Consider the following 72,089-nt stretch of genomic DNA (forward strand, 5'->3'; position numbering starts at 1 on the left):
CCCTGCCTCATGGCTGCTCGCGTCGCACGTTGCCCGTTGCTGTTGCCTTCATGCCGGACCCTGTTCGACACCGATTGATCCGTCTGTGGCGAACCGGTCTCGTTTCGATCGCCGTCGTCCATCGGAATTAAAACATTGTAGATAATGTGGAGTGTGTGTTGTTTCCTTCCATCATTATTAGACGATATGTGATGTAATAATGGGCTGAGAACGGATGCAATGCAACACGACCGGGCAAAAAAAAAAGGCCCAATAAATAGGTTAGGTACGTACGAACCTTTCTTTTAGAACCATTCCATCGAATAACTTTATAGTCGGCATGCAGATAGATCGCGCGGTTTGATGGATCGATGCATGGCCTGATAGGAACCTGTGGATTATAGCATGTAGCCTAGCTAGCCACCCAGCTTGGACACTAGGGTAGCCGGGGTGCTGGACCAAAAGGACATGCATGTTCGTCGTCCGTGTATACGCAGTGGCGTGGTGCGTGCCTGTCTTCTCGATTTCTCTTGTAAACATGTATCACATATATACGCCGGCAGCGCAAATTGGCACAGCAACAACTCCATCGGGTGTGAGAATCGGGCGAATATATAGTTCGTGCATGCATGCATGGTTCATGCATGCAAGTAGTAATGTACTCCATATGCCTCGGAATACAAAGTGGGCAGCTAGCTAGCTTTATTTTGTTCGGTCAAGGTCAAGAATTCATGCATGTACTTTACTAATAACAGAGAAAAAGAAACGTAGCTAGCGTAACGAGGGAGGGACAGCGTACGTGCGCGAGGGGATAGATAGAGAATCGGAGGGTACGTACGTGTGCGCTGCCCAGGGAAACGTACGCGAACTAGGCTAGGCTGCATGCAGTAGGTACGCTCCTGCTGCGCTGCGCTGTGCAGCCGACGTGCCCCGCGGAGCGCAAAGGCAGGAATACATTACGATTTCCCGCGGCGCCTCCGTACTCCTTACAAAGCGGCAGTGTCACTCACTTCATTCACTGCTAGCTGCTATCTTGTCACCTTTCTATCCTCAAAGAAAATAGCTCGTTGTCCCCGTAGTGCTACGTTCTACGACGTACCCACAAAGGCGCGCGGCGCGCCTGATGATCCTAAAAAGAGGCACGCGCGCCCGGGCTAGGTGACTCATGATATCACTTCAGGATTCTCGATCTCCTCTCGGTCTCATGAGCTGATAGATGCACCGTGCAACGCGGAGAGGCCGTGGCCCGTGTGCACTGCAGAGTGCTACTGCTACAAGCAATCCATGTCGCCGGAACGGTCTCGCCCAGGGGGCGAGAGGGAAATAATGCACGCGCGGAGCCAGCAGCTCTGTCGCGAAAGGCTACCTGAGTACCTGGCGCGTTTCGCCTACCGAATACCGATCGAAAGCTAGCTATCGCTAGCGCCAAAAGAGACGGGGCTAGGCAGCAGTGGCGGAGCGTGAAGCCTAATATATGAGGGCATTTGTCAAATCCGAGATAATATATAGAGAAGTTCTATAGAAATAAGTTTTGGTTCTAAACTACATGGTCTATGAAATAGAGCCGAATGAGCGTGGGCGTGGGGCCGCCGCCGCCCGCCGGCCGGGGCCGATGATGAGTCGACGAGTCAACTGGGAAGGCCGCCGCGAGGCATCGACAGCTCCGGCCTCTGGCTTCCGGCTCGTCGTCTTGGGCACTTGGATGTGGATTATTTTCTTCCCCTTTGCTTTGCATGTTGAGCAATGTCAGGTCCCAGGTGCCACCAGTCATATGGCTCATACGTGCATAATGGGCTGGCTTGCATGTAGCCAGTGGCCCATCACCTATGCCTTGTGGGCTGAATTAGCTAGCCTAGTCATCTAGACTTGCACAACAATACAGATACGCTGCACAACAGCATAGATGTTCTTTTCTTTTTTGTGTGGCAAGGGGGGCCGGAGCCCTCCGTGGTCATAACGTGGCTCCGTCGTTGCTAGGCAAGCGGTGTAGGTAGGCGTCTTTGCTCGAGGCGAGCGCACATGACCGCGGCCGGCGCCGGCCGCGGGGATGCCAAAAATGGCGTTGCCGTAGGCTTTCGGGGCAAGTGGGTAAGCCTAGGCGTTCGGGTTACCCGATTTTTTCGGATCGGGTAATTCGGGTAATTCAAAATTCGGGTAATGAAAATTGCTACCCGATATTACCCCCGAAAAAACACTACCCGCAAATTCGGGTACCCGATAATTCGGGTTCGGGTTCGGGTATTACCCGATATACCCAAATTTACAGAAAACAACAAACTACACTAAATTTCAGTAGCGATCTATACATAATTTCAGCAGTAATTTGTATAGAATTTCAATAGCAATTTATAGTGAATAATATATTACAGTCACTCATTCAAATAGAGAGAATTATATTCTAATAAAGTGATAAGTTAAATGGTTCAGCTAACAACACATGATAAATACAAAAACAAAAACAAATCTTTGGGTAGTTCGGATAGTTTGGGTACCGGGGGATATTACCCGAATTACCCAAACTAATTTCGGGTAATCAAAATCGCTATCCGAATTTGGTATCGGGTACCTCAGGTTCGGATAATTCGGATCCGGATTCAAATAATTCGGGTACAGATAATGGGTATCGGGTATTTTGGCCAGGCTTACAAGTGGGCGAGCAGGCGGCCCCAAAGGGACGCGGATCCGGCCGAGATCGTGCCGGCCCGCGTCGTCCTGCTGTCGACCTGTGCGTGTCAACAAGGGGTTGGCCGCACGCCGACGCCGTCCGATCAGGGTCGAGATGAGTGCCGGCTTTGGCCGGTGCGGTTGCTACTGTACAGAAAAACGAAAGTCGATTAGGGAGAGCGACAGAGAGAAGACAAAGACAGGATCAGTGCGACCAAGATTAAAAATCTTCTTGGTTAAAAGGCAGGGAGGGGTGAGCGAGCAGGCAGGAAAGGACCCAATCCGATCCTACGATTGATGGTATTATCAACCCATCTTTATCACTAGATCGGGCCTTTGCTGATCAAAATCCACCGACCACCAGTAGGGAAACCATTTTTGATCTACTTTGAAATTTGACTTTAGTCCTGATATTTTTTGCGTCTAGGACTAGAGAAATCTTTAGTTTCGGTTAGTAGCTCCAACCGGGACTAAAGGTCCCTGCCCAACGGCTACTGTGGCAGGCTTTTGTTGCAGGGGACCTTTAGTTCCGGTTGGAGCTACCAACCGGGACTAAAGGTTAACTTTTACTCCCGCTTGGTCCCTCCAACCGAGAGTAAAAGTCTACTCCTGACTGGAGGCTTCGTCCGGGACTAGAAATGAATCTTTAGTCCCGGTTGCTGTCTCCAACCGGGATTAAAGGTCCCCTCCTATATACTCCTTCTTTCTCCCCGAGCCCAAGCCACTTCGAGCTCAGTGTTCTTGCTTCATCACCGGCCTCTCTTCTTCCTCATCGCCGGTAATCACAAGATTTCTTCGATTCCTCCATTGATTCTTCGGTTCTAAAGGTTACCAATTTTATACTCTCATGTTTCATCACTAGCATATCTCATTTTGTGGACTAGATATATGTGATTTTTTATGGTGGATTTTTTTATTTGTAAGCCATTTAAGCTCAAAATCACTTTAAAGTTTGCATATTTGGATGAAGGAAGGATAAATTAGTTATTCAAAACTAGTATTCAGCTTTCATTTCTAACATGCATAGCACACTTCATGGTTTAGAGATAATTAGAATTTTAGAGTTTTTTTAATTTTATTTGTTTATAAAATGAGAAATTTATATTATATTAAAAATGAGTATAGAGAGTAGATGGTAACTATTTTCGGATCCTCGGCCTCTCATCGGGTTCCAAAGCGACTGAGGTCGGACCTCCCTCTCATTGCATGCGGCAAGTATGAGGAGAAGATTGTGATGGAGTACCGGGTGAGGAAGGAGTGTCCCAACAAGAGTCGTATCTTCTACATGTGTCTGAATCGCAATGTGAGTTATTTTGTCGTATTTGATGATTATGATTAATTTATACTTATTTTCATGATGATTATGATTAAAGTTCTAATTTTTTGTTTTAATTTCAGTGCGATGGCATTAGATGTTCAGGCTGGTACTGGAAGGAAGCGTATGTTGAACACGTGCAAAACTCTCTTGCACAGGCGGCTACGGCGGCTGATGAGGCAGTGATCCTGCGGAAGAAGCCTATAGATGTTGAACAAACGTATGATCTATCTGTTTTAGTTGGGATTGGTCGCGAAATCCTTATGCTGCTGAAGTGCATTTTAGCTTTAGTTTTTTAGTGGTAGTTGGGATTGTCTATATTGTAGCGATACTTTCATAAATTAATACCTTGTGTGGTGGCATGCATATCGTATAATTAACTAATTATGTTCTAGATTTTAATATGGTATGTATGTCATGTAATGCAGATGAGCCGGTATTAGATGTACAATGTTGATTGCCGCTCCCAAAAGTTTATTGAGGGCGTGCATTCTTTCTTACGTGTGGCCGAGGCAAACAAACACGATGATTTCATGTGCTGTCCATGTGCCATATATAAGAATTTGAAGGAATATGCTAGCTCAAGGAGTCTTCATTCACACTTGTTGAAGTCGAGTTTCATGCCAAACTATATTTGTTGGACGAAGTATGGAGAACCCGGGGTTGTAATAGAAGAAAGTGAAAAAAAACAATGGGACGATGATGACATTATTGTTGAATATGGTGCCTTCAATTATACTGCAATGGGAGAAGCTGAAGAAGAGGTAGGGGCAGAAGATGAGCCCGCTGATGATCTTGGTCAGGCCATTCGTGATGCACAAAGAGAATACAAAAGTGAAAAAGAAAAGATCAAGTTCGAGCGCATGCTAGAGGATCACAACAAATTGCTATACGCAACTTATGATGCGGGGCAGAAAAAGTTGGGTACCACACTGGAATTGCTGCAATGGAAAGCAAATAATGATGTATCTGACAAGGGATTTAGGGAGTTACTGAAAATCCAAAAGAAGATGCTTTCGAAGGATAACGAATTGCCTGCCACTACGTACGAAGCAAAACAGGTAGTCTGCCCTTTGGGAGTAGAAATCCAGAAGTTACATGCATGTCCTAATGACTACATCCTCTATCATGGCGAGGAGTATGAGAAGTTAGATACATGCCCGGTATGTCATGCATCGCTGTATAAGATCAGGCGAGATGACCCTAGTGATGTTGAGGGCAAACGTCCCATGAAGAAAATCCTTGCCAAGATTATGTGGTATGCTCCTATAATACCACGCTTGAAACGTCTATTTAGAAACAAAGACCATACAAAGTTGTTGCGATGGCACAAAGAAGACCGTAAGGTAGACAATATGTTGAGACACCCTACTGATGGGTCCTAGTGGAGAGCAATCGATAGAGAATTCCCAGAGTTTGCAAATGACGCAAGAAACTTAAGGTTTGCTTTAAGTATGGATGGTATGAATCTTTTTAGGGAGCAGAGCAGTAGTCATAGCACTTGGCCTGTTACTCTATGTATCTACAACCTTCCTCCCTAGTTATGCATGAAGCGTAAGTTTATTATGATGCCAGTGCTCATCCAAGGCCCAAGGCAACCTGGCAACGACATTGATGTGTATCTAAGGCCACTAGTTGAAGAACTTCTACTTTTGTGGAATAGACCAGGTGTACGTGTGTGGGGTGAGCATAAATAAGAGCACTTTGACTTGCGAGCATTGTTGTTCGTAGCAATCAATGATTGGCCTGCTCTAAGTAATCTTTTAATACAATCAAACAAGGGATATAATGCATGCACGCACTGTTTTGATGACATTAAAGGTACATTCTTGAAAAAATGTTGAAAGGTCGTGTACCTTGGCCCTCGTCAATTTCTTCCTGCGAATCACCCTCTAAGAAAGAAAGGCAAGCATTTTAAAGGTAAGGTAGACCACCAGACCAAGCCGTGCAACTGAACTGGTTAGGATGTACTCAATATGGTTAAGGATGTGAAAGTAGTATTTGCAAAGGCACATGGCAGCAAACCTGTTCTGAACGACGCCAACGATAACTCACCCATGTGGAAGAAGAAATCTATGTTTTGGGAGCTACCCTATTGGCAAGTCCTAGAGGTCCGTAGCGCGATTGACATGATTCACCTAACGAAGAATCTTTGTGTGAACCTGCTAGGCTTCATGGGTGTGTATGGAAAGCCTAAGGACACACTTGAAGCACGATAGGACCTGCGGTGTTTAAAAGAATGAGACAACCTGCATCCAGATAAGATAGATGATGGACGCCATTATTTAAGTCATGCCAGCTACACTCTTAGCAAAGAAGAGAAGGAAAGCATGTTTGAATGCCTAGCAAGCATCAAGATACCATATAAATTCTCCTCGAATATAAAGGGTATAATAAATATGCCAGAGAAGAAATTCATAAACTTAAAGTCCCATGACTGCCACGTGCTCATGACGCAATTGCTTCCAGATGCATTAAGAGAAATTCTACCTCCAAATGTACGTCTAGCCACCGTGAAACTATGTACATTCCTCAATGCAATTTCTCAGAAGACAATCGATCCAATGGATCTAGCTAAACTATAGAATGATATGGTTCAATATCTTGTCAGCTTTGAGTTAGTGTTCCCTCCTTCCTTCTTTAATATCATGACACACCTCCTAGTTCACCTGGTCAAGGAGATTAGCATTCTCGGTCCTGTGTTCCTACACAACATGTTCCCTTTTGAGAGGTTTATGGGAGTCCTAAAGAAATATGTTTACAACCGTGCTCGGTCAGAAGGAAGCATCGCCAAGGGCTATGAAATAGAGGAGGTCATTGAGTTTTGTGTTGACTTTATTCCTAACCTTGACCCGATTGGTGTTCCTGAATGGCGACACGAGGGGAGACTAAGTGGAAAGGAGACACTAGGGAAGAAACAATATATTGGTATGCAGGACAATTATTCTAATAAAGCACACTATATAGTTCTACAAAACTCCTCCTTGGTGGATTCGTATATCGAGACACATAAAGAGTTGCTCCGATATGAGTTTCCAAGGAAGTCTAAAGCTTGGATTACGCGTCAACACATGGAAACTTTCAGCGACTGGTTGCGAAAAGAATGTCAGGGTGATGAGAGTATTGATGAGCAACTGTATTTGTTGGCTAGGCAGCCATCGTGGCATATCCTCACATACAAAGGGTACGAGATAAATGAGAATACATTTTACACAGTAGCCTAAGATAAAAGGAGCACCAACCAAAACAGTGGTGTCCGCATAGATGCCACCGACCCTAATGGAAATAAGCAAACATATTATGGCCGCATAGAGGAGATATGGGGACTAAATTATGCACCTACTTTTAAGGTATCTTTGTTCAAGTGCCAATGGGTAAAGACGACTGGAGGCGGGGTAGCAGTCGACAACCAGTATGGAATGACAACCGTGGACCTCAACAATATTGGGTACAAAGATGAACCGTTCGTCCTTGCCAAGGATATGAATAAGGTGTTCTATGTCAAGGACATGTCTACAAAACCAAAGAGAGGGAAAAACAACAACGACCCAATCAATGAGCCAAAGCACCACATAGTTCTTTCAAGGAAAAGAAACATCGTTGGAATTGAAGACAAGTCAGACATATCAAAAGATTATGAAAAGGATGACCGAATTCCACCCTTCACAGTGAACAAAGATCCAAGCATCCATCTAAATGATGAGGACACTCCATGGTTACGGCACGATCATAACCAAGGGATATACGTTAAGAAGAAGTTCACTATTGTGCCCGCTTGATATATATAGTGATGTTTAATAGTGTGTATTAGAGGCATTATGTAATAATTGTGAATTCAGAGATGTTTATTAGGTGTTTCCTTTTTTCTATGTTCAGATTAAATTTGTGTTTGATGGTGGGATTTTCATGTCGCTTTTGGACAATGAGTGATGAAAAAATAAAAAGATTTACATTAAAATGATGTGAAAACAAATTTTGAATCGAAAACAAAAGTTTTAATGATTTAAATTAAACACTACATTTTTGCATTAACAAAATAGTAATTATTAATGACATTATGTTTCAATATTTATAAGAAAAAACAAAAAACTTTAGGTCACATAATTTTCCAGTGTGCAATAAAGCAAAAGTAAATCCATATTCTTTTAAAATAATTTTATGCCTTGTATTTAATTTACTATACAATTAACAAGACTTTAACATTTTATAGAAAGAAATATATAAAAAAAACAAATGGAGCTTGAAACGAGCGGGAAGTGAATCTATAGCCCAACTTTAGTCCCGGATAGATCTACCACCCGGGACTAAAGGTAGGCTGTATTTTTTGTGGCCCGCCAAAAATACACCTTTAGTCCCGGCTCGTAATACCAGCCGGGACTAAAGGTGGTAATACGTTTAGTCCCGGCTGGTATTATCAGCTGGGACTAAAGGTCTTTTAGTCCTGGGCGTTTACAGAAGCCGAGACTAAAGGTCCCTCCTCTATATAAGGCGGCCGTTTCTTCCTCCTCCTCACTCTTCGTCTTCGTCGCCCATCGCCACTGCCGCCGCCGCCGCCCTCGTCACCCTCAACATCTCTCCGCCTCCGCGTGACGAGCAACAGCGCCAGTGGAAGCGCTGCCGCACCTTCCCCGTGCTCGAGCTCGACGCTGCAGCGGAGGAGCCGCCCTAGCCGACGCACCACCGAGGATGAGGAGCCCCGGAGCCAGCGATGAGACCCCCTCGTCATCCCCATCGCCGCGTGATCATCCTCGTCATCGAGAGATCACCTCCGACCAGCACCACGCCTCGAGCTCGTCCTTCGTCCCCAGCGGCTGGCTCTACGTGCACGCGCGCCTCATCCTGGCCGGCTCCACGTGCTCGTCATCCTCCACGCTCATCGTCCTCGATCTCCTCACCGTGTGCTTGTGCTCGTGCTCGCCCTCGCCATCGTGCTTGTGATCGCCATGCTATATGTGAGCAACAATGTGTGTATGAGTGTATGCACATAGAAAAAATAGATATATTTTATTTGTAGATAAAATAGAAAAATGTAGTAGTTTACTTAAATATAATATATATATATATAGAAAAAATGTTGAGTGGATGAATTGTAGAAAAAATGTAGTAGTGTACTATAATATATAGTTGTAGAAATATATTAGAATCTTCGTCACAATTGAAAAGATTGTTTTTATTAGTGCTATGAATTTTTTGGTATATATATCTAAATTTTGATATATTGACATTAATGCTGATATATATCCTAATATCCTAAGCTCTGCTCCAAACCCTAACCCGGCCGAGCTCTGCTCTGAACCCTAACAAAGGCGTAAATAATAACCTTGAATTCTATAGTTATATATATTTGATTCTTCATAATTAGGGTGCCATGAATTTTGATATATTTATATACACCAATGTAGATCAGGATATATATAACCTAATATCATGAACTCGCTCCTAATCCTAACCCGGCCGAGCTCCACTCCAAACTCTTATATATATCCTAATCAAGTTTTGCGCATGCAAACCCTAACCAGAGCTCAGCGTAAATAATAACCCTAAATTCTATAATTATTTAAGTTTAATCACCTAGCTCTATCCATTAAATAGCATATGCATGACTAGTGTATGGTTTTCATTGTTATATATATAAATTTGTTATACATACATATTAGAGAGTTATAAATTTGTATTGTTATATATATATATATATTTGTTATACATATTAGAGAGTTTTAAATTTATATTGTTATATATATATCACTTGCCAATAAATATTTCTAGAAAATAAGAAATCAAAGTTACGCTTTGGAGACTTAAATTTTGAGTGTAGTTATTTAATTAATTTTAAGCACATGACTCGATCCATTTTATAGATATATGGTTTTTATTTTTTATAGATATATCTAGTGGTGTAAAAGCTAGATGGCTGCCCCGAGAGACAACATGGATGAAGAAATGATGGATATTATCAACACCGGCACTCAATTTGTCGATGGTGACCAGCAGGATGTAGATGACGGGAGTCAATACCTGGCTCTTGAAAATAATCAAGAAAATATTATGCAAGAAAATACTAGCGAGGTATATATATTTATATATATATTTGAATATTATATATATATATATTTGAATATCTATTATCTATTATGTGTACACATGATATTTATTTATTCTTTTTTTTATACGTAGCCCTCTGGATCGACGACCACAACGGCGAAAAGTAAAAATATTCAAGGCCCGAAAAAGCCATTGGAGGGGCGCTACATAATATCGGAATTCAATATCGAGACAGGCGAACCACTTGGTCCACATGCAAGGAAATTCGTGCAACACTGTGGGTACCTTGTAAGAGACAGACTTCCGATCAGTGTCCGTGAATGAAAGCAAAAGATCAACGAGCCTCATGTTAGTTTTGTCTCTGATCTTCATAAGAATTTAATTTGGGATGATATCCTTCAACATTTCATGTTGCAAGCGGATGATTATGATGATATCAACGATGATGAATTAAAGGAGCTAGTTCGAAAGTGGGCTATGAAGAAGATGGCCACACAATTTCAGACTTGGAAGAAATCTCTATACACGAAATACGTCAAGAAGAACCTAACGCTAAATTTCAATACTAGAGACCCGCTCGTAAAGTTGAGGCCCTACTAGAATGATTTTGTACAGTACAAGACATCGAAAGAGGGTGAGGAACGGGTGAGAAGGAACAAGAGAATGCCTGACAGAAGGTATACCACCATGGCATGAGATCAGATGGCTACGCGACTACCATTTCCAAGTGAGAAAAAATGTAAGCGAACATTTTTGCCAAGGGTATCACACCAAAATCACTTAATTGACCCAAACGCACGAAGAATTGGTTTTTCGCTTATAGGGAAAGATTGGACCTAGAGACCGGGAAGCTGGTTCATGGCCCAAAACTCAAAAAAAGCAACACAAAGATTTTCTTATGCTCTACAAGCTAAAGCTATTGGTGCGTTCAGGTCCAATAGAGAGAAGGATGAACTAACGTATGCCATCGAGACTGCTGAACACAGTGGCCGAACGAGAGGTTTAGGACGGAACATTTCTTGGGCGCATGGTTTCCATAACGACAGAGATACCTACAGAAGCCAGTAGAGAAGGAAGGATAAGAAAGCAGCGCGGATCAGCAGGTTGGAGGAATATGTTTGTGAGTCACGGGAGGCGTTGCTTCAAGCACAGGAGCGTGAAAAAGACATGCACGCTAGAATGCAGGATGAAATCATAAAGCAAGAGCAAATAGCAATGAGTGCCCAAAGGCAGGCATCAGATCTAGGAATCAACATTAATACTAGCCCCCTGATCAGTTGAAAATTAGCTGCGCTTCCACGGAGTTGTCAAATTAAGATGACGCAATGCTACGTTTTTTCGTGGATGACATCACTGCACCGTTTACATCATGTGAGCTACATATTCCAAAAGAGAATGCCACAATCATGGTGGCTCTCGGTGTTTTTTCTCCTCTAGATTCTACCAAGACACCAAGAATCTATGGAGCAATAATACCACCTGGATATGTTATTGTCTCAATGGATAGAGTTAACAAAGGTTTTAGTGATCTAGCTCTTGACATTTCAGGAGGTGATGGGGAGAAGACTCTAGGAGAAGCAGAGAAGACATTCATACTATGGCGCAAGCGCTACATCATTATTCTCAGGGTCTCTAGTCCACCACCGCTTCCTCAACTGCCAGACAATAGGTGCGGATAAAAGTGAAAGAAATAATTTTTTCACTAATTTTCTATTGGCATGCATGATTAATAATAACAATTTCTTATACCTAATTATTCTTTTTTGTACTCACACAGCAGGGCCTCCGTCAACCTAAGTCTAATTATTCAATCTCCAGATCATCATAGTACTCCAAGCAATGATTATGCAACGCCGCCACCACCGCCACCTCCAAAGAGGTCTCCAACGCCTCCAAGGAGGTCTCCAACGGCTGCCCCGCCTCCCTTGATGACCAAGAAGCAGCCAGCTCCTAAGAGGTCCGCCCCGTAAACGAAGCCGTTGGCCCACCAGCCGGCAAAGAAGAAAGCCTCCTCTAATCCAGTTATTCCCCAAAAACTGTTTTACGAAAAAAGTGAAAAGGAATTAAATGCTGCAGTACAAAAAGATGTGAACAATTTTTTTCGAAAAAGTAAGAAAGCAACGAGAAGCGAGGGAAAACCCGGAGAAACCGTACTTCTACCTACCTCCAGATCTTCTAAGAAATATGGTGGACCAGAAAAAACGGGAATCTCAAAAGACCCTGCCAAAATCAGACTACGGCCGCTCTCTCACCAAGTTATTTGAGGCGGAGCAGAAAAAGACTAGAGCAGAGAAATGTGTTGCACAACTCGGACAACAATCGCAACAATCAGTCCCCCCTCTTGTCATTCGTAATGAATATGGTTCAAACTTAGACTTACTGGACGTCGATTTTGAGGATCTGATTCGGTTTTATGAGGATAATAGTTTGGACCTTGCCCAAGTGCTCACTGAAGGACCATCTGCTCCGAAAGTGGATCACTGGAAGAAATTTAAATATGAAAAGAGTCTATACAACCCTAAGGCCTTAGGTGAACTGGGTACGCAAATATATCTGCTAAACAAGTGGTACATGGCGGCGTGTGAACGGGGAGAGACCTTTGTTTCTGTCAGAGTTAGAAACCAACATTATTTCCGTGGCGATGACGTTATATATGTCGAGTGTTTAGAATTACACCAACTATGCCACCTGAACTCTCTCGACAAAAGTCTCATTAGCTGCTATTGTCTGTAAGTGTGATTATTTTCTACTATTAAAGTGTATATATATAAAGCTACATGTATATATATAAATTATATATCCCCGCACTATATTTTTATATATGCAGATATGAGATGACAGAACTCAGAAAGAGAAAGGATAATAATGTTGGTTTCGTTGATCCAAATGTCGTATTCAAACACCCTAATCCCCCGCATCAATGGAAAGCTGAACTCGAGAAAAATCTTATGAGGTTTTTAGTGAACCAACAAAACAAGGACATACTCTTCCCCTATAACTTTAAGTGAGTGTTAAATAATTAATGTCAATCATATGGACATTTGTTCAATTATTTGCTTACTAGCTAAGCTATCTCCCATATATATATATATGTTGACTCTAGTTAATGTCGATCATATTTGTGTATAAAAACATATGCAGCAATCATTGAATATTGATGATCATCGATATGGCCAATAGTCGGTTGAGCATCTTAGACTCGTTAAGAAAAGAGCAAACAGAGTACCAAGACATGATAGATATTATCCAAGGGTAATTTAGTCTCTCTAGCAACTATATATACCCCGATCTCTTAACTGCAACAATTATTAAAGGCCAAATTAATTTTTTATTTTATTGGGCGCAGTGTTTGGAAAAGTTTCATTGAGGAACACCACATGAAATATTGCAAAGCGCCACCGGATGTAATCGCACATAAAGTAAGTACTAGCTATATATATATATATATATATATATATATATATATATATATATATATATATATATATATATATAAAATTCAATTAACACCATGCATGATTTTAATTCACCGGATCTTTTTTCTCGTAAAAGTTGGTTCTAAGGCAAGAACAGGGGACCAACTACTACGGATATTATGTTTACGAGTTCATCATGGCGTACGCAAAAAGAACTCCTGAAGAGATCCTTAAAGTACGTTATATAAATATATTCATATATTCACAATTTCTTTTATTGCTGATATATATAAGTAATCACCTGACCAACACACACACACACACACACACATATATATATATATATATATATATATATATATATATATATATATATATATATATATATATATATATATACTTTTTCTTTAATTTTTATTGAAGACTCTATGGTTGAAGGAAAAAGTCATACGACGTGACCAACTGAAAGCAATTCAAGAGACCATAGCAGGATTTCTTAATGATCAGGTCTTAAACCCGTCGACAAGTTCTACAATGACATGAACGAAACATGGAAGCCAAACCAGATGGAGTGAATTTGTTATCCCAGGGATATGATAGAATATACAATGCAAGCTTTATTTATAATATATATATATACATATTATATATACATAAAATAACGTACAATATATGTATATGCATGTAATATATACGTTAGTTTCATACTTTAGTTTCTACAAAATGTTCGAACATTATAAGCGTGTAGAATACGTATAGTATTAACAGCGTAGAATGCGTATTCAAAAACCTATTCGAAAACCAAAACGAATCATCAATTGAAAATAGAAAAAAAAGAAAAAAAAAGAAAATCTTTAGTCCCGATTGGTACCAACCGGGACTAAAGGGTCAGCCCACGTGGCCAGACCGAAAGGCCTCTTTAGTCCCGGTTGTTACCAACCGGGGCTAAAGGTGAACCTTTAGTCCCGGACGAAAAATCGAGACTAAAGCAGAGACCCTTTAGTTCCAGATTCATGCTTCCATGACTGAAGGGCTTTCCTATCCGGGAGACTGTACGAGTGGACCTTGGTCCAAAGAGTGGATCGTGGACGGGGATGGCGACCGGCGCTCCCGTCCCTGGCTAATCCTTCGTCAATAAGAAACAAAACTTTCCCAAACCGGCATTGCGCAGCCGCACTATGGATCGATGAGCGCATGGCCACGCTGCTCAGGTTGTACTGGCTCTTTCTTGTAATTGTTTTAGCTTTTCCAGTAGTATCCATACTTTTGATTTCTTTCCCCGCTTCCAAGATTTTCTATTCGCGACACCACAAGGAGCGCCTTTTCCAACTTGGGCACGACAAGGTACGCAATCCGGACGAACAACAGCTAGTGGTATGAGCGGTATGTATACAAAATTTGCCAGTTGCAGAGTAATACATTCTCTCCATTTAAAACTCTCTTCTATATACAACAGCAATCAATGAATTGCAACGACAGGTAAAAAATTCCAAAAACAAGAGCATAAATAACCAAAAACCGGAACCTGAATACAGGCAGGCACTCACAGATGCGCTGTCGACCAAGGCCTATACCGTTAGCCGTACAGGGCTCCAAAGCAAGCACAACTATGTAACTCAAAAAAGAGAGGAACCAAGCTCACCATATAATCAAGCATGCGCCAACCTGACACAACTCTGCTCACTCTTGCCAATGCAAGCACTCCATCTGGTTTGATCCGTGTGATCAGATCCTCAGGAAATGGCCATGGCAAAACCAAAACAAAATCAACCAGAAGGAGGAGCCAACGAAAAGCTTGTCCTCAGAGGTCATCTTCTACTGGCAAATGAAGCCAGCGCGCTTGCATGAGCTGGTGGAAGGGCACTCAGTATTGGCTGCATTTGCTGGCCATAGACAGATATCAAGTGAGAAACAGCCTTGCCAATATTTGTTTTGACTTCATCACTCTCATCTGGGGATACCACCACTTGGGCAAACACATGTATGACATCAGGCACAAGAGGAAGGATCTGCAATTGAAAAAATGTTAGGTTTGGCCCATGAATATAGACCGATAATGGACATCTGGTTCTAGAATCACCTGGGGATGTGATGATAATAATAAACTGCAGATGCAACCATAGACAGTCATTGATTCTTCATGATCTTCTTTTAGTGGCAAAGCTTTGATAAAAACTGGAAGAACCTATAAGAAAGCAATCAAACGCTTGTTACACTTTTGAATCTGAAACATGAAGCTGTCCAAACATACTAACTACAATGTTGTTCAAACCTGGTTGAGAGGAATTGACTGAGGCTGCACCATTATCATCCTAGCAATAGCACCAGCAGCATTATCTCTTACTGCATCATCTGATTCTGAGTTACCAAACAAATTATGCAGAGAACGAAGTATATCCCCATAGTATCTGCATAAAGATGAACAAGAACTAGTGAGCAACAAAATTACAGTATCAGGTGTTACTCTTTATTTTAGTTATGTAATGGAGACATTGAGAAGTAATCCAACTGCTGACTATAAAATGGAACAGCATCAAATATGTCTCATGATTCTTAGCTGCACCATCCAACACTTCAGAATGCTAGACCACTTTAAATTTAGGAGCAGTGTTCAAGTTTATCAACAAATCTCATGGCAGGCTATTCACTAGAGGAAAAAAATGGTTTCTTTTTTTTGGTCATTTTGAGAAGAACTCTGAAAGACCATCAGGTCCAGATGGTCATGGTTACTTCTAGGGTCCAGCAAAGAAAGAGAACCCAAACAGCATATGGTTTTGAAGTTGAGGATATGGCAATTGAGAAGTATAGGAAAAGAATACGGTTCTAATTAAACTGCTCACTTGCTGACATATATTAATCTAAATATATCGAATATGGATAAAGTGAGCATAACACATACTTTCCCCTTGTATCTATATAAGAAAAATGTTGCATTTGGGAAATTAAATCAGTAAAATGCAAAGTCATTATTTCATCAGCTAGCTTTTCTGATCATAAAGAAAACTTAAAAAATACAAGCTTTTTTCTCAAATGACGCAAGAGAAATGCGTGTCATTTCATCAAAAGTAAGCACACAACATTTTTTATTAGTGCAGCATACATCTTTTTATTGCTAATGCGCATATAAATTAAATACTACTTTCTTGCATCATCAAATATGATGATTCTAGAAAAAAAATACATACTTCAGTGCTGCAGCACCCCCATTCTTGCATATCTCGCCAACACAGAAAGCAGCATTTCTCCTATTAGTAGCATCAGATGACGCAAGCTCTTTCAACACCAAAGGCATTATCTTCTGAAGAATCCAAATGAAACAGTATGAAAGGGGCCGTTGAAATGATAAAAATTCATAGACATTAAAGAATGCTAGAAACATACATCAACATAAGCAGATATTGGAGCACCCATTTCCTGAGCAACCTCAGCTAAGGTTGCCACAACCATAGTCTTATCTTGGGGGGGATGGGGAGATTTCTGCATTTATTCCAGGAAGTAGTTTCAAAAGCAAAATACAAGACCACCATGTGTTTCAAAAGTATAGAACTTCCATTGAATTAATTAATCAATTGATGTGGAGCAAATGGGACTATGGAATACGCGCATATAGAGAGGGGAAGGGGGGGGGGTAACATACAGCAAATTTCATCAACGGATCAAATAATTTTGCAAAGATAGGATGAAAATAAGATCCCATCACTTTTGCAAAAGCAGGCAAAAGATCTGAAACTGCATCCATGAGGACTTCATCATGGTCAATGTCGCCATCATCCTCACCATCTGATTCTACTTGTTGACAGCTTGATTCTTGACGTAAAAGAATCAGTGTTGCCTCAGCAAGCCTTAGCATGTCTGAAAGAGAGCACAGAAGGGCCAGTCTTTAACAACACAACCTAGTATTTTCAGGCCAACCAGTACTGAACAGGCACAGCTTACAAGGCTCAATTGCAGTAAAACCACAGTCCTTCACAATGTCTGCTACACTCATGCAAGCTTGTGCAACTACCTCTTTATCGTCATCCTCTGTCATAGTCTTGATGTAGATGTTCAAAACAGTATCTGAAAAAATAAATGTGGCATGGTTATTTGCTATCAAACAGGCCAAACAAACGTGAAATGCAGTATATCCAGCATTTACCAAGGACATCCTTCTGTTTCTCTAGTACATCCTGGATGGTACAAAAGAAAACATTATTTCATCAAAATTAATCTTTAAATCGCCAGAAGGTACGAAGGAGGTAGCATACGAATATTAGCACAACAAAATACTCACAGCATGTGTAGGAGGTATTGCCCTAACAGCAGTTAGAATATCTGCAAGAAGGGTTATCAATGTAACTACCAACAAAGCCATAAAATCACATTTTACGGAACACTACAGAAAATAATATACATTAAGATATGTTGAAAAAATACACTTACTTATACTAGTGATAAATTATGAAGTACAGATGTTTCGAATTGATTAACAACATACCATTCTGGATTTTATGCAAAATATTGTTGGAATAGCACTTTTATTCTTTTTCCTGTAATTATCATATAAAAATAGTTGGCTACTGCACTACCATTGGGTGAGTCCATGAGTCTACCTCTACCTAATGTTTTGTTAAGTTTTGGCATTCCAATATGAAATAAGAATGCTGAAACCTCAGTACACAGACAATAGTTATAAAAGCACTTCATTTAAAAGGCCACACTTCAGTGGATTATATGCCCCTTTTCACCTTGTATTTCAGTAATTCAGATAGCTAGACAACTTCACATAGTGCAGAGTGCAGAATATGTTTTTAAGACATTTAATTTCATTCACCAAATATTTTTTTTTGTGAGTACTGATTTCGTAAAGTTACAGATTAAGCAATCAACTCTTCTTTTTGTTGAACCATTTAGCCTGACAATGAAATTTCCACAATGCTGCCAGTGCATGAACAAGGGAAAGGAATTCCTTGTGAAAATTCATGCATTAAAGAGAAATAGGGGGTAAATTACGTTTCAAAGAAATGACTGCCTGCAGCCTGAGATCTTCATGGAAATAACCACTGTGCCTGATCAAAATCTTCAGTGACTCCTCCAGATACCTAGTGTCAGTCAAGGAAGTTTCGAAAGGTTAAACTGTGACTAGAGCAGCTTAGCATTTCTCAAAGGATACGGAGCATAGGCACTCTTTGTGTGTAGTGCGAAAAAACCAATGGCCTGTGTTGCAGCAGCTTTCTCATCTAATACCCCCGTCCTAACACTGATATTTCTAACTCTTGGCTCATCATTAACATCATCATCAGATGAAACACCACCAAATCCATTTTCAATACTATCAGCATCATCAATGTCCACAGCAGAACCATCATCCAAGTTGCAGGAAGAAAATACGAGAGGGACAACATGAGGAAGATACTGAAATGTGAAACAACTCACTTTGGTAAATTTAAACATCAATCTGAAATTAAATAAAATTTTAAAGACCCTTGTTACCTGTGAAAAACTATCACCCAAAATTTCAGCAACATTACTAAAGAAACCATGAGTGTACTCTCTGAGTTCACTGTACTCCAATCCAAAACCCTGCGAGTACGAAGAACATAAAGCTTGCACTCAATGCTGTAAAAGTAACTGAAGTTAATGGAACCACAACTTACAGCAATAGCAGCCTCAATAAAAGGAGGCAATATTGCTTCGATCCTTGCTCTGCCAACTGCCATTGCTACTATCCCAACAACCTCAGTAGCCCTAGCACGTGCACACAGATCTTCGTCATTAATAAGCACCATAAAACCTTTCATCATCTCAAGGACTTTTTTGGCGTATGGGGTAAAAGCCTGCTCCGCAGCAGCGGCCACCGAACCAATTGCAGACTGCAGAAAATATCATCATTGTCAAAATAAAAGATGATTTTATGTTAAAATGGTTATCATCTTTCCAATACACAACTTATATAGATACTATATATTACTACACACCATGCATGTCTCTTGCAAGTTCCGAGGACTGCTCTGCAAAGACATAACCAATCTGCATATCAAGGGCTCTAGATATGGTAGGATATCTTCACCCATGTCCTCACAGAATGCTGCAAGAGCATAATATGACTTCTCCTGCAAGAACAAATGAATTAATTGATTATATTGCCAAGTTTACCATCCAACCTAAACAATTATGGAAAAGGATGTTGCCTTGCTGCCCATTTATAGAATAGAAAACATCATCGGCATTTGATGGCTATACCTTAACTTCATCTGATGGGTCTTCAAGAGCATTTAGAATGCATGGAAGTACACTCGCATAATGAGATAAAATTTCTGGTTGCAGGTGTTCAGCAAACTGACCAAGAGCAAAAGATGCAGCGCCTCTAACCATTTGTTCTTGGTCCTTTAAAGCTTCCAAAACAATTTTCAAACAATCCTCCAACTTATCTTTCAAATGTTCACAACAACCCTCTGAGATAACACCCAGTGATGTCACAGCAGCCTCACGATACTTCGGATTAATGTGATGAAAGCTCACAGAAGCAAACTCAAGAACTGGTGCAAGAACATGCCTTGGTAAGTTGATAGCCATTGTATCAATGACTTCGGCAGCAGAACGATCTGCTGCTAGATCAGAATCTTCATCTTCATTAGCTGTTTCCGTAAGCAATGGGCACATAACTTGCAGGATAGGTACAACCAGCTTGTGCTTTTTCAAGAAAGATGCTTTAAATTTTACTAGCCATGAAATTATCTGGATAGCCTGAAACAATCATTTGAAACAACTTAGTAATCTGTAAATAAGTTGGGAGATATATTAGAGGATGCTGAGGCCTGATCAAACCTGTTGCCTTATATTTATTTCCAAATCCTGGTTTGCAGAAACTTCCAGCGAGAATTGCACAATTGACCTCACAGAGTCTCCAAGAAGTGGTGCAGGAGATTCAATTAGTTCGTCAAAAATTTCAAACGCAATGGAAGCAACATCTTCTTCTCCATTAGCAAGACACTGCCTTGATACATTCAAGATACTGGGAACAAAATCCCGAAACATTTTTACCTACAAAATGTACACATATGGTCACAAGTTCACAACATTAGCTGGCAATGTGTCAAATGGTATATTCTGCAAGAACAATCATCAAACATGAAACTAAATTGCAACTGCAAGAAGATAGTGGAGGATGCAGGCAACATTTATACACTTAAAACAAGCGCTCAGAACTCTAGGAAAATTGTATCCGTACAGTTAGCAAGGTGAAATTGAATGTAGCATAACATATTTCATATTTCGCACTGATTTGGAAAGAATATCATGTGCATACAACATAATAATTAGGTACAATTATCCAATGCAATTTGTCCCCAAGCTCCAAGAAAATACAAATTAGATAATTAAAAAAAACTCAGCTACAAGAAGTCCTTAAATATGTAGTTCCCCTTTCTCCGGCAGTATGATAATAAATAACTCAATGGGAACTGTACTTATCTCGAGAACAACTTTCATTTTGCATATATGTTCATTTGGATAAGAGGTTTGCATAGTAATGATTAGAAATGAGTCAGAGCGTACTGCATACTACCTACATTTCAAATTGCAAGTCATTTTAGTATTGTCCTAAGTCAAACTTGTCTAACTTTGAGCAAGTTTATAGAAAATATATTAACATCTACAATATGAAATAAATACACTAAAAAATATATTTCATGTTGCTGTAAATAAAAAATAATAATCCAAGTAGTAGGGCCATAATTATCATAGAACTACCGCATTCTCAACTCTAATCAACTTTAAAGAAACAAAAAAATTAGAAAAATACAGCTGACAAAAGCAAAACTTACAATGTCACCTCCATCATTGACATACTCTATGAATGATCCAACAGCCCTGTTGCACAGAGAAAAGTAGTTCATTCAGAGCACAATTTGGCCAGATATTTTGTTTTCAATGAGCTTTTCGACACAAAAGTTAACCATACTTTAGGGCTGCAATTCTGACTCGAGAGCTAGTTTCGTCTTGCAGACATTTCAGTAAAATAGGTTGCAAATTGTTCAGATGAGACTGAAAAGTAGCTCCGATAGTTTCAGTAAGGGAGCTGAAAAGAATCAAAGCCACCTGCAGAAGAAATAAAATGGCAGCAGAACTTTGAGACACTCAGCATTAGCTTTTTGTTTGCGCAGATAAAGCAGCAGTTGCTTCCTGTACAATCAACCTTTTTTGCAAAACTGTAAAAACAACTTTTGATAATGTAAAATGTTCCCACCAAACAAAATTACAACAGAATACAGGGTTCTAAAATGTTTGCCGCATGCCAGTACAACATGCAATGCTCGGATGAATAATTGATATTAATTAACAAATGCATTATCTGAATGTTAGATCAATTTATTGATGCTAATAACCCAGTTACCCACTGACACAAACATGGAGAAAGGGAAGTGAACAGCAAGTAAAATCATTGAAGAATGGTATAATGACAAATTAGGTTTCACATATGCATCAACAGCGTGACTCCAACTTTTGTTTGTGTTCCTGACCAGCAGGAAAAAGAATAAAATTGTGTGTTTAAAGGAAACAGATAGGGTTTTACACAGACACAAAATGAGTCAGACCATTTAGCCCTTAACTTCAAGAGATTAGATGTATCCTCATATTTAAGACTTCATAATAGACAAATGCAGTAACGTGCACAACAAGGAATAGTGAAGCCGATATGTTGCTGATATGGTGTCAAAATACCAAAAGATACACATTAATTTTAGCTACTGATGTGGTAAAAAATCAGAAACTTACTACAGATAGAAGAAAATGACATTGCAAATACAATTTTGTTATGTTTAACATCTACTCCTATAATTCATCTAATAGGAAACCACAATGTCATTCTCCTTCAATATGAATAGTGTCTATATTCATCTGCTTGGTAGGAATAAACCCTTCATCAAGACAAACTTACTTCTCTATGATCATCTTGTGGACTTTGGCTGCATTGGAAAAGGAAAGGTAACAGCTCTGGCCACTCTCCTGCAGGGATAGCATACTTAGCTATAATGCTCACGACATTTGCACTAGCTCGCCTTACAGGATGACTGCATAAAATGGAAATAGAGACTCTAAGCTTAACAGAAGTACATGTGAACAAAAAGTTGTAAGGCACGTCAAAAATAGATGAACAGCACAAAGTTTTATCTGCAACATTTGCACCAACTGATGAGATGTTTTGTGTTGTAACTTGTAACCATGATCTTCATGAAAACTATGTTCTATGGACCTCAGCAGGTTCTGATTAGTTTCAAGTTTCAACTGTACTAGAGATGTGTATCTCTTGATTTCAACCTACCAGATCCAGTCATTGGTGGTAAATTAATGGTCGACTCTGGTCAATATTCATGCCATGCAAATCTAGAAGTGTGATTTAACAAACTACATGTAAATGTCAAAATGTAACAAAAAATTTAGTTTTGGAGAAGAGATGCTACAGTATTTAGAAGTTTTGGGTCGAAAAAAAATGTAATAAACCATTTGATGTGGGTTTTTTTCTCTGAATTGCATTCCGTATTGGCTCAACGGGACATTTAAATGTGAAGGATGAAATAGAGAACTACACAAGGATTCAATGCCATTGAATGACGTATGAAGAGTGCTTAGAATGCAAAAGTATTCACAATAAAATATCACAAGCCCTTTGTCCTTTGCTTCCACATGGCAGTTGTTCCATGTTTTAACTCTTTACAAAGGAATCTCTGCAAGAGCTTAAGCTGTGGGTTGTGATCGAAGATGTGCCATGAACAAGAACTAAGCAGATTTAGGTCTAGACCCCAAGTAACCAGAAATGGTAGGCCATCGAATATCTGTATCAGTTACCATAATTCGACCACAGCGCACTATCATGTAACCAATTGAAAAAAAGCACGGCCTGGATCAATCAGCTCTAGAGAAACCATGATTAATTTAGCTCAGCAGAAAGTATATTATCATGAGAAGTTGGGATTAATCATCAGTCATGTTATAACATGGATGAGAATATATTGTGCAGATAATCTTCGCAGTAATCATACAAAATTGGGTGAAGCACAAGCGAAATTTCTCCCCAATTGGAATTATATTATATGAGCAATTGCGGTCACAACAGAAGCATCAAAATTCTATGTTGTTTGGGGCCAAACAGTAAGGTTTACTGAAGCTGGAGCTCTCAATTCAATTCTATGATCAGCGCAAACTAATAAGTTGAGAACACACTCAAAGTGTCCTTTATGAAGGACAAATGCGCAATTTAAGTGAATTGAAAACGCACAAATTCTGAGGCAGACATGCGCAGAAGGGTTGGTAATAGGTATCTAGCAAAGAACCTGTGGTCGAGTGTGATTGAGTCGATGAGGGCTTGCTTAAGTGATGCCTTGGAGTCCGGGTGAAGCTTGGGCCAGTGAGAGGTGATCTTCTTGCGGAGTAGCACGGCGGCGAGCTGGCGGACGTTCGGGGTCTTGGCCGTGCGGAGATGGTGGACGAGCGCGGGGACCACCTGCGGGTCGCGGGCCAGCCGCCGGATCTGCTCCTCCGCCTGCCGACGCGCGTCGTTGTCCGGCATCAGGAACTGGATCAGCAGCAGCTCCAGCGACTGCGCCATTCCTCCCGCCTGATGCTGATTCAGGCCGCCGCCTGAAGGCCTCCTTTTCCTGCGCCCTCGGCCGCGCTGGCGGAGGCGGCGGCGGCGGGCTAGGGGGCAGCAAAAACGCTATCGATTTGGCGGCGTGGTGGCTCGGGCTCTGGTGGCGGCGCGCGTTGGGGCGCGGCGTCAGGGGTTTAGTAGGAGTAGTACGGAAATTGCTGTCTTCTCGTGTTTTTCTTATATATTTTATTTTCTTTGTATATATTAAATGATTTTTAAAATTTTCTGGTCGGAAGGGGAGTGCGAATTTTTTACATTTTAGCATTTTTTTTAAGTTTATCGTATATAGACCCCTAAAGGAAAGATTTCACAAAATAGACCTTTAGCTCGGCGCCATTAGCTCCCTGCCATTTAACCTCGGCCCAACCTTCCTGCCCGAGCATTCTTCCTCTTCTTTCTCCTCCCTCTCGGGTTTTTTCTCTCCCCACTTCACCCTACCTCACGAATCGGCATATTGGATCTTGAAAACTTTGATTTGATCCGTAGATCTTCCAGAGCAAGGTATCATCGCTCCCCTCCTAGTTTTTTCGCATCGATTCGGTATATATTAGTTGGATTTTTTAACGTAATAATCGTCATCACTTAGGGTTTCATTCTATCACTCAATATTAAAGATATGAAGGCACGCCGAATCGACGGCCTTATAGGGTGTCCACGTATGTTCTTTTTATTTAATACGTCAGATAGAGATTTCATGGCTCAGATGAGATAGATGAAGCAACTGCACCCATTAAATGAAGTACGACTTCCTACTGATTGTACGCGGCACGTAAATGGATGTTGGCGCCTAGCAGAGGACAGAGGATTCTCGACATGTATGGTCGGTGCCTAACTAGCATGGTGGTCGCCACACATCCTCGCATGCCGCTGGGGCCTTGCTTGCATGCATGCAAAAGCTGCTGACACTTGCTTGCTTGCTTACTTACTTCACTTGCTTGCTTCACGGGATAATTGGTTGCCCGCAAAAAAAATATCTTATCCCCTCCAATCGACATTCCGTCGTCTCCTCCGTCGCTGTCGCCCTGCCCTCTTCCTTCCCCTGCGCCGCTGCTCTTCCTCTCACAGCGCCGCCCCTCCCCATCACCAGCACCGACGGTGCGCCCTCTCCAGCGCCTGCTCCGCCCCCTCTTGCGGTGGGAAGACAGCGACCCCCTGCGCGGCGCACCGGCGCGAGCACGCCCGAGCGGTTGGTGCCCCTCGGCACGGCGCGGTGCCGGCGGCGTAGCATGGCCGGTCTGGTTCCTCGGTGAAACCCAGCAATGCTCCTGCCCAAGGGTACCACGTTGGAGGTCCGCTCCTCCTCCTGCTCGCCTTCCACGCCTCCGTCCAACTCCTCCAGCTTCCTACTCCGGCTCCTCCTCCTCTTCCTCCTCGCTGCGGTCTCGGCACTCGCACCGGAGCCTGCTAGGCTCGGGGAGATCGTCGTCGTACTGGTGGGGCGCGGCGTGGGAGCGGGAGGTGCAGCGCAGCGCAAAGCCGCAGCGGGACGGGGCGCTGTCAAGCAGCCGCCGCCAAGGTCGCCTCCTCCCACCTACGCTGTGGACCACAGCGGCGCTCCGCCCTAGCCCCACGCGACGGCGCCTCCACCGGCAGAAGAAGTCGCATCGCATCTCCACCAGCGGGGGCGCCTAGATCCACATCTGTGAACGTCGTCGCCGCGCATCCCGTAGACGAGGCACAAGCGGGGGGGGGGGGGGGGGGGAGGTGGTGGTTCGCTACCGGACCAACCCAGCGACACTACTGCTCTGGCCCGTTCATCCCAGATCCCACCATCGCCCCCGCGTCTATGGTCCACGTCGGGGCCGACCTCGTCCGCCCAGGCCACACGACGTTAGTGTTGCTAAGCCCTCCGACCAGGCCTTAGTGTGTCGTCTCCAGGTTTGCACGGTGTTAGTGCTGCTGGTCCTATTCAATGGTTAGCCCTGCTGTTGTCTCCCTCAGATCTGCTAGATATTTAGTAGATGCAGCTAACCTTTTTTTGTTGAATTGTTGGAGCATTGGCGTATGCAAGTCAAAACTTTATACACATATTGATTTGTTGTTGAATTTAGTAGCAATATATTTTGCCATGAACGACAACAACTTTCTTGTGCCACGAAGGAACAGATGCTTGATTGATGTGTAGTAGTATTGTGCCGTGAAAGAACAACTTTCTGTTCCAACCTGAAAGTCTTGGTACCACACACAACTTACAAGCAAAATTAGGAAGGGTCTCTGATTTTTCCAGTTTTGCTAGACAATAGAATGTTCTCTAGTCAGTGTTCGTGAGCAGGAAAATTTATTTGACTCTGAATCTCTGAAAAGATGTGTGTGAGCAATACGATTCCTAAATATTGCATCTTTTTACTAAAATTTGGTGCCTGTACATAAAAACAGTGTAAGAAACTTAATCATTTTTGTACATTGTGTAGTTGTTTGAAAAATTGGAGCGAGCATCTACTGAAGGAAAAGTATAGAACAGAAAAAAATAAAACTGGATTGCTCTATCTAAGGTGAAGATGCCACTTTTTGTGCAATTGTTTTTCTTATTCCTGTCATTGCATGATCATGTGTAGGAGTCATATTTGGACTGGTATAGAATTTTATCATGTTTCTTCAAATACATTGTGATAAGTGTGTGTTCAAATGCTCTACTGCAAAGATGGATTTACCATGTGCACATAAGGGACTCTTCCTCGTGAAGACGTACTCATGTGGGCTTCCCCAGTAATAATGGCGTAGCATGTGTGGTCGCTGAGTTCTAGGACAGCAGCCCAGGACACCTCAAGTTTGTCTGATGCGCACACACGTAACCTGTTTTCTCAAATGCTCTAGTGCAAAGATGGATTTTCATAACTGTTGAAGCATGTGTTTCTCGAGCGGTAGATTTGGGTCTGGTTATATATGTATCATCTAAGTTAATTCAGATAAGGTATTTCGCCTAAAAAATTAGATGAGGTATTTGATCTAAAAAAATCAGATAAGGTATTTTTTCAGTACTTTGCTTAGTTATTCCTTTAGTGTGACTAGGATACTTGTTAGCCTGCTGTATATGTCTAAACAGTGTGTGCAATTTCAGCTAGAGGTATAAGATTAATAATAGAGAATCCATCCTGTAGGCAACAAATGCTTGTGAAACACCAAGCGAGCAGGTTTAAAATTAAATTTCTTATTCTGAAAGGAAGAACCTTGCAATTTAATGATATCATCTATTTTTTGAAGAACTGAATATACATAGATTGTTCCAATCTTGCACTTGGCAAGGCTAAGGAGTCAAGGCAAGAAATTGAAAACAGAACGAAGCACTGCTTCATTCACCTTGGATCGTCATATTTGATGATCTGGACGGTGTAATTTCAGTCTCTTCAGATCCTCAAGTGTCTCAATCATCCAGTTCTTCTGATTCTCTTGTGAGATATTTGTTTGACATTATGGATGAGTACAAGGTAAAGATATGTCATTACACTTTCCTTTATTCACATTGTTGAAATTTGTTAAGAATAAGTGTTGATTATGGTTGTTACAATTATTTTACCATGTTATCATTTTCCCTGTGAGTAGTTATTTATTTATTTTTAATGGCATGACTGCTTTCTAGGATAAGATTCGAAATACATGCGGGTATGGACCTATCGTGTTTATGGCTTCAGTTCAATCACTTCAGAGTCTTCCTCAAGACTTAACCTCTTCTGGTTACTTCTTTTTCTAATTTTCTTTAAAGTGTGCTGGTTAAAAACACATTTTTACCCTGCAGGGAGATTTGATTTCCATATTGAGCTTCCTGCTCTTGCAGTCCCTGAGCGCAAAGCACTGTTGCAGCATCAAGTTGAGGAGCATGAGTTACTGTGTTCTGAGGAAGTTCTATCAAAGATAGCATCAAAATGTGAAGGTTATGATGCATATGACTTGGTAATTCTAACTCTTATCATACAATGGTCTTTATAACCAACTTAATCGTATTTTGTGATCATAATTATGGACCAATTCTTTCAGCAAGCAAAAAAAGGGAAAACGTGCTTCTTAGGTAGTTATGATTATGAACCAAAGTCACAAATATTCACAGTAGCAGACAAATATTCTTTTGCATGGATTGAGGTGAGAAAAAGGTATTCATCTTATATGTATGCTATTGTGTCGCAGGAAATTTTGGTTGATAGGGCTGTGCATGCTGCCGCTTATCGCTTTCTTCTGCCTTCTAATGCTTCTCACAGCTCTCTGAAACGAACTTTGCTGATGGAAGATTTCTCTAAAGCAATGCATGGCTTCCTTCCGGTCGCCATGCGTGATCTTAGGAAATATGCTCCTGATGATAAAGATGGTGGTTGGGAGGATGTTGGAGGGCTAAATGAAGCAGTAACTATCATTAGAGAGGCGCACATCTTCTTGCTTTCTTGATTTAAGGGTGTTGGTTTCATCAACACTCTCATGGAAAAAAAACTAAATATTTTTAGGCACCTTTTAAGGGTGTAGATGTTCCTACTTATATTTGTGTTTCTTCTTGTAGACTCTTGAACTGCCATCAAAATACCCAAATATCTTTACCAAGGTGTCGACGAAATATGGTCGGTAGTCCACCGAGGGGGTGCTCGTGGTGGTAGATTGTCGGTAGACGGTGCGTGTAATCAGGAACCAGATGGTGACACAAGGCGCAGAGACAACGATTTAGACAGGTTCAGGCCATCTGGTCGACGTAATACCCTACGTCCTGTGTCTTTGATGTATTGTATTGAGATGTATACATATTAACCTGTCCTCTAGGGGACCCTTGTCTCTCCTTATATACTCTGAAGAGACAAGGTTACAAGTAAAGTATCCAATTTGGTACTATTACAATATCTAGTACAACTTGTAATCTTGATGTGCACGTCTTGATCTTACGGGCCGAGCCACCTCGGATGGTGCGGCCCATGTACCATCTTGTGGTACCCGGGGGTATATCCCCCACAGCTAGTCCCCGAGCACCATGTATTATGATGCGACACGTCATTTTAACCTTCTCCGAACAGTGAGGCTTGAGTTCTTGACATCTCCGACCACCGTTGTCGCCGGAGAAGTAGGTTGTCCGAAGAATGTATGGTGCTCTTAAGAAGAAAGAAAAAGATTTCCGTCCCGGGAAGTGTGCCCACTTGTATTTCTAAAAAGAAATGTAAGTACGTTTTAAAGCGTAGCGTCCTTGATCATCAGAGACGTAGAGGTTGAAAAACAAACACATTCACCGCAAGGTGAAGTGTGCCCACTTAGTCCCCGAGCCTGGTAGTAGGTGACGTAGGCACGTGGTGCCAGGGTCTAAAAAGAATTCCCAGTTAAGTTGAGAATCCAATCGTCGTACAGGCGATACGAGATATACCGGCAGGTGCATCGTACCGATGTAGTCCCCGAGCTTACTGGAAGGCGAGGTATGAGCCTTGTAGTAAGGTCTAAGTGAGAAAAAATATCCCAACTATATGCGAGTTGCCAGTCACATGTAGTCGAGACGCAAAGTCCCCGAGCCGTGGTCGGAGAGTGGTCGAGGCAGTCCCCAAGCACAGGTCGAGGAGCGAGCGACGAAGTCCCAGAGCCGTGGTCGGAGAGTGGTCGAGGCAGTCCCCGAACACAGGTCGAGGAGCGAGCAACGAAGTCCCCAAGCCGTGGTCGGAGAGTGATCGAGGCAGTCCCCGAGCACAGGTTGAGGAGCGAGCGACGAAGTCCCCGAGCCGTGGTCGGAGAGTGATCGAGGCAGTCCCCGAGCATAGGTCGAGGAGCAAGCAACGAAGTCCCCGAGCGTAGGTCGAGGAGCGAGCGACGAAGTCCCCGAGCATAGCTCGAAATTCCTGTAGATAAATATGTAGAATGGTAGTACATGATGTACAAAATAATAAATTATGGAGAAAAAATCAGCGGTGAAGAAAATACGCTCAGCAGTCATGAGCATGATGTGATAAAGCAGTTGGTGCTTTGTAAACATCAGTGTTAATGTGAAGTTTGTGTTTATACTTAATATAATTGCCCGACCAGTTAGTATGTAGCTGAATCTCCAGCCCTAGCTAGCCCATTAACCATAACGCGGGGCGCGGAGCCCGTGCACGTGTAGGATGAACAAAGCATCGCTAAGGAGCCGCTACCAACCACCCATAACACAGAGGGCAGACGCTCGTGCACGTGTAGGGAGGAGCCGAAGACAGGGCCTTTTCTGGAGACATCAAGCGTCAACATGACTGGTCGAGGATTTGCATTAAGTATAGCTGTATGTTATATTTAAGATTGTATACATGAACAAACATTATTTGAAGAATAACCATGACGAGGACATTGTGGAGAAACGTCGTGATGAAAATTATATTAAATATAAATATTAGAAGTGTACTTATCTTTGGATAGAAGTCCGGTCGGCGGTGATGAAGTCGTCCGGTCCTCGAGCTTTCCGACCTGTCATCATGACGGTGGTCGCGGTTATCATAGCGCCGTTCTTCGCGGCGATCATTATTGCGACGTGGTCTGGTGGTCGATGTGGTCGGAGCTCGGCGGAGCCGCTCGGGACGTGGTCAACGTGGTCGGAGCTCGGCGGAGCTGCTCGGGACGTGGTTGGCGCGGTCTTTGGTCGACGTGGTCGGAGCTCGGTGGAGCTGCTCGGGATGTGGTTGGCGTGGTCTTTGGTCGATGTGGTCAGAGCTCAGCGGAGCTGCTCGGGACGTGGTTGGCGCGGTCTTTGGTCGACGTGGTCGGAGCTCGGCGGAGCCGTTTGGTATGGCTCGCTAGTCGGCTCACTTGATAGCTCGGCGTGCTCAACGTGGCTCGCTTGTGGCTCGGCGCGGCTCGCTTGATTGCTCGATGTGGCTTGGTGTCGCTCACTAGACAGCTCAGATGGCTCGCTTGATGGATCGACGCGGCTGCTCGGACGACTCGCTTGGCTCGACGTGGCTCGCTTGGCTCGCTCGGAGTTGTTATAATCGGACGATTCACATGCTGCTGTAGTCGAAGTCAATCGGGCATGGTCGGAGCATGTGTTCTGTGTAAAGGCCGGGCTCACGGATGATCAGCAGAGGTGAGGCGAAGTGTGGGATCTTCCTTGCCGCTCCAGACAGTAGCACGGGGCCTCGGTGAGACAATCATCATGGGGATCTAAAATTGAATCCGTCTTGCAAACAGCAGCCGAAGGCAGCATGCCTTGGTCAACTTGCATGAACGTACATGTAAGGCCTCCGTTTGCTTGTGGTTGATCCGCATCCATATATCTTGATGTAAAAAATCGGCTTGCATGTCTGTACTCCGGTGCATGAAGATGCACGTGGACCTCCTTGTCGTGGCTTGCATGAAGATGCATACAGATCCCCTGATTATTGCCATGAGTTGCCGTGTGTGCAGCCGAATCTTGTCCCATCGAAAGATGCATAATTTGTTGAGCCCTAGAAGTTGGGCTCTGTCGTGGCAGCAGCATTAAGGCCAGATGCATGGAGCTCGCAACGCCGAGTTGTCGCAGATCTTGTTTGACGACGGATGTCCGGCGCGGGAAGCCGAGTCGCTGCGAATGACGTTGACGAAGAAAATTGCCATCTGATTTGCCGGAAGATCAGCGTGCATAACCCCTAAAGGGGGACCCCTACCTGGCGTGCCACTGTCGACGAAATATGGTCGGCAGTCCACCGAGGGGGGTGCCCGTGGTGGTAGATTATCGGTAGACGGTGCGCGTAATCAGGAACCAGATGGTGACACAAGGCGCAGAGACAACGATTTAGACAGGTTCGGGCCGTCTGGTCGACGTAATACCCTACGTCATGTGTCTTTGGTGTATTGTATTGAGATGTATACAGATTAACCTGTCCTCTAGGGGACCCTTGTCTCTCCTTATATACTCCGAAGAGACAAGGTTACAAGTAAAGTATCCAATTTGGTACTATTACAATATCTAGTACAACTTGTAATCTTGATGTGCACGCTTTAATCTTACGGGCCGGGCCACCTCGAATGGTGCGGCCCATGTACCATCTTGTGGTACCCGGGGGTATATCCCCCACACAAGGCACCTGTGCGGTTGCGGTCAAACATTCTCTTGTATGGACCACCTGGATGTGGTAAAACTCACATTGTGAGAGCTGCAACTGCTGCTTGTTCTTTGCGATTCATTTCAGTCAAGGGTCCAGAGCTATTGAATAAGTATATTGGTTCATCTGAGCAATCTGTAAGGAACTTTTCATTCCTTTGAGCATTACACAAACGTTTATGCCTTTTCCCTTTTTCTTATGCTAAAGATATTTGAAGACTTAGGATATTTCCTTGTAGCTTTTTTACACAACCCTGTTCTCCAGTTACGAGTATAGGTGTTGATCAGAATTACAGAAGACACCTAGATCATCTCGTTTGTAATGTTAGTAAACCAATTCCAGGTTGGCGACTTTTTTGCAAAGGCCGTTGCAGCAGCACCTTGCCTATTATTCTTTGATGAATTTGACTCCATTGCACCCCAATGAGGAGCCCATAGTGCTGGAGTTTCTGATCGTGTAGTTAATCAGGTAAGCAACTGTCTCATACTCTCCTTGCTGCTATAATGATAGATTGTCTTATCTTAATTGTTATTTCCACAAAATAAAAGAACAATCTAAGTGTGCATTTTTCGTTTGTATGCAGTTCTTGACGGAACTGGATGGTGTGGAAACCTTGACTGGAGTATTTGTATTTGCAGCTACGAGGTTAGCTGTGCAAAGCATGCCAACTGTTATAGTTTCTACAGTCCTAGTCTCGAGCTCTTTTATTCTGTACTTTTACAGAGAGATGAAAATGCCGTGAGGATATTTTTTGGGCTGATCTTAGGGAAATTGTGACTAAGTAGCTTGTTTATTTAATTATTTTGTGTTGAGTCTTTTGATGGGATTGCTTATTGTTTTGCACAGCAACCCACAGCTAATTGATGCTGCGCTCTTGCGGCCTGGAAGGTTTGATCGTCTAGTCTTTTGTGATTTCCCTCGATGGGATGAACATTTAGAAATTCTGAAGGTGCATTCTAGGACGGTGAGCCTTCTTTCTGGAAAATGGTTGTTGTTGCTTCTGTGACGTTTTCCTGTGTTGACTGTCATGATTGGGAGATTTCACGTCATAATATCTAGCTTCACCAAAATTTCCAGGCATTATGTGCTTTGTTTGTTATCTTGCATCTTTAGAACAGCGCTACCTTTTGTCTTGCCCGTTTTTCAGCCTCTCTTGATTGAGGTCTCATTTGTAATCTTGTTCAACTTTGTGAATGATTTTAAGCTGAGAAGGTTAATACATTTATGCATATTGTGAATCTGTATGAATTCACGAGACTATGAGAGTGCTATCGTCATTGTCATTAATGTTGTCAATGGTTGCTTCTTTTCTAATGTCTTCAGGTTTCGCTGGCAAGTGATGCCAGTCTCGAAGATGTTGCTTCTCTAACTGAAGGATTTACTGGTGCTGATCTGGCTGCTATTCTAACGGATGCTGGATTAGCAGCAGTTCATGAACTTTTGTACAACCAGGAGAACGGTGTCCCAGAAAGAGAACCATGCATCAGCAAAGAACTTCTCATGTCTGTCACTAGGAAGGCTAGACCTTCCACACCAGCAGACGAGAAGAAGCGGTATGATAGAGAGTTTGGTGAATTCGTGTCATCCAGGAAGTCTATTTCGACAAAGGTGCACCTCATTCTCATTTTTAAATCCTCAAAAGTCAAACCATGATGTTTTCGTTGAAAAGTTCTAGTATCTGGTTAGTATTTTTTGCTACATGATGAGATTCATGGAATAATTACTGGAAGAATTCGGTGCAGGCAAGAGAGTCCAAAGGCAAAAAGGTCACACTAGCTTGAGCCTTTCCTTGGGCAATATTGATGTGCTGCAAAAATTGGACAGTATGGCAGCACTCTTTATGGTCTCCATCAGTTCTCAGAAATTTGAATTTGCTGAGCATTTCGATGAACTACTTTTCATTATACATCGGACACTAATCTGGTTATTATTATCTGACTAGTGGCCCACATGAAGGCTGCTAACTGGTGTACTTATCAAGTCATGCCACATGCAATCATTCGAAGAGAAACAAAATGTACAAAGAAACCTTACAAAGGGTCACTTGTGTTAGTATACTTGGATGGGGCAGGGCCATTGGAGGAACCTGCAGGTGGTCGAAGGTGCTGCAATCAGGGTTTCATAGCACTTGTCACAAATCTTGTACGATGGTGAATAGTAGGAATAGAACTTCGAAGAGGAAACGCGGTAATCCTCGGCTGTTCTGTAATTAATGTTATGATGAACGATCCGCTTCTTAACGTGCAGCAGTCATCTTAGATAGATCGTAGATGTGCTCGCCTACTTGGTGGGGGCCTCTAGCTAGGGGATAAGCTAGGGTTTGCAAGGAGAGGGTGTTGATTTGGTTACGTGGGCAATGAGTGTGATTTGTGGTGATACTGGTGCCACTTGGCTCGCTGAATAAACACCATTTGGTTTGTACGGCTGGGCTGCGTGCCCCTGAAACCTTTGGCTACGTACCGAATAAGCACCATTTGTTTTTTGGTGATACTAGAGCCACTTAGATCTGCTGAATATAGTTTATCATAGCACCAGTGGCATTGGCAGAGCCTGGCTTAACCATTGGTACCACCACTCGGCGTACTTTAGCTCGCTTAGCTTTTCCTTGAAGCACCACTAGCCTTTTGTAATGGTGGAGCGGTCATTGGTCCTGGCGCATTCCACTATTTAGTCTAGTGCGGAGACCAATAAAAGGATAGCGGCAGGATATTTACGCGCACGAAACGAGCAGTGTCTGAAGCCATTCCCTAAGGTATCCAGAAATTCACTAAGTTTGAAAGCACTGGATATCTTCACCTACGCAGGGTGGGTCGACAGCAGGTGAACACATTTGGTGCCTCTCCTTCATGTTACCATGGTGTTTTAGCAACAAAATTGCTCTTTAGTCTTTCCTTTTGAGAATTCTGTTGTATTCATGGTTCAAAACTTCGTGTTTGAGATTCCTTGGACTTTTTTTGCTCTCTTGTAATAATGAACAGCCATATGCATTAGTCGATGTAGAGGCTGGGATATTAATATATTCCCTTTTCTAAAAAAATGTTACCATCAGATAAAAACAAGTCGGGCAGGTGGACACATTTAATGTCTCTCCTCCTTACCATCAGATAAAAACGATTCACCGACCATGCAGGACCATTTATACTTACACATGCATCCATGCATCTAAGACACGGCTTGGGTTGTGTGCACGTTGCTCTCGAGATGGTCGGTGGTTGGGGTTGGTCACCATTACTACAGCTACCATAGTTGCATCTGCATCCATGCTTGCAGAGGCGCTCATTCCTTGTGGCTTTGTGCTTTTCGTCGCCTACGGTTACGCCTACCATGACCCAAGTCTCCCCGCACTCTTTTTTGGGCTCTTATCGGAACCTTGGCTTGTAGCCGTATTAGTCATTAATGGTCTCGAACATCGCTCACCTCGAACGCATAGGACGTGCATTAATGCATAGGCTGTTTGTGCATTATTGTGACGTATTGCTGGCAGATACGCCATCCATAGGTGTCACGCGTGTCGTAGTATGCATGGCCTACTCGTGCTTGTTACAGAGTTAGGTCTGCACTGTGGCTTTGTGCTCCGCGTTCGCCCATGAGTCACGTCAGTAGTGACCCGTGTCTTCTCGTACCCCTTTTCTGCGCTCTTGTCGGACCCTTGCCCTGTAGTCGTACTACTCAGTAATGGCACCGCACGTCACTCGCCTCGAACGCATGGAATTTGGTAGATTCGTTCATAGTGATCCCGCGCAGGAACCTAGGTGAACCGCGCCAAGACCACAGACCGCTCCGCCTTTATAAGCAAAGCCTGGCTTAGCCATTGGTACCACCACTCGGCGCACTTTAGCTCGCTTAGGTTTTCCCTTTGAGCAAGCTTTTTGCTCAGCCCTTCTTTGTAGCCACCACCAGAAATGGCAGGAGCCTGGGTTTGTAGTTACTGCCTGAACGTTGAGGGGTTTCCTAGAATCCTGCATGCCACCCTGCAAAAGCTCAGAGTCAAATATCATCCCGAGTATGAGGGCCGTGAGTATGAGAAGCATGGCACCGATCGGTGTGAGGTTACCATCTACATTGAGAAGAGTGAAGAGTTCCCCAACATCATCGAAGCCTGGAGTGTGACCACAACTGGGTTTAGTGAAAGGACCTAGGATGCCGCCTAGAGGGGGGGGTGAATAGGCGTTTCTAAAAATTAACACCTTTAAATGCGGAAACAATTAGAAAGGGGAGTTTCCAAAATGGAAACTCCAAATTAAGAGTACTACCACCCCTCATAAGTTAGCCACAAAGTAAACAAGGTATAAAGAATATATCTAGAAGCTACAACCCTACAACACCAAGTTAGAACAGAGAATAAATATTTTCAGTGCAGGCAGGAAATACCGGACGTGTCCGGTATGAATACCGGACGTGTCCGGTATACATGATTTCTGCAGACCGGCCCCGAACTTGCTCCTTTCGATTTCTATCTTCAAACCAAACTACAGGCACCTAATGGAGATGACAATATACACAGAGAACCTGCAGAACAGCTAGAACAACACAAATATCAAATGAAATGCGAATTTAGACACGATATTTGTTTTACCGAAGTTCGGACTTGTTCGAGTCCTACTCTCCGTGAGGGGGCTGCGGGCGACCCAGCGAAGGTCAGCCCTAGAGGGTACCACGAAGGTCACTCTAGCCGAAGTCTTTTTCAACTCCTTTTCCTCCTTCCACTAATTTGATTCCGAGGCGGCAGAATCAACCGTTACAAACTTTCCGAAGCAACCACAATCTCTCGGTTGCTCTCCGGCGACGCATAGCCATCTAGGACCAAAGAGTCCAAGAGTAACAAATGCGAATTACGAGATTGACAATATGCACAAGTGCTCAAGTGGTGGCTTGCTCTCTTTTTCAAATTCTTTCTCAACCCACAAATTGATTTTGCAATTTGGATCACACACTCACTAAGAGAGGGTTTAGGAGAGTTGGCAAGGCTCAAAAATGTGTGTCTATCTCAGCAGAATCAGCAGCCTCCAAAGGTGGAGGCTTGGGGGTATTTATAGCCCCCTTGAAAAACTAGCCGTTTTATAGCCGTTGCAATACCGGACACGTCCGGTATGACTCATACTGCGCCAACGGTAACTAAGTTACAGTGAAGTTGTGAGGCGTCGGAACTCCCGAAGAATGCCGGGACTTCCGACCGTCGGAACTCCCGACTCAAGTCGGAACCCCCGACCCTCAGCAATTTTGAAAAACATGTAACTAAGTTAAAGTTAGTGAGGTGTCGGAACTCCCGACGTATGTCGGAACTCCCGACCCTCAATGCTTTTGAAAACTAGCCGTTGGCTTCTTGGTCATCCATACCGGACACGTCCGGTATGAATACCGGACACGTCCGGTATGACCAGGATAGTGAAACCTCCAAGTCTGTTGAAGTGCGAGACGTCGGAACTCCCGACCCATGCCGGGACTCCCGACCGTCGGAACTCCCGACCTACGTTGGAACTCCCGACGAACCAACCCGAGAACAACAATTTTACAGCTACTGGACAAATACCGGACACGTCCGGTATTGCCAGACCAGCAAGAAATCAATTAGCACTTTTGTCGCTCAAATAATCAAACCTCACATGGGTTGGCTTGAGCACTTATGAAACATTATCTATCAACATGATGCATCCCTCTTAGTAGTACGGCATACCTATTAAACTCAAGATAAACGGAAATATGAATTTGTACCACTTGAGTTGTTCTTTCAAATTGATGCCGTCAATCTTCATCAAGTAAGGGTGCTAACATGTTGATGTTGATCTTTTCACTTGAGCATAGCCATCTTGAGCATGTGACTTGATTCCATTCATCAAGTTTGAATAATCCCAAATGTATCAAGTCACTTCCATCAAATACTTTATTATAGATTTGATCCTTCACATCAATATGACCATCTTAGCTTGATTAGTACCTCAACTAAATGCAAGTACTTTCTTCTTCACCCTAGCTAGGTTCTTCGGCCGCCAAGCCGTCGCTTGCCCTTCACCCTTGCTTAGTACCTCGAAGCCTTTCCTTGCTATCTTCACCATCTCAAGCCATCAAGTCACATCTTGTGTTGAATCATCCATTCATATGTATTGTTATCTTTTTCATTTTAATTTAGCAAGCTTCAAATATGAGACCATTCCATATGCAATCCCTCATGTCTCATTAACTAATAATCATGAGCTTGCTTTCACATAGTACATGGAAATCCCACAATAAATAAGCCTTCACATGAATTCCATTTGCATTGTTGTCTTGTGCTTGAACTAGATTGTTTATGCAACAACACATCATTTTGGCTTTCACTAAGTACCTGTGAGATAACCTATTACCTGTCCACACTTAGCAAACGGGTTAGTCCTTTAATCATGCTGTCATACAATCATCCAAAACCCACTAAAGGGCTAGATGCACTTTCAATCTCCCCCTTTTTGGTGATTGAAGACAACTTGATTAAAGCTTATAAAATGATATAAACATTTAAATTTTTGGGTTTAATGATTTATGAGAGGCTCCCCCTTAATATGTGCTTATGATTAGAATTCACAAACTGACCTCAAATGTCAATTGCACATACTAAAACAAATAGGAGACTCCCCCTAAATCATTGCATCCGTGGGGTGCATGTGTGTGTGTAACAAAGAGAAACCATGATGCATATGACAAGATATATCATACAAGAATAAATATAAAGGCATCACATCAAATATTTTCATTCTAGCATGCATAGTCCTTATGAAAATAAATATGACACATGTAATTCACACATAGCACTCATTACAAATTTTCTCAAGTCCAGAAACCACTGATATATAGATAAAGATCATGTCTCAAGAGATACATAGATAAAGCATAAGTCTCATCTCTCACAAGATATAATCAATGAAGCTCAAAAATAAACTACAGCCTATAGTACATATCTTCAGGTACAAAGATAAGCAAATAAAACTATCCTAAAGTCTATCCTGAAGCTTTAATCAGTCTCTCCCCCCCTTTGCCATCTATCACCACAAAGGTCCAGCAATGACATACTAAGGACAAAGGGGCAACAAGCTGTCACTAATCTCTGGCATCACTCATCATCATCATCATCTCTCCCAGCATCTTCGTCATTAGAGCGGGTAACACCAGCCGGACGAGAACCATTGACACTAGATGGGTCGTAGCCACCAGAGCCGTAGTAGCCGCCACCACCTGTCAAGTCACTCCACCAATCTATAGCATAGTCATCGGCAGTGCTAGGACGTGGCTGAGAGCGAGTAGGCACACGAGCCTGAAGTGGTAGAGTGTTAGGATGCTCAGGTGCCTGCTGCTGCTGCTGTCGCTGTATGAACTCAACATACTCTTTATCATATCTAGCCTGCTGCTGCTCCTCAGTCTCAGGCTCACTAGCTGCCTCATCTGATAGAGGAGATCTAGGAGGATCAAGCTCAAGATTAGAAGCAATTTGCTTCAAAGTTCGAGTGTCCTTCCTCCTAGCCTCCCTCTCCTTCTGCTACCTAGTCTGGATGTCACGGCACATCCCAAATATGGAGCTGAAAAGTCTGTGGATAGGCGAAGGAGGACTGGCACGGCATGAAGTAGAACGTGAAGGAGCACGTGGTGAAGGTGAAGCTCCTGCTGCTGCACCACTCCTAGGTGCATCTACCTCTGGTGCTGCGGCTGCTCCTCCTGGTCCTGCTGGAGGTAACCCTGTCTCAGGCAGATCTGCAATAATCTTTAGGGCCTTATGAATCTTATCATACTCGAATATGTGCCCTGTCACCTGCTCAATCATATGCATGATATAAGGAGCAAAACCACAGCCCTTGAGGGGCCTCTCTCCAACACTCCTGATCTCGAACCAAATAAAGTCAAACACATTGAAGGGCCGAGCATCTGGTGCCATCCTATGGAGTAGGTTCCTGGAATAATCTGCAATGTTGCCCTTGTCTCCACCCTTGCAGTCAATAGTCTTCCTGAACATCCTGTCCAGGTATCTGTAGGTAGGGTGAAGATCTAGAACCTTCCCCACAGCTCCTCTCTCACCACCAGGAGGATACATATATGCGAGCTGCTCAGGGGGTAACACCTGCTCGGTGTGGATCCTGTCCCTCTGGAGATCATCCTCTGAGAAGCCAAGCTGGGCGGCAAAAACATCATAGTCAACACTGTACCACTGGCCCTTAAGCATCTAGTGCATCCACCGCTCATCCTCCTCAACAAACAGAGTAGCATAGAACTGAGCTACTACCTCTATGTTCTAGTCATGCTGGAACTCCATGATCTCATAAACCCCAGTGCACTGGCAAATAGCAATGGCATGATCAACTAAGGCCTTCTGCAACTCTATAACGTACTGCTAGTCAATCCACTGAGACCTGACAATCACAGGGTTTCTAGTGAGAATAACACTGGAGTAGAAATCCAAGTGAAAGGCTGTCTGGAAGCGGTGATCGTACTAAACCTTAGGTAAGCCTCTCGGATCAACCCTTCGCTCATCTCTAGCTCTCCTGGTCATACCCTTTCCTCTGTAATCAACCCTGGAAACATAGGAGGGCACATTGGGCAGACGTGTCTCAAGAAGACCATAATACATCCCCTGACCAAGCTGGTGCTGAACTGGAGGAACTGACTCCTCCTCCTCAATCTCCTGCTCCTCATCTGAGCTGTCACCATCTGATCCCCTGTCAGTGCTCTTCCTCTTTCTTTCATCTCTAAACTCCACTCTGAACTCATCAGTGTCTGTGTCAGAAGAAGAGCTCCCGGATCCCTCTGCATACTGAGCTGCTGCACTAGAGGCAGCCCTGGTGGTCCTCCTGCTGGTCGGCTGAAATCCAGGATGCATATCCTGTCTCGCCTTCTTGTACTTCTCAAGTGCTGGATCATGCCTATGCTTAGACCTCGGCTCTAGTCGTCCACTCATGGCTGTTGTCCTATATCCAAAGATTTTCATAGAATTTTAGATACATGCCCATAGCTTATTCTCGAATTATAATTAGACATAGATTCTTTTATCCAAGGTTTTACAATCACCTCGACACACCATTGTCATAAGGTTTGCAAAACATAGATACAGAAGAAACTGTGCCTAATATACAATTCTATGATGGCATTGAATCAAAGGAAGCAGAGAGCTTGCTCTGCTGGGTCATACCGGACACGTCCAGTAGTATACCGGACACGTCCGGTATGGGCCACCAGCAACCCTAACTAGGGTTCCCTGATTCAAACCAACACGGATTACAACCAAACTTTGGGCATTGCTTCTCCATCACCAATGTAGCATATTGACCGAAGGAATTTTCAAATCATGTATTGACCAAGTAGATCGGACGAGGTCCATGATTAGGGTACCTTGAGAGGAGAGAAGAGAAGAGAGAGCGATGTGAAATCCAAATCCACGGGCCTTCAATCCTTGATCCAAGCCTTCTCCAATGCAATCTCCCTCTCTCTCTTTTCCTTGGTGAAATCCTTGGTCGCCCTAGGTGGGAAGAAGGGTGTCGGCTGGTTGATTTGGAGGAGGCAAGTCTGTTTGGGCCGAAGGGGTACGCTCTATTTTTATAGTCCCGCTCATACCGGACACGTCCGGTATTCACGGGCTGGCCCAAATTATTTCAAAATGTGTTTTGTCTCTTCCAATCCCCTTTTCTGTTATATCTTAGTCCAAAAAGGCATATGATCTTGATCCAAACCGAGTACTATCACTTTTCTTATCTAATGCCATCAATCTATTTTCTCTTTTCCAAATATATGGCATAATCAATAATTTGCTTGCTTGAGAGAGATAAAGTGAGACAAAGTAGATTGTGGACTTAAGAAAAACCATGTCATGTGTGATTAGCCGATCAAACAATCAAGGAGAGCCATAATCACCACATGACAGGGCTAGGTCGCAAAGACCAAGATTCAAATAGTTTTTCAAATTCACACCACCTACACATGCTAGTTATGGGTTTTGAAAAACATCTCTCCTATGTCACACAAATGCACATTCTAACATGTAAAGGGCCTTAGATGCACTTACAATACATGTATGTAAAAACATACCTTTGCCTTGAGCCCACAATAATACCACTAAGAAGATACATGGCATGATGATCTTTATGTTGACCTTGATTGCCAAATAACCATGCTAGATACATTTTCATCCAAAGAACTACAGAAAATGCTAGATAAATTTGTTAGTTCACAATGGTGCAAAAATAGAAATTTAGCTCCCCCTAAATAAGTGCTTCAAGTAATTTGAATAACTTTCAACAAGCACTTTATTCTTTTAAGAATTTGGGAGTCAATTTTCTATTTTGAACCACAACCAAATAATTTACCATATTTAAATTTGAGTTGAAGAGATGCTCACAATCCACTTAGATTTGGTAAACCACAAACTTCTGAGTAAATTGAGTATATATGAAAATATATGAATCCAAAAACTCAGTTACTTATTCAATTAGTGTTCTAGTTCCTACAATACCGGACACGTCCGGTAGGCATACCGGACACGTCCGGAATACACAGAACAGAAGCACTGACTTTCTGTCCCTGGCCATACCGGACACGTCCGATAGGTTTAGGACAGAACCAATTAATTTACGGCTTGTAATTTTAGCTCTAGTATTTATTGTAAACTTGCATCTTAACAAATGAATTGCTTTACTAGAGAGCTGTTAAAAGCATCATATGGCAAAGTAGAATTCCTTTTAATTGAATCTTATTAGCCACTTTCATTATTTCACAAATGTACCTATTTGTGAACTATATAACACGAAACAAACAAAGTGGCTATCCTACAAGGTTTAGGTACTTGTTACCAATGGTGAGGATAAAATATATGATATGTTCATTGAATTATCTTTGGGTCAACCATATAAGAGATTATGATGAGAATTGGTTGATAGATTGAGTGAATATTGTCAATTTGCTTGCTCAACCACCCCGAAGATTTCATCTCACCACCAAGTACCTACATTATCAACCTAAGCACATTTTGATACCCAACTCTTGTTGGGTCCTTTTGGGTTAGTCAACAAGTGCTTAGGCACCCAAATAGCCTTAGTACTAGTTTGTGATGAACACATCACCTTGCTAGTGCTAATTCCATTTGTGGTCTTCCTAAGCATATTATCATAAACAAATGTGTTCGGCTCAGGGATGTTACCATTTGGGCATTCATAGCTTAGATGCCCCTTTCTTTTACAAGCATAGCATATGCGGCCTTTGTTTGCTCTATGCTTGTTTTGCTTGTATGGACATCTATCAACCTTGTGGCCCATCTCATTGCACCCATAGCATCTTCTAGTTGCAACTTGGGCTTCCTTTCTTGCTTCTTTGTACATTGGGCATTTCTTGGTAAGATGCCCCAATTTCTTGCTCATGAGACAAGCACTTTGTCCATGACTCTTCACTTGCTTGGCCTCCTTGATAGAAGCCTTTTGATTGGCGGCTTCAACCTTGTTGACCCAACTCTTGTGTGGACACATAGCCCACTCATGTCCATACAATCCATAACCATAGCACATCCTTTTTCCATGTTTCTTGCTCTTGGTTGTGTTGGCCTTGCTTGAGATGTGATTCTTTTGTTGGGCTTTGGAGGAAGCAAGGTTTGAACCCTTCTCAAGCTTCTTCACCATGTTATCACGGTTATCTTGAGAAGGTTGTGCTTTCTCCTTACCCTTCAACCGAATCACATCTTTCTTTAATCTTTGCACTTCTTCTTTGAGCTCTATGTTTTCTATAAGATTTAGCTCAATCGAAGATTGGCTTGCTTGAGGAGCACATTCATTAGTACAAGAAATATTTAATTGAGATGGTGTACTAGTGAGCGGATGTGTGAGAGGTTGAGAGAATTTTACTGACATAATCACAACCTCATGAGCCACCTCAAGCATGATGCTTGATTCTACTACTTCCTCATGAGAGCACTTTAGATGAACATAATTTGCTTGTAGCTCATTATACGTGCTTGATAGTTCATCTAGCCTTGCCTTGAGCTCGAAGTTTTCCTTCTCTAGTTGTGAAACACTAGAAGAGGAGTTAGTAACTAAAGCATGCTCAATTGACAATTTTTCATACCTCTCATTTATTGCCTTTAGCTCTTGCAATTTGGAGATGAGAAACTTTTCTTGATTTTGAAGCGATTGCTCTTGCTTCTCAATCTCTTCTTCAAGCTCATCATTCTTTTCAACTATCTTCATGATGATGAACTTGTCTTTATGGTTGAGATGATCAAGGTTGTAGTTGTCTTCAACTTTAACATCACTCTTATCTTGATCATCTACTTGTGCTTTCTCCTTTTCTTGATCTTTCTTGTTATTCTTCTTCTTGCTTTTCTTGGCCATGAGACACAAGTGATGAGTATCATGAGATATTGAGGTTGACTCATCACTTGTTCGCCACCGGGCTTGAACATCGTTGCAAACAGCAGCTTGCTGGTCTGTTGCCTCGGCCATACTAGACACGTCCGGTAGGAATACCGGACACGTCTGGTATGTGCAGGCAGACAGCTGGTCATGCGCTGCTTGCACTTCTTGCTCCGGCTCGGCGCTCTTGAGGTCTTGTGAGGCTTCTTCGCTGTATGATGACACAATGGACATACTTTCCATTGACTTGATCTCAAGTGCATCATCACATTTGGATTTTTCATATAAATCAAAAAGTCTAGTCCAAATGAGATGAGCACTCTCCGGAGGTGGTTGTCCATTGAAGATTGCCTCATCTTGAACCTCTACACTGAATGTACTCAAAATAATATTAATAGCTTGAGCATTGAGTTACATGCATATCTCTTCCTCTTTTGACAAATTTTTGTAGTTGCTCCAATCAACTATAGAAAGAGGTATGCTTGCATCCACAATATGCTCAACAAGAGGACTAATATCTCTAAAAGCATTGAGTACATGTATTGACCAAGGTAGAAAGTTTGAACCATCATTTTGGAGAAGCATCGGCTCCAACTCGATAGGCGTCGACATCCTTTTCTCATGGCGGTGAAGCTTTAGGTGAGAACCTCACTCCGATACCAATTGAAAGGACCTAGGATGTCGCCTAGAGGGGGGTGAATAGGCGTTTCTGAAAATTAACACCTTTAAATGTAGAAACAATTAGAAAGGGGAGTTTCCAAAATGGAAACTCCAAATTAAGAGTACTACCACCCCTCACAAGTTAGCCACAAAGTAAACAAGGTATAAAGAATATATCTAGAAGCTACAACCCTGCAACACCAAGTTAGAACAGAGAATAAATATTTTTAGTGCAGGCAGGAAATACCGGACGTGTCCGGTATGAATACCGGACGTGTCCGGTATACACGATTTCTGTAGATCGGCCCCGAACTTGCTCCTTTCGATTTCTATCTTCAAATCAAACTGCAGGCACCTAATGGAGATGAAAATATACACAGAGAACCTGTAGAACAGCTAGAGCAACACAAATATCAAATGAAATGCGAATTTAGACACGATATTTATTTTACCGAAGTTCGGACTTGTTCGAGTCCTACTCTCCGTTGAGGGGGCTGCGGGTGACCCAGCGAAGGTTAGCCCTAAGGGTACCACGAAGGTCACTCTAGCCGGAGTCTTTTTCAACTTCTTTTCCTCCTTCCACTAATTTGATTCTGAGGCGGCGGAATCGACCGTTACAAACTTTTTGAAGCAACCACAATCTCTTGGTTGCTCTCCGGCGACGCATAGCCGTCTAGGACTGAAGAGTCCAAGAGTAACAAATGCGAATCACGAGATTAACAATATGCACAAGTGCTCAAGTGGTGGCTTACTCTCTTTTTCAAATTCTTTCTCAACCCACAAATTGATTTTGCAATTTGGATCACACACTCACTAAGAGAGGGTTTAGGAGAGTTGGCAAGGCTCAAAAACGTGTGTCTATCTCAGCAGAATCAGTAGCCTCCAAAGGTGGAGGCTTGGGGGTATTTATAGCTTCCTTGAAAAACTAGCCGTTTTATAGCCATTGCAATACCGGACACGTTCGGTATGCATACCGAACACGTCCGGTATGACTCATACTGCGCCAATAGTAACTAAGTTATAGTGAAGTTGTGAGGCGTCGGAACTCCCGAAGAATGCCAGAACTTCCGATCGTCGGAACTCCCGACTCAAGTCGGAACCCCCGACCCTCAGCAATTTTGAAAAACATGTAACTGAGTTAAAGTTAGTGAGGTGTTGGAACTCCCGACGTATGTCGGAACTCCTGACCGTCGGAACTCCCGACCCTCAAGGCTTTTGAAAACTAGCCGTTGGCTTCTTGGTCATCCATACCGAACACGTCCGGTATGAATACCGGACACGTCCGGTATGACCAGGACAGTGAAACCTCCAAGTCTATTGAAGTGCGAGACGTCAGAACTCCCGACCCATGCCGGGACTCCTGACCGTCAGAACTCCCGACCTACGTCGAAACTCCCGACGAACCAACCCAAGAACAACAATTTTATAGCTGCTGGACAAATACCGGACACGTCCGGTATGAATACCGGACACATCCGGTATTGCCAGACCAGCAAGAAATCAATTAGCACTTTTGTCGCTCAAATAATCAAACCTCACATGGGTTGGCTTGAGCACTTATGAAACATTATCTATCAACATGATGCATCCCTCTTAGTAGTATGGCATACCTATTAAACTCAAGATAAACGGAAATATGAATTTGTACCACTTGAGTTGTTCTTTCAAATTGATGCCGTCCCTTCCAATCTTCATCAAGTAAGGGTGCTAACATGTTGATGTTGATCTTTTCACTTGAGCATAGCCATCTTGAGCATGTGACTTGATTCCATTTATCAAGTTTGAATAATCCCAAATGTATCAAGTCACTTCCATCAAATACTTTATTATAGATTTGATCCTTCACATCAATATGACCATCTTAGCTTGATTAGTACCTCAACTAAATGCAAGTACTTTCTTCTTCACCCTAGCTAGGTTCTTCGGCCACCAAGCCGTCGCTTGCCCTTCACCCTTGCTTAGTACCTCGAAGCCTTTCCTTGCTATCTTCACCATCTCAAGCCATCAAGTCACATCTTGTGTTGAATCATCCATTCATATGTATTGTTATCTTTTTCATTTTAATTTAGCAAGCTTCAAATATGAGACCATTCCATATGCAATCCCTCATGTCTCATTAACTAATAATCATGAGCTTGCTTTCACATAGTACATGGAAATCCCACAATAAATAAGCCTTCACATGAATTCCATTTGCATTGTTGTCTTGTGCTTGAACTAGATTGTTTATGCAACAACACATCATTTTGGCTTTCACTAAGTACCTGTGAGATAACCTATTACCTGTCCACACTTAGCAAACGGGTTAGTCCTTTAATCATGCTGTCATACAATCATCCAAAACCCACTAAAGGGCTAGATGCACTTTCATTTAGCTTCACCAATACCTACCAGGTTGTGGCCCGCAAAGCCTTGTGGTACCTTTGCTAGCTCTATGAAGAGCCCGTTGCCCGTACCCCCATGAGGTTCTTTCCACCCTTGGATAGGAATCGGCGGGCATGGAGGGTTCGCATGGAGGCTTTGCAAGGGTGGGATGCGTAAGAAGATAGTCCTACCATGGTGCACTTGACCACGTACCTGCTTGCTCTGGATGAGCAGTATGACCGGCAAGCCTTGGAGCTAAGGGTGTGCCTCCGACGCGCCGAAGAAGCCAAGATCTTCACTCGGATGCTCCAAGTGTAGCTCGCCAAAGTGCATGCCAGTGCTACAGCTGCTGAGAGCCAGGAGACCGCCATATCAGAAGCTTTGAAGGAGGCCGAAGATCGGCATATTCATTAGCTGGGTGAGGCCTATCTGTTCATTAGGGCCAAGCGGAGGACGCTGGTTGATGAAAGGCAGGATGCCTCGATCTTGGAGGGGATCCCTATCCACCCGCCTGAAAGAAGGAGAATAGGTGATGTAGAACCGCCATCGCCTCTACCTTTGGAAGTGTTAGAAGTAGAACCCTTGGTTCCTCTCACTCAGCCATTGCCACAAGAAGATGCAGATCCATAGCCAGGGCGGTAGAAGAATCCGCCGAGCACAGGAATAAAGATGCGTGGTTCCAAGGTAGATTAGTTGCCTTGGGATGCTGTCCCCGTAGTAGTAGTGCTTTTCGTCGCTGTCCTCCTGTATTGTACTCTTGTCGTTGTTGTTGTCCGTAGTTGTTGGATGCGTGTTGTAGTTTCGCCTAAGGGGAGTGGATCCTAATTTACTTTTTTGTAAACCCTTGCGTTAGGAGAAGTACTTGTGTTGTAGTTTTTGCTATTTCCACCTATAATGTAATCCTATCCAATGTTGTACTTTACATCTAAGTGTGTTAGTTGCTTGAGCCCAACTCCATCAAATACTTCTTTCCACTAACATGTCATTGATTTGCTGATCTAGAATAGGCACCATATAATGGCAACCAACCTCTATGTTCGTTTATAATATTGAGACCAACCTTCCGTACCAACACGATGAGAAAACATATTAGACATATGAGCCATATTTCTTAAAAAATTTCCTATACCAAGCACATCACCCACAGCGAAGCGCGGGCAGCAGTGGCTAGTATGTATTATACAACCGTAGGATGATGTCAAGGTGTGAAAAAGCTAGCAAACCTAGACGCATGTAGTTATGTTATGAGTTCATTATTGTGCATCAAATAGGAAACCCTAGGTTTAGGGTTTAATGTTAATTGCTTTCATTTCTTAGAAAGAAATTGGTTGTATTATAGTTATGGTTCTCATTGACATTTATTTGTGATGTTTTGATTTATATTTGTTAAATTACATCCATTTTGTTAGGTGCAAGAAATATTTCGGAAAGAGTTTTGACAAAAACAGGGTCGTCCTCGAGAATTATACCCCGACGTGTCTAGCAAAGATGCCCCCATCCTTCCTGACCTCCCTGTCACTAACTATGACTGTGGTTTCCCGGATCCATATTTTTCAATCGAAACATTCGGACACAGCGGTGCGTTGCTTCTACACATACAGTCGTTTTAATGTAAGAAATTATTTTCACTATCCTTTTTCTTTATTTGTATAAGTATGGTACTAATATTTTGTTGGAATCTCGTTGTGTAGGACCATGAGAGGTGCCTTTTCTTTTAGTGGATCGACGGTGTAGACAAGTTTGATCCTAGGTACCTCCTTTTCGACGATTGGTTTAGAATGAGACATCCACGTGAGCACTTCAAGCGGTGGGTTCCACCCCTAACCCTCTGCCAATGACGGCTAAGGAGAAGCACATAGCCATAGTTAGACGACTCAAGGAACCTTCTCTGTGCTATTGTGGAGATCGAGCTGTGATAAACCCTAAGAATACGTTGGAGTTTGTGTGTCTAAACAAGCATGAAGTAAGTGCAAAGTGTATGTGTTGGAATGTTGAGCTATATGTGTTCATGTAGTAATGTCTACTTATTTAGGTGTTTTCAATGGCAAAGTATCGTTTCAAGGAGTGGTTGTATGGTCCTAAGAACCAATGGCCAGAAGAACCACGAAAGGTTAAGGAAAAGAAGAAAGAAAGGGTAATTTACAAAGCACCTCCTGTCATGTGCGAATGTGGTGTTAAATCCAACTATGGCCTAGTCCCTTCAGAGCTTGGAATAGACCATTATTACAGCCATATGGTTGGGTATGATGGGGTTGGTTATTTTTATGGTAAACATGAAATCGTATTTTATTTATTTTGCAAAGACATATATGATATAATTTTTGTTTGAACAGAGCACTAAAAAATACAGGTGGGAATGTTATGATGGTCAAGCTAAGTTCTTGGATGAACTGAAGAAGAGGCAAGTAATTGCATGAAAGAGTTGATATGGACCTGACTACGTCAACCTATTCGTTAAACATCACAAAGAAAAGATGCGTGAGTTTGCTAGACAACGCGGTATTTGTAACCGGATCGATGTTGGGCTTAACAAATGGAGATTGGAGAGACGGATGATATTAGAGGAGGAGAGGGCAAGGAATGAGGCAAGGGAGGAGACAAGAGTACAGATGTAGGTCTTAAACAAGCATGTTGTTGTATTATGTGCCAGTGAGTGCTTGAAAGTATTTTTTTCGTTGTCTGATTTTAAATGTAATATAATCGTGTTTCTAACTTATTGCATTTCATACATGAAAGGATTGGTTGTAGCGAGGAACATGCCACAGAGGTATCTCGTGCAAGGTATAAGGAGAAGAAGTTAGATGAGCATAGATCACGAGTTGGTCGCACCGTTCAATCACCGATTATATTGTCTGATGAGGGGGACAAGGATGAGGACGACACTGGTAGACTGAGTGAGCTCATTGCTCTAGCAGAGGTGGACTTGTAGGCCTAGGAGGCTAAGGACGATACTGGTAGACTGAGCGAGCTCATCGCTCTAGCAGAGGTGGGCTTATAGGTGGAGGAGGCTGAGGAAGACACTGGTAGACTGAGCGAGCTTATCGGTCTAGGACGCACTGTCACCCCTGGCGTTGGGGAAGAGAACACAGGCAAATAGGTGTAGGATCCACGCCCTGCAGTAGTACCCAACTGTCTCCTCATCTACCTCCTTAGGGCACTATATGAACTCTTCCCGTAGCCAGGAGATGAGAACTCCAGAAGTGCAAGCCCCATGCTCGCCAAGCTCATGCCCAAGGAAGGCCTCCACTCGTGCTCTCCAACCCTCTGACCTGCACTGCATGGTGACTGGGTTGCCGTGAATCCTTAGGCCTAGTATCTTCTGACAGTCCTAGAGCATGACTGTCATCTTTCTGAAAGGTAGGTGGAAGCTGTGAGTCTTCGGCCGCCACCTATATTTAAGACAAAGTAAGATTACTTGTCAAACAGGTGAAATTGCTCCATCCTAGAAAAAAATGAATGAATTAGAATTTCAATATACAATGAAACATAAACTTAGAAATGTATAAGTAATTAACACAAATACAAACATAAATTGAGACATACATAATTAATTAAATGAATATGACAAATATAAAATAATAAAATCCACCAATAGTCGCATCTCACTAATCTGCCAATGGCAACTTCATGAATTATGGCCAAGTCTACAGTACTTGCTGCACTCGTACTGCTCAGGGTCAGTAACAAATGGAGTTCCTCTCGCACACCTCATTCTTCTAGGTATCTGATCCATAACCATTCTATGCCTCGTCCTCTGCCTTGATCCACGCTTGTTCCAACGGTAAGCTGGATCCTAAGTTTTTCTAGGCGCTAGGCGAAATCTAGGCGATGACCCCTAGCCTAGCGACTAGTCTAGCCTAGGCTAGCATAGGCGATGCTAGGCATTTTGCTAGGCATTTTGCCAATTTAGTATAATATATAATATATATAGCATGATATATATATATTTATATAGGAGAAATCATGAATAATTTAGATAGACATACCTTAGGTCCTTAGTCCTTACTTGTAGTTGATACAGAATAACAGAAGTGATGTTCCTTGTAGTTGATGCAACAATAAACAAATTACAAACACACACATGCAATCAAAGCAATCAGCCAATCAGTATATGCAATTAGATTTTAGATTTTAGAAATCAAAGCAATCAGTATGCCTGTAGGCTGTAGCAATCAACCAATCTGAGTTTCAGAACATGCAATCAGATTTCAGAACAAGCAATCAGATATAATGATATATACATGCAGTACTACAGCAATTCACAGATTCATACTTCAGATTTCAGAAACAGAGGAGAGGAGAGCAGTAGGGAAACAGAGCAGAGCAGTTCAAGGAAGCAGAGCAGAGCAGGGGAGGACATACCTTCAGCTTCGGGCGTCGGCCTTGGGGGCTGGGGCTCTACCTGAGGGAGATGACCGCCGGGGAGGGTACTGGGCGGTGGGGAGTTGGCTGATGAGGAGGCCCTTCGAGGCTTCGATGTGGGGAGGAGGACGAGCTGGGCGGAGACCGGGGAGGAGTTGAGGAGGATGAGGTCAGAATGGACTAGCAGGCGGGGAGGAGTGTCGGTGCCGGCGGAAGCTGCTTCCCGGCGGAGAGGAGTGTTACCTGGCAACGGAATAGCATCGCGCGTGACTTTGGTACCCATACGTGGCCTTATCCGTCGTGCGCGCGCGGCAATTTCCCCCTGGCACCAACCTTTCCCATGCGTGCGCTCATCGGCCGCCACGTAATATTTTGGGCGCGCTGGGAAACCCGGGCCGACTCGAGTCGATTCTGTGCCGCCTAGGGCTTCTGGGCGCCGCCGAGTCACGTGGAGGCGCCGCCTAGGCGTTCCCGTCGACTTGAGGGGTGACTACCCCCTAGTCCAGGCGCCGGGCCATAGCCTAGCGACTAGGCGCGACTAGGCGCATCGCAGTCGTCGACTTTCAAAACTTGGCCTAGATCTGCAATGTACTTCGGCCCATCATATGGAGACCACTCTCCAGGGTCCCAGAAAGGCACGAAGCGGGCTCCATGTGTGCACAAGCGTGTCAACGCTGAACTCGTGAGGTATCCTCCTCTCGATATTATAGTTGCGATTCCTAGCTGCTGCCACCAAATGAGAATATAGAAAGTGGTACTGCCTTGGTTTACTATAAGTGCACTTAAAATCTTGGAGGACAACCACATATATCCTCGACTCTTGGACATCACCGTCGTATGTTGTACCGCCCCTATGCTCGACCTGATAAGTCCCTATGGCATGGTCAAAGCATGTAACCTCATGTGTGCCGACCCTTTCTCTTGCCTTCTCTAGGTGTGCTTTTGGTTTCGAAGCCCATATCTCTCCATCACTCCGCAACTGCAATGCATGGGCGTGTCTATCGTTGAACTAGGCAACAAGCTTATAGAAGGTGAATCAAACAATTACATTCACGGGCATACCACATATCTCCAATAGCAACTTATTGAATGACTCTACCATGTTGCTGCACTGAAACTCGTACCTCCATCCACCGGTGTCGTGAGCTCTTGTCCATTTCTCTAAATCCCTCATCAAACCTATGAGCCATTGTCTACCTTCTGTATTTGATGCGATTCTAGCCTGCTCCAACTTTTCTTGAAAGTACTTGTCCTCAAGCTGTCGAGCAGCCTCCTAGAACAGATCAAAGTTACCCTTCACACCATCCTTTTGGAGTAGATTCTCAGTAAGGTGCCGAGTACACCAATGATGATGCAAAGGTGCATACCCCTCTATCTGCTCTCGTACGACATTAAGTATGCCCTAGTGCCTATTAGATATGATGCCAACCTTCCTGCTAGGCCCAACCATGTGTATCCGGACTAGCCTTAAGAACCATCCCCAACTGTCATTGTTCTTCTTCTCAACCAAAGTAAATGCCAAAGGAACCAACTTGTTGTTCGTGTCACAGGATATGGCTATAAGAAGTGTGCCCTGGTATTTGCCAATCAAGAATGTACCATCAATGGAGAAGATAGGACAACAGTGCCTAAAGGCTTCGACACACTAAGGGAAGCACCAAAAAGCACGGAAAGAATATATGCCTCCCATCCTTCCATGCATTTGGTTTTGGGATGTACTCATAATGCATGCCTGGATTCATCGCTTTGATTGCATTGAAAAGAACTAGCAGCTGCTCATACCCATCCTCCTAGTCCCCATATATCATCTTCTACGCTCGCTGCTTAGCCCTCTATGCTTTACCATAAGTTATCACATAACCTCCATACAACATATCAACGGTCCTGATAATTGTCCTCACCTTTATGTTGGGTTCTCCCTACAAAATTCTCATCAACTGCTTGGCAATGAGGGTAGATGTCAACTGCCGATGCTTAAGTGTCAGCTCATGGTCAGCACAATTGTGTAGCCCGATAACTTTTGTGATCTTCCATTTTTTGGTTACCTGTTGCTTTTTTGCACAAACCCTCCATGGGCAGTGTTCCTTGTCACACACAACTATGTAACGGCGCTCTGTATATGAATGCAATACCTTGTAAGGTCTCTTTTGTATTACTGCAAAAGCCCGCAACCACCTCTTCAAAGCAGGGAGGTCATTGAACACCCTCCCATTCTCAATTACCAGTTAGGACCGGCCTTAGGAGCTTATAGGAGCTCATCATCACATCCTTCTGCAAACGCCTGATCAGAATGAGCAAGATCATTGAACTCATGAACTCTAGGATCACGGTGGCCGGAAAAGATACGCCTCATCATCTCAACATCACTCTCCGTCAGCTCTCCAACAGGGTGTTCATCATCAGAATCAAGAGCCCTAGTCATCTCATATGGCTCCGAATCATGCATAATTTCAACACTATTAGAGCCACGGAATCCATCTCCAAAGTACACTTGCGCAGCAATAGGGGGCACATCCACATTCTCAGGAATATCTCCTGCAACATCAGTAGAGAAATGAGGAAAGAATAAAAGAAATAGATGTAAGGAACGGGGTAAGCTCCTAAAAACCATGCGGTTAAGACACTTACTCGGATGATTCTGTATCAAAGGGACTTCATAAGAAGGATCTATCACGGAAACATGAGTCTGACAACCATCTCCAACTACCGCATTAAGGGCAGATTGAGCATCAGGAACCATAGGTGCAATCTCCACATGCAGATAAGGTTTCAGAATGGGAGGATCGATGTATGCCTGATGATCCATTGCTGGGGTAAACCCATGAGGGATGGGATCAACTAACACCCGACGCACAACCATGTCCAAACATTGCAGCTAGCTCTTCATAGCCGATCTCACATAGTTCTCCCACTGATCCGCACAACCAATTAAGATCATTCGCCTAAAGATGTTGGGAGGAGAACCTAGGTGCAGTACACCATCAACTGCAATGCCATCATCTCCAAGGCAATGCAGCTCCTCCCGAGCCCTTGTAACCATCTCACTAAATGAAGGCCTATCACTGAATAGTACAGGCACGCTTTGCATGTCAACAAACTCAACATATCCATAGCGATCGCTTTCAACGGTGTCTCCATGATATATGGTCACTAGGTTGTCCATCTAGTTCAAACACGTAACGAAACACATGCCTTTTAGTCTAAATTAGACGATACATAGTACCTAACAAGTATTTTCTAACTACAAACTAAGTAAATAAGATAATAACTACGTATATATACAGTGTACTCACTAAATAGCTAGATCATATTTAGTTAACTAAATATGTAACTACATATCTAAGTAGTTATCTAACTATATCTATGTACATATATATATCTATGTTTCTATCTATCTACATATATATCTCACTAGATCACTAACTAAATCAATTATCTGAGTCATCACATTAACTAGTAAATAATAAATGTCAACTAAGTAGGTACATTGCATATTCATAATTTTTACCTTTTCAACGACTAATCCGCGGACGTCGACGGAGTCGCAGCGGACGATGGGCGTGGGTCAGGCCGATGATCTAGGCCGGTGGTGGCACGGCCGGCCGCTGCAGGTGGCGGGGTCGGCGGTGGAGCGACCGACGACAGCGGTGGCGCGCGGCGGGCGCGGGATGCCCGGGGCTCCGCGCGACGAGTCCGACTCGACGGGCGCGGGAGGCCGCGCCCGAGGCTGGCGGTGGAGGGCGGCAAGGCGGGGTGAGGCCAAGGAGAGGAGAGGGTGCGGCATGGGCGTAGGAACTGGCGAGGGGACCGGGGCGCGGGCGGAGGGGCGCTGGCCGTGGCGGCGGCGCGGTGCGGGCGGCCAGCCGCGGGCAACGGCGCGGCGGGGGGCGCGGGCCGGCCGCGGTGGCGCGACGCGGGGCGTCCTCGGGGGGCACGGGCCGGCCGCGGTGACGCTCGGCGGGCTCAGGGAGCGGCGCGGCGCGGGTGTGGGCGCGGGCAAGGGCGGCGGTGGCGGTGAAGCTCGGCTCTGTTCTTCTAGGGCGAGAGAGGGAGAGAAAGAGAGGAAGAGAGGTGCGGGGCCCATATGTAATGAAGGCTCGGCGCCAAGATCTACGGCGCCGAGCTCGACGTCCTACCATGTCACCTACCCAGCTTAGGAGCTCAGCGTCAGGGACGCTGTCGCCGAGACGTGTTAGGGTCCATTTTCTGAAATCTTTGTTTCAGGGGTCTATTTACGAGAAACTTTAAAAAAATGGTTAAAATGTAAAAAATTCGGAAGGGGAGCAGCTGCATGTCTGCTGGTTGCTGCTTTCTACGGATGCAAAGCCCTGCCAGCCTGCCTCGAGTGGTTGGAATGGGCCTAGCCCAATTGTACCCGTGTGATCGTGTGGACTAGAGTCCAGACCAGATGTTGCCCTCTTCTAAAGGCTCACCCAATTCTTTTTTTTCGGGCCTTTTTTCGGTGAGGGTTCTTCAGAAATGCAGACAGTAGAACTTCGATTCGTTTAGGCCCAGACAAATTTTCTTCCTTTTACCGAGTTTGGAAAACCTCTACCAACTCACTTTGGGAGACATCATCTGCTACCATAACAGTGCGGACTTTTTCATAACCATGACATCCCATTAAGGTGCTGCATCTTTTGTCCTTCATTGGGCAACATATTTTTCAAAAGATTGGATGTATACGAGTTACTAAAAAGGAACACATGAACCGCTGACACCCTCTTGCAGTCTTGCATATTTTTGGAGGTAGTTTGACCTATATTTAAGATTTCCGCTCCTCCAGTGTTGGCAAATCCTTTTTACGTAACCTGCAAGACAGTTGAATCTGCAAATTGTACCGTTCTTTCCTTTATGAATCATCATATAGATCGTCGGTACAAGTTCTAGTGCGAATGGTGAGCTCATCGCCTCATCCTCCTTCCTCCACGGCTCCACCCGTCAGACCGAAGCCCGAGCGCGAGCGGGCATCTATCTCGTCTCGCCTTCTCGTCCGGTCGTCCCCTAAAATGAGAAACCTAGTACTGCTGCTATAGAAGTCAAGTCACTCGGCTCGCCCGCGTGCCCAACCACCCGGCCGCGCTCCAGAGGCGCCCACGGAGACGGAGCCTATGCCACCGGGCGCCGCGGCTGTCGCCGCCGCCTCGCAACAGGCCGACTGCTGCGGCCACGGGCCCGGGCCCGGGCCCAGCTGGCGCGGCGGCGGCGGCGGCGGCGGCTGCGACGTCCCCGGCGGCGCGTCCTGCAGCTACCTGCCGCTGCGCAAGCGGCTGTCCGTGGACGGCAAGTTCCCGGCGCCGCGGATATGCATCTGGGAGTGCGACGGCGAGGCCGGGGACATCACCTGCGATATCGTCGCCGCGCCGCTCCGCCGCAGCTGCAGCGTGAGGGCAATGCCGCCGCCGCCCTCGCGGCCCAGGCCGCCGCAGGGGGGGTGGAGGATGATGTGGCGGCCAGGAGGCCCCATCTCCAAGGGCCACCGGAGCTACGGTCTCATGCTTAACCTGCAGCTTGGCATAAGGTACCAATGCTCGCTCCGCTGCTACGTTTCCGTGTGTCCTTTCCTTGGGATACGCTGCGTCTCAGTGTTGCTCTGGTATTCGTGCCGTAGCTATTCGGTGGGGAAGTCATCGGCGCTGCCGTTCAGGAAGCTCTCGTCATCGGACTTCGACCCGCGGGAGAAGGTGTGGACGCGGTTCCCGCCGGAGGGGTCCAAGCCCACGCCGCCGCATCACTCCGTGGATTTCCGGTGGAAGGACTACTGCCCCGCAGTATTCAGGTGCCAGACTATTGCTCTGCTGCCCGTGGATTTTGGTCATTTGGAGAAGAATGGCAATGGTTTATGCGCATGGATACATTGCCTGACTGCTATGTGATGCCAGGCACCTAAGGAAGCTGTTCGGGGTGGATCCTGCGGACTACATGCTCGCCATCTGCGGGAGCGACACGCTCCGCGAACTGGCGTCGCCTGGCAAGAGTGGGAGCTGCTTCTTCGTTACACAGGACGATAGATTCATGATTAAAACCGTGAAGAAGGCAGAAATGAAGGTCATTCTTAGTGATAGTTTGATTTTTCTAGACTAAATATCTTAGTTCATGAGCTAGTCACATGCATGTTTTGAGTTTTCTTCGACCACTTTGATCATCTTTAATTCTGTGCCTGAACGATTTCTGCAAAATGAGATCTATCGATACAAAATAGCTTTTGTGATACCCATTTTTAGCCGACACCTGCTCCTTTTTTTTTTCTAGAAGTCAGATTCGTTGTCCATCTTTATATCCCAAATTTAGCTTGTTTGCAGGTAAGAGTACACACTAATATTAATTGGCGATATAAACATTGGTTTATTCAAAATATTCCCCTGCAGGTTCTAATTAGGATGCTGCGGAGTTACTATGAACATGTTTGTCGGTACAAGTCCACTTTGTTGACAAGGTTCTATGGCACACATTGCATCAAGCAAGCTGGATGTCCCAAGGTAAGCAATATTCACGTGAAGATACATACTCATAACTCGTATAATTCTCTTATTTGTTGTTGTGGACTTGTGGTATTTCTATGCAAATTTTCTCGACAATGACATGATGCCAACCTAACAACTAGGTCCGGTTCATTATAATGGGCAATTTTTGCTGCTCAGAGTATAAGGTCCATAGGCGTTTTGATTTGAAAGGCTCATCACATGGTCGTACTATTGACAAAGCGGAAGAGAAGATCGATGAAACAACTACTCTAAAGGACCTCGACCTTGATTATGCATTCCACCTACAGAGATTTTGGTACAATGAGCTGATGAGGTGAGTTTCGCATTAGATTGAATTAAGATAATTGGCTGCAATATCGTGACAGTTGCATGGACCAATCCTAATTTTGATTCATGTTATCGCACAGGCAAATTCAGATGGACTGCACATTCTTGGAGACACAAGGGATTATGGACTACAGCTTGTTGCTAGGAGTTCACTTTCGTAATGATTTCTCAATGTCTAAAATTGGTGTATCTCAGTTTATTGGTTTGCCAAGTAAGTAGCATAGAATTCGGTTAGTTTCAAACATTCTGAATTGTGGCAAGCATATATTTTGGCACATTAGCTGACACTCACCTATTTTTTGTTAATCAAATGTTCACTAGTTTTGATATAACATTGACAATGTGCCTGATCAGAATCCACGGGCAAAAGAAAATCATTTGAAGGTGGAGGCGATGTTTGTGAGCTTTGCTTTACGGAATCTGGATGCAAGGACAGAGATTTCATTGTTGACTCTCGGTAACATATTGCTTTCGTGTCCTCTTTCAATTTATTTTATTTTATTTTTTTGCAACTTATTCTGAACTATCTGGTATAATGAAAACTCATTATGAACGTAGTTGTAATAAAGTACCATACCCAGTGATGGATCAATATCATCATTATTTGTATAAAAAACTGATAGATCACCAGAATATTAGGTCATAATTTTTCTCTTTTTTGGGCGCTATTGTCGTTCGGAAATTGTGTATTGCATATGTAATATGTAATATTTCACTGTTAAAAAGCTACCAATTGCTCCTGGCTACTTTTAGGTGTACCTACTCACTAGCTGCTTGCTTCTATGACTGCATCAGTTTTACTGTTTTGATAATTTGGGTACTGCCGCACCACAAAGTAGAAGCTCTGTTTCTCTAAATTGACAAGTAGTTCAATCTCCTACTTTTAGTTGGGAGATTGCTACTCTCCACTATGTCAAAGTGCTGATTTTTATGTTGTGTTTTCAGTAATGCAATTTTATGTTCTCATCATGATCCTACTTTGTTGCTCCCTATGTAGCCAACAAACAAGGAGCATCATGGGGTCATGTGTGTTTGTTTAAGTCAAACCCTTATAAAGGAACCCTTAAGACACCTTTAACTTTTGGGGCTAATATTTCCCGAACTGTAGCTGTTGCATACCATAATAATATTGTCGAATCCTTTCCGTTGTGCTAATGTAACTCATGTGTCTGCTCTTATCAGGAAACCACTGGTCCAGTTAGGCAAGAACATGCCCGCCCAGGCAGAGCGGAGGTCGAAGAGAGTCCTCGATAAGTTTCTCCTAAACGAAAGGCACTTGTTTATAACCACATCAAGTGGCGGATTCCGGGATGTCTATCTCTTCTTTGGAATAATTGACATTCTACAAGACTACGACATAACCAAGAAGCTCGAGCATGCATACAAGTCCTTTCAGGTCAACCCTGGTTGCATTTCTGCTGTAGACCCGAAGCTATACTCGAGAAGATTCCAAGACTTTATTCGCAGAGTGTTTATCAGAGAACAGTAAGAAAAATTTGCCCAGCGTTTACGGGTGACTGCTCCACTGACATTTTACATCATGGGATCGATTGGTGAAGTCCTGGGTATGATCGTTTCACCGATCCCGAGCGTGCCCTGGAACGGTGGAAAGGATGGTCGGTTTACCCGACGCACAGTTTTCTGAATAAGGCCTCGTTTAGATGCAATTTTTTTCAACCTGATAAATAGTACCACTTTCGTCTTATTTAGCAAATATTGTCCGATCGTGGACCAACTAGGCTCAAAAGATTCATCTCGTAATTTTCAACTAAACTGTGTAATTAGTTATTTTTTTATCTACATTTAATACTCTATGCAAGCGACTAAAAATTGATGTGATGGAGAGAGAGAAAAAACTTGGAACTTTGATGGGATCTAAACAAGGCCTAATTGGCGTCGAGGGAGGAGCACTGCCGACACGCATGCTAATGCTGAAAGGATGCGGGCTAAAACTATAGAGCTTCGCCTTTTCAAGGACTTGTAAAATGTAAGTGCCGGTTCCATGATTGCGGAGCACATACCCAAACCTTGTCGTTTGGTTGGCTGGTTGGGTATCGTTGCTGGTTTGTGAAGAAGTATCGCTGACTGGTTTGTATAAGAGAGGCTAAAAATTTATGATTATTTACGACAAGCCACAGCCAAACGAAAGCTTAGGATGCTTGATGGATACTACCAGTATCTTGGCCGAACGGGGATCAGAGATTGTACATGCACATACTGTCGTCTAGTGTATACCCTAGATGGATTTAGGAACTGATGCATCTTGTCAGAGTTTAAAAAGGAATTTGGATGCATTCCTGCATTAAGTATTAGGCTGTGTTTAGTTGGGTGAAATTTGAGAATTTGGCTACCGTAATACTTTCGTTTTTATTTGGCAATTAGTATTCAATCATGGACTAATTATGCTCAAAACGTTCGTCTCGCGATTTCCAATCAAACTGTGTAATTAGTTTTTTTTGTCTACATTTAATGCTTTATGCACGTATCGTAAGATTCGATTGACTACTATAGCACTTTTTTAAAAAAAACTTTTTAAACTAAACAAGAGCTTACTAGCATCTTGCTTTTACGCTTGCGGTTGAAACGTCTCTTGTTCCAGACTGTTTGGATGAATGAATTCCTGAAGCAGCCATGTTCTTTTCGCCTGCTCCTGCTCTGGGTCTGGCTGACCACGGTGGTGACTGGAGACTGGAGTATGGAGGGAGGCAGAGGCCGTGTTTAGTTCGCCAGATTCCGCGCCGCCCGAGCGTCGTTTTGTTTTTATTTGGTAATAATTGTCCGAGTGTTGACTAATTAAGTTCAAAACGTTCGTCTCGTAAAGTACAATTAAACTGTGCAATTAATTTTTGATTTCATTAATATATAGTACTTCATACATATACCACAAATTTAATGTGACGAAGAATCTTCTTTTTACATCCTATCAAATTCTAGAATTTAGGGGCAACTAAACGTGGCCATAGCACCACTCGCAGTCCTGCCACTGGCTCGGCGAACTGGCGAAAGATAAATAATAAGTGGAAAAGCGGAAGGGGGAGGAGACAGGCATCAAAAGGAGAGAAAGCGGGTGCAGGGAGATGCTGGGACAGATCTGGTCTGCTCCTGTGGCCCGTGTCTACTGGCACCCTATTGGGTTAGACTGATTTGTATCGTTCTTGTTACGAAGTATTGTTGACAGGTTTACGTAAGAAAAAAATATTATTTTAATTAAAAATTTATAATTATTTACGATAAGCATTCTTGGTTTATGAAAAAGTATTGTTGATTGATTTGTGTAAGAAAAAAATACTATTCTAATTAAAAATTTATGATCATTTACGATAAGCCACGTCCAAAAGTGCCCGTGTCTACTAGAGTGCTGCGTTTTTCTTGCGTCCTCTCGCTGTTGCTACATGGCCGGCCGGCCTTTTCCTCCTCGTTCTCGACTTTGCTTTGTCCCACGCCAAGGCCCCGACGCCGTTTCTTCTTCGTCAAGCTCATGCTCTGTTTCTTCTGTCATGCCCTACTTTGCTTGGATCTACATCTACTGTGATCGGGCCAGCCTCCCTTCGACCCTTAAGCATCGGCAAGGCTGCAGGCCAGGTGGTCAGAGCTTAGTTTGATCTTTAGGAACTCAGCAGATGATGCACTGCAACTGTCACGCATGACGCTTATAGCCCAGATGATGCAGTGGCACTCCTATCTTCTATGCGCTGCTCGGCGGCGGCGGCGACATAGGACCAACACGCCACGCCACGTGAGAAGACAGTGTGTACTATTTTAATTTACTCCCAAATCGTACATCATTTCTGTGGCTTGCTTGTTTTGTTGCGAGAGAAAAATATTATATCATGACTGATAATATGGCTGATACGATCAAGCGAACAGAGTAGTTGTTATCAGTATCGGGATCCTAATTTTAAAATTTTATGCCGTTGTATTGGGATCTTATTAATTATAATTATATAATATTTGCTTTGGTATGTTACAAAGTTTCTTAATATTAAATAATATTTTATCACAACCATTTAGAAAGTCAATTATATCAAATGATATAGTAATCGTAGTATCGAGATACTATATAATTTTATGTAGGATTGTGTGAAGCCCGGTCCGATTGGTTGCTCTTATTAGTATTGCATTGCATTAAGGGTTATGCAACATACCCTTAACTTGGACAAGACTGCAATTCAGGTCCTGTTTATTTCCTTTGACAAAACTTTTGCCTAGCACTTTTAGCCCATGTTTTGAATAAATGGATCTAAACACCTGGGCTAAAAGTGAGCAAAAGAGGAGGGGGCTAAAATTTAGTCCATTTACACCTCAAGAGGTGCAAAACTGGGCTAAAACGCCTTGGTTGCGTGAAGGACACCTCGTACCCCCACCCACCCACCCGCGACCGCACGGTGCCTTCTGTAGCCCCCTGCGTCACGCCCATCCTCCACCTCGGCCGGTGCGCCCTCCTCCTCCCGCGTGGCCTCCTCCACCGGCGGCGGCGCCATCTCCTCCCTCTCACCCTCCTCCTCCCCTGGATCTCGGTGGCTTCCTCTCCTCCCCGGCGCCCTCCTCCTCCTCTAGATCTCGGCGCGGAGCATCTAGATCTCACGGTTGCGGTGAGCGCCTCCCCCTCGAGCACCGCCGACGTATGCTGCTTCAGCTCCCCGCCACCGTCTGCCGCGCCGTGGGCCAGCCTCACCCCTCGGTGCTAGCTGTCATCACTGCCGAGCGTGCAGCTAGGAGGGTACGGAGGAAGGGGATGGAGGGGCAAATCAGTATTTTTTTATGGAAGACTAAACTTTTGCCATGGATCTAAATAACTCAAGCAGGACTAAAGTTTAGCAGCAAAACTTTAGTGGCTAATCTTTTGCCATGGCAAATGGAACTAAACAGGGTCTCAGTCTTATTTGATTTGCTAGATAAAAAACTGCACACTGTTATACACATGATTGGTTTCATGCATAGATGGTCATCGTGTATATGGTAGTGCAAACAGAATATGGTCATGTTCGCTTGGCTTATCAGCCGTACTTTTTCAGCGAAGTAACAATGTTTTTCTCTCACAACAAATCGATGAACAATATTTTTCAGCATGACTTTTCAGCAAAGCGAACAAGGCCTATGTTTGTTCATCGTGTTATGATGTTATCTTCTGAACTCAGAATAGATATAAGGCATGCTATGTTCTAAACTAACTGTTTGGACTAATAATGGGTTATGTTGTCAGATTAAAAGTGGGCCAATCGATGTTATGAACTCATTTAACTGCACACGACCAAACTTAATTGTTGCTGATTGAGGATATCAAAATGGCAACCAAAGCTCCCCTGATGTAAATTAGTTGTTTGTGTGGAATTCTTAAACGTGTCAGTTTGAATTGGTTGCATGATTAGTTGATTATTTAATGAGGTAATACAATTTGTTCTGTGAAGATATATAACAATGAAATTTTCTAAAAACTAAAGGTTTTGTGTTTAACTTCACATAAATTTTTTTCTTCGCCTATTGGGTTAGCACATCACTTATTTTGATTGTTTTGTGTTAGAATCTGGAGATCGTACTAGGGATAGATCCGAGGGGCTACTTGCGGTTAAATAGAATCACGAGCCCTAATACATCTACTATTGCAACAATAGACATAGAGGGGTGGAGTAGAAGATGGACGTGTCAAACCTGACACCACAGTGGAAGATCCACTCGCGTCCGCCATGGAGTCGATCTGCGCTAGGGCAGCGATGGTCGGGGAAGAGGACGTCGATGATGGGCAGTGGCGACCGGCGGTGAAGGCAGTGAAGTCCGATAACGCAGTCCGGAGGCGGCGCGGCTGGTGGCTTCCCGTCACTGGCTGTGCCCCTCTGATCGGATTAGGGTTTAGATGTCGGTGGGGAGCTCGGCTCAGGTCAACCTCGTAATAAGAGCCGCCAGCCCCCACCTCTTTTTATAGCGCAATGTGACAGGGGCCCTCTAGCCATGGTGGGCTGGGCGCCCCCGACCAGGGCGCGAATCAAAGGCTCAACTGGGCCGTTGGGTCCAGTTGGGATTAGAGATCAATCTAACAATCTCTCCCTTGATCTCTTTTCATCTTTCACTTTCATATCATTTACTTTTGTTCATTCCATTATAGATTAGCTCATAGAGCATGTCTCATTGTCATGGTCCATTGCCGATAGATTTAACAGCTACAACACACTACTCTGTTCTAAAATAGATACTTATCTTTGGTCTTTCTTTTGTTCAGGAATTATAGGCTTTCCCTTAAACCCATACCGGCTACATGTTCTCTGAACACATTGGGTGGTAAGCCTTTTGTAAGCGGATCTACGAGTATCTTTACTGTACTTATATGCTCAAGACTTATGACTTGATCCCGGACTTTATCTTTCACAATATAATACTTTATGTCAATGTGTTTGGCAGCACCACTTGACTTATTGTTGTGAGCATACTGTACTGCCGGATTATTATCACAGTATAACTTAAGTGGTCTATAGATGTCGTCAACCACCTTCAAACCGGGTATGAACTTCTTTAGCCAGTTCACCTACTCCGTTGTCTCATAACACGCTACAAACTCGGCATACATTGTGGACGATGTAGTGACGGTTTGCTTTGAGCTTTTCCATGAAATAGCTCCCCGTGCGAGAGTGAATACATATCCAGACGTGAATTTTCTATCATCTCCCGCATAATTAGAATATGAATATCCCACTATATGGAGTGAATCAGATCTTCTATACATCATCATGAGGCCTTTCATTTCTTGCAAATAACGCAAGACTTTTTTTACCAATTTCCAGTGTTTTGTTCTAGGATTGCTCTGGAATCTGCCAAGTAACTCGGTAACAAATGCCAAGTCAGGGCGCATGCATACTTGAGCATATTGCAAGCTTCCGACAGCTGAAGCATATGGAACCGCTTTCATTTGTTCGATCTCATATTGGTTCCTGGGGCATTGAAAATCCCCATATCTGTCGCCCTTGACTATAGGAGCAGGTGAGGGACTACATTTGTGCATACTGAATTTCTTTAAGATCTTTTCTATGTATGCCTTTTGTTATAGTCCTAATACCCATTTACTTCTATCTCGGTGAATCTCGATCCCTAGAACGAATGAAGCTTCACCAAGATCTTTCATATCAAATTTTGAGGACAAGAACTTCTTTGTCTCCAGTAGTAGACTGACATCACTATTAGCAAGTAAGATATCATCCACATATAGGACAAAGAAGATAAACTTACCATTCTTAAACTTTGTATAGACACGATTGTCCTCTACATTCTCTTTAAATCCAAAATTCTTTATTGTCTGATCAAACTTCAAGTACCACTGTCTTGAAGCTTATTTTAATCCATAAATGGATTTCTTTAGGCGGCATCCCATTCATTCTTTTCCTTCCATGACAAAACCTTTTGGTTGTGCCATGTAAACACTTTCCTCCAAGTCCCCATTGAGAAATGCCATCTTTACATCTATCTGATGTAATTCTAAATCGTAATGTATCACTAATGCCATTATGATTCTAAAGGAATCCTTACATAAGACTGGAGAAAAGGTCTCATTGTAATCAATCCCTTCTCTTTGCGTAAAGCCTTTTGCCATAAGTCGTGCTTTATATCTCTCTATATTCTCTTGAGTGTCAAGCTTTATTTTGTAGACCTATTTACAACCTACTATTTTGATTCCTTCATGAATTATCTTCAAATCCCAAACTTTACTGGCATTCATAGATTTCATTTCATCTTCCATGGCCTCAAGCCACTTTGATGAATGATCATTTCTCATGGCTTCTTCAAATGAGGTGGGATCATCCTCTATTTGAAATTTCTCAGTGTTGTACACTTCATAATCAATAGGAATAGCTAATTTTCTAACTCTTTGAGACCTTCTAGGGGCCTCCATATTTGGCACATCTTCTGTTTGAGGTTGTTGTTGCTCCCCCTCATGTGTGGCAATTGGTTCTATAGGATCCTGAAGAATAGGTTCCTCATCATCATTCATTGTTGCCACAGGCAGAATAACAACAGGTGTTGGCACCACAGTATCTTGTACTATTGGTGCAGCGACAACAGGTAGTGAGAAAAATGGCTCATGAATCATCGGAGTGGGCGCATACACCCGCTTCTCTTCAAGGTCAATTTCTCGAGCTACCATGCTCCCCCTCATCATTTTATCCTCGAGGAAGACAGCGTGTCTTGTTTTCATAAACTTTGTATGTCTATCTGGACAGTAGAAATGAAAACCTTTTGACTTTTCTAGGTAGTCAATAAAATGGCAACTTACTATTTTGGGATCTAACTTCCTAATGTTTGGGTTAAATACTTTAGCCTCAGCAGGACTCTCCCACACATGTAAGTGGTTTAGTGAGGGTACTCTTCCTGTCCACAACTCATACGGTGTTTTGGGCACCGACTTACTTGGTACTCTATTGAGAATATGAATGGCGGTTTTTAACGCCTCCATCCATAGGCTCATCGGTAAGGTGGAGTAACTTATCATACTACACACCATATCCATCAGGGTATGATTGCGTCTTTCAGCTACTCCATTCTATCGAGGTTCGCCCGGTGTAGAATACTGGGCTACTATGTCATTCTCCTATAAGAACCTTGCAAAAGGTCTAGGAACTTGGCCATATGGGGTATGCCGACTGTAGTACTCCCCCCATGGTACTATCTTAATCTTTAAATTGTGTTGGTTTTCAACTTCTGCCTTAAATATCTTAAATTTATCCAATGCTTCTGTTCTTTCTTTGATTGGATAAATATTGCCATAACGGGAGTAATCATCTGTGAATGTTATGAATGAATCATAACCATCCACACTCTTTACAGGAAACGGACCACAAATGTCTGTGTGAATAATCTATAGAATTATTGCGCTTTGTTTGGCATCTTTCTTAATTTTCTTTACATACTTTCCTTTAATATAATCTTTGCATTGTTCTAAATCTAAGAGCTCTAATGGAGGAAGAATATCATTCTTAACTAGTCTTTCTATTCTCCCCCTCGAAATATGGCCTAAACGACAGTGCCATAATTTCGACAATGCATCGTGAGCTCTCTTTTGTTTTCTGTTTATATCCGCAGACGATGATACATTCACATTATCGCATGCAACGTTCTCATTATCGCATACAACATTTACATCATCACGTAGTGATAACAAATAAAGCTCATTTTGTAAGATAGCAAGACCAACACATGCATTATTAAATGTTATCTTACATTTGCCATTTCCAAAATGGCAATCATATCCATCATTGTCCAAACATGAAACACTAATCAAGTTCCTCTATAACGAGGGAACATAAAGAACATCTCTAAGTATAAGTTTGAAACCATCAGCAAGCTCTAGAGAAAGATCGCCAATGGCGTTAACTTCTGCTCGGACTCCATTTGCAACTTTAACGTGTCTTTCGCTTCTTTGTGTAGTCCTTGTCGAACAGAATCCCTGTAAAGAATTAGCAACATAAACAGTTGCACCTGAGTCAATCCACCAAGTAGATTTCAAATACTGTACATACAGGGATTCATTTATGAACGTAATAATGTTCTCACCTTTCTTTGCCATGATCATCTTTAAGTAATCGGGACAATCTTTCTTATAATGTCCCATCTTCTTACAATAGAGACACTGGTCTTTCTCTATTGTGAACTTGTTCTGCTGAGGCTGATGCAGCATGGTACCCTTTCCCTTTGACTTTGAGGAGAAGTTAGGATTAGTATTCTTTTTCTTGTTATCTTTCAGATAATTGATAGAGCCACCATTGGCAGCTTTCATTCTCTCCTCCTCTTGCACACACATAGCCATGAGCCTCTCCATGTCCCACTTCTCGGGATGTATGTTGTAATTAACAATAAAAGTGTCAAACTTTTTTGACAAGGAAGCAAAAATCATATGGATAAGGAACTCTTCCTTGAGAGCCAGATCTATTGATTTTAGCTTGGATGCCAAATTGCTCATCCTTAGTATATGCTCTCTTATGCCACCATTACCTGAGTACCTCTCTGTCACCAGCTGCTTTATCAGCTGGGTAGCATATGTCTTTGAAGAGCCAATGAACTGACTCTTTATTCTTTCAAGGTAGCATATGTCCGATTTGGGGATTAGTGTTAGGGTTAGGGTTTCACTGTTGTTCTTTTTTCCGAATTGATCGCGGGTTTTAGGGTTCGGTTTAGACGTGAAACCGAGCCCTCCTTCTTTCTTTCACCCAATTAGGGTTAGGGTTCATCCGAACCCTCTGTTCTTGTTAGAGCCGCATTGGATCTAACCTTCTTTTTTCTTTTCTAATCGGTTTACCCGTTCTAGATCTAAAAACCCTAGAAATCGATGGCTCTGATACCATTGTTAGAATATGGAGATCGTACTAGGGATAGATCCGAGGGGCTACTTGCGGTTAAATAGAATCACGAGCCCTAGTACATCTACTATTGCAACGATAGACATAGAGGGGTGGAGTAGAAGATGGACGTGTCAAACCTGACACCGCAGTGGAAGATTTACTCGTGTCCGCCATGGAGTCAATCTGCGCTAGGGCAGCGATGGTCGGGGAAGAGGACATCGGTGATGGGCAGTGGCGACCGGCGGTGAAGGCAGTGAAGTCCGATGACGCAGTCCGAAGGCGGCGCGGCTAGTGGCTTCCCGTCACTGGCCGCGCCCCTCTCTGATCAGATTAGAGTTTAGACGTTGGTGGGGAGCTCGGCTCAGGTCAACCTCATAATAAGAGACGCCGGCCCCCACCTCTTTTTATAGCGCAATGTGACAATGGCCCTTTAGCCATGGTGGGCTGGGCGCCCCCGATCAGGGCGCGAATCAAAGGCTCAACTGGGCCGTTGGGTCCAGTTGGGATTAGAGATCAATCTAACAATTTTGTACTCCTGTAATGACAAGATCTATTTTAGATAGAACAATTTTGTTTGTTATAATGGCTAAATGATGTAGGAAAATGTTTATTAGCAGGCCAGTTCGGCAAACGATAAAGGAAAGAGTACCGACATAGAGGGAACTGATGCTGGAGAAACTGACAAGGCTCTTTCTTCCAAAACGGATAAGCAGAAGGATTCAGTGGAAAGTGTAACAAAGCAGATAAGTGGCATTGCTATTTCTGAGTCACATGCAACGCCGTCCACAAATACTACAAACAATTCACCACCGGAATCATCTGCTCCAGACATAGACAAGAAAAAATCGTCTAGGAGAAAATTCAAACAGTTTCAAAAGTTGGAGGAGGTTAGAAATCAATTTTTAGATTGGGGAGGCGATCAGACTTCGACAATAGTTGGGGAAGATCAAATGAATGTTTTCTAAATCGATGCAAAACTTCTACAACAGACACGAATCAGACTTCGGCAATAACTAAGGGAGATCAAATGAACGCTTTCTAAATTGATAAGAAAACTTCTACAGCAAGCCCAGTGTCTGACTAGAAACCCAATGCTTGTATCAATTTGCATAGGAAAAGGTCTTTTCGGTCCTCTCAATAATAAGTTTGATTCCCCCCACTCACCTATAAAACCATATATGTTGATATTTTTTAAACCATTTGTTTTTGCACCTAGGTGGTTTAGATGGCAGTTTTAGCCTACGTGGCACAACATCAATCATTCTGTATGCACGCCACGCCAACCGCGACGTGGTAAATTGAACTGCACTGATAGTTGAGAGTGGTCAAATAAACTTTATAAAAATCATACAAAATCTTTTTTTTTTCCAAAAGATGCAAAATATTTTCCCAAAAAATATCTATTTTTGGATTTTTGTGCAATTAAAAGTCCTAAAAATCTTGTTTAGAATTTTGTGGAGAAAATGGAACTAATTTTGTATTTTTTTTTTCTAAAACCATGCTATATCATCAGATGCCTAGCTTGGAGTCATTTTAATATTCTACGGTCTCTTTCAGGCCTTGATGGGATGTTATTGGATTCGAATCAAATCAATATGTGTTGGAGTGAAATTTGAACTAAATTTCACCTCAATTCATCTCAACACATGTGGATTGAGATAAATCCGATAACATCGAAACAAGGCTTTAGTGTATTATTTTCTAATACATGCTTTTGTTATCAATTATAATCGTCAACCCACGACTATAGAGATGCCTCCACCTTTTCTGGTCTAACCTTTGCCATGCTGATTATGGCCATGTTTAGTTTCTCCCCTTAAAGTTTACTTCCTATCACATCAGATATTTGGACACATACATGTAGTATTAAATATAGAAAAAAATAACTAATTGCACAGATTGCGACTACTTTATGAGGCAAATTTTTTAAGCCTAATTAGTTCATGATTTGACAATGTGGTGCTACAGTAAATATGTGCTAATGATAGATTAATTAGCCTTAATAAATTCACCTCGTTGATTACTGAGGACTTCTATAATTTGTTTTATTATTACTATCCAAACACTCTAATGTGGCACCCCGATGTGACATCTCTAAACTTTACTCTCTAGATTTAAACATCACCTGTGATATGAAAAATGGTTGTGGTCAGCTTTGCTGCGCTTATCTGCAGCTACAAAATTGTCCTCTCACAATTTACTGTAGTTTTAGCTTGTTTTTTTTAGCGAAGCGAACGGGGCCTTTCTTATGAAGTTTTGCAGAGGATAGGTTTTGGAAACAGGTGGAGAGATTGGGTGTCCATACTGCTCTCAACGGCTGCCACAACTACTTTGCTCTTTATTTTTGCACTTGAACTCCTACAAAAAAAAAAACGTTTTGAGCTCGCTGCACAACATGGTACCCTGTCTGCTGTGCAACACACAGGAGTTAAATTGAGGCTAAGCTTGTGTGCGGATGATGCAGCGATTTTTATCAACCCCTCACGTGAAGACATTCACACCACAAAGCTACTCCTAGATATCTTTTGGAGAGGTCTTGGGGCTCGTAACAAACCTACACAAAGAGTGTTGTTTACCCAATACAATACCAGGGACTTGACTTGGACTTCATCATGGAGCCTTTCCCGTGTGAAGAAAAATATTTTCCCTGCAAGTATCTTGGTTTACTGTTACACATCAAGCCATTGCGCCATGTTGACATTTGGCCAATAATTGATAAAATTGGATCAAAGCTTCCAACTTGAAAAGGCAAGTTTCATATAAAAAAAAAACTTGAAAAGGCAAGCTGCTGGATAAGCATGGCAGACTCACACTAACTAATTAAAATGATGCTCACGACTATCCCTGTGCACTTTCTAACAGTTTTTCACTCAAAAAATGAGCAACCAAAATAATTGATAAGATGAGATATTTTCTGGAAAGGATCAGACAACGTCAACAGAGGACAGTGCTTAGTGCACGATCCAAAGCCTCAAGATCAAAGGTTCTTTGGGCGCTTGGGCATTCTTGACATTTAGGGCCCGTTTAGATCCTGGAAATTGAATTCATTCTAATAATTACAATTTAGACATAGATTAACTATGCTAATATAGTTATATATATGATATATTTATATATTTGTTGTTAGACATACAAGGGACATACTTATATCTTATATTTTTATTGTAGGGAAGTGGGTTGAA

At 43.1% G+C, this 72,089-nt stretch overlaps 2 protein-coding genes and 1 pseudogene across 2 annotated transcripts; 2 read left to right on the top strand and 1 right to left on the bottom strand.

Annotated features, from left to right (window-relative positions):
• Nucleotides 1-14,788: 14,788 nt before the first annotated feature.
• Nucleotides 14,789-24,185, bottom strand: LOC136535963 (uncharacterized). The gene is made up of 20 exons (XM_066528412.1): nucleotides 23,730-24,185; nucleotides 22,337-22,469; nucleotides 21,359-21,495; nucleotides 21,222-21,267; nucleotides 20,224-20,439; nucleotides 19,639-20,142; nucleotides 19,374-19,508; nucleotides 19,053-19,268; nucleotides 18,889-18,978; nucleotides 18,569-18,810; nucleotides 18,409-18,497; nucleotides 17,690-17,730; nucleotides 17,555-17,585; nucleotides 17,353-17,475; nucleotides 17,054-17,268; nucleotides 16,798-16,893; nucleotides 16,602-16,714; nucleotides 15,689-15,824; nucleotides 15,497-15,601; nucleotides 14,789-15,425 (listed from the first exon to the last, which is right to left on the bottom strand). The coding sequence occupies exons 1-20, from the start codon at nucleotides 24,002-24,004 to the stop codon at nucleotides 15,225-15,227; spliced, it is 3,144 nt and encodes a 1,047-aa protein (XP_066384509.1). The 5' UTR covers nucleotides 24,005-24,185; the 3' UTR covers nucleotides 14,789-15,224.
• A 3,074-nt stretch (nucleotides 24,186-27,259) lies between these two features.
• On the top strand, nucleotides 27,260-34,031 carry LOC136540913 (peroxisomal ATPase PEX1-like; annotated as a pseudogene).
• A 22,666-nt stretch (nucleotides 34,032-56,697) lies between these two features.
• LOC136540914 (phosphatidylinositol 4-phosphate 5-kinase 2-like) lies at nucleotides 56,698-60,390 on the top strand. Its single transcript, XM_066532955.1, has 8 exons — nucleotides 56,698-57,297; nucleotides 57,388-57,555; nucleotides 57,659-57,824; nucleotides 58,145-58,255; nucleotides 58,381-58,574; nucleotides 58,669-58,799; nucleotides 58,943-59,045; nucleotides 59,771-60,390. Exons 1-8 carry the CDS (start codon nucleotides 56,888-56,890, stop codon nucleotides 60,075-60,077), a joined length of 1,590 nt encoding a protein of 529 aa, XP_066389052.1. The 5' UTR covers nucleotides 56,698-56,887; the 3' UTR covers nucleotides 60,078-60,390.
• The last annotated feature ends 11,699 nt before the right edge of the window (nucleotides 60,391-72,089 follow it).

This window comes from Miscanthus floridulus, chromosome 2, assembly GCF_019320115.1.
Source record: "Miscanthus floridulus cultivar M001 chromosome 2, ASM1932011v1, whole genome shotgun sequence".
NCBI classification, from domain to species: Eukaryota; Viridiplantae; Streptophyta; class Magnoliopsida; order Poales; family Poaceae; genus Miscanthus; species Miscanthus floridulus.

What these genes read in the sequence shown, in the direction of transcription:
- LOC136535963 (XM_066528412.1), bottom strand. Translation starts at nt 24,004, where the DNA reads ATGGCGCAGTCGCTGGAGCTGCTGCTGATCCAGTTCCTGATGCCGGAC. An exon ending in CACAAGATGATCATAGAGAA is followed by an intron (nt 21,496 to 22,336) that starts GTAAGTTTGTCT and finishes TTTCTTCTGCAG; the next exon opens with GTGGCTTTGATTCTTTTCAG. An exon ending in ACAAAGAGTGCCTATGCTCC is followed by an intron (nt 18,498 to 18,568) that starts GTATCCTTTGAG and finishes GACTGACACTAG; the next exon opens with GTATCTGGAGGAGTCACTGA.
- LOC136540914 (XM_066532955.1), top strand. Translation starts at nt 56,888, where the DNA reads ATGCCACCGGGCGCCGCGGCTGTCGCCGCCGCCTCGCAACAGGCCGAC. An exon ending in TGAAGAAGGCAGAAATGAAG is followed by an intron (nt 57,825 to 58,144) that starts GTCATTCTTAGT and finishes ATTCCCCTGCAG; the next exon opens with GTTCTAATTAGGATGCTGCG. An exon ending in TCAGTTTATTGGTTTGCCAA is followed by an intron (nt 58,800 to 58,942) that starts GTAAGTAGCATA and finishes GTGCCTGATCAG; the next exon opens with AATCCACGGGCAAAAGAAAA.